We start from the raw sequence: 72,089 nt of genomic DNA, 5'->3' as shown, positions 1-72,089 counted from the left end.
CCCTTCCTGACCCCTTCAGACACTCTTACTTCTTCTGATTCCCCAACTCCTTCCTCCACCCCTCTTCTTTCCTTTATCTGGACTCCTTCCTCTCTCCGCACTCCTTCCTCCCCCTTGACTCCTTCCTCTTTCCGAATTTCCTCCTCCCTGGACTTCTTCCCCCCTCAGCACTCTTTCCCTTACACATTCCACCCACCTTACACCTACCTCCCCAGTTGTTGTCTTCTCCCCCATTAACCCTCCTTCCCTAGTAGTCCCTCCTCTCTCTCTAGTCCAGACCCCTTCATTACCCCCCTCCATACCTCACCCCTCCCAACCTCTCCAGACACCTCTTCATCTCCCAGTCGATCCTGAGCCTTCCTCCCCCACCCCCCGGTACATCTTCCTCTCCAAAACACAGCCAGACCTTCCTCTCCAGCCCCTAGACTATCATCCGTTGTGAGTAGACCCTCAACAGTGACTTACCCCCTTCCATGAGCTGCTTCGTGGCAGAGCCATGTCCATGAGAATCCACCCAGCACACCATGGACATTCCTCCAGGGTCCTGTTGCTGTCAGGCTCCAGCATCTTCTGCTCCTTGGGTGTCCATGATGTGAGCAAGGCCCTGGCAGTAGGTCCCGACATTTGCACAACACACTTGTCAAGGCGTGTTCTGCACCGGCGTGTTCTGCACCAGCGTGTTTTCCCGCTGACATGGGTGGATGATCCAGCTTGGGGGATGATTCCAGCGGGCTGGCTTTATAATGATATGCAGATGTATTACAATGAGGTTCCCAAAGTCCGACGGCATGAAATACGGCCCACCATTGATGGGCAGACGATTGCAAACTGGTTTCACGACGTTGTGAAACTGATTTTTGGCCTTCTCACCGTATTGTCCACTCATGGTGCCGAACACGCCCGACACCAGTGGGCATGGAAAATTCCAGCCCTGAGTGTCATTGAGCAGATTATTGCTGAATAAATGCCATTTGATAGCATTGTCAATGACCCCTTCCATAACTTTGCTGATGATCAAGAGTAGATTGTTGGGGGCGGGTAATAGGCTGGGTTGGATTTGTAGGCGGGACATAGCTGTATGATTTTCCACATTGCCAGGTAGATGTCCGTACTGTAGTTGGAATATAATGCAGCAAATTGTTTTGCAGCATAAAACTCACTTGCTGGTCTGTCCAAAGTGCAGCACCCAAGATAAGTATAGACTTGGTTGTGATGCTGACAGTGTCAGCGTTGGCCATCAATTTTATTTTTTCTTTTTAACGAGATGTGCTCGGCCATCATTTATTTTCCCAACCCTGATTGCCCTTGAGAAGGTGACTTACTTCTTGAACCACTGCAATCCATGTAGCGTAGATACATCCACAGTACTGTTAGGGAGGCAGTTCCAGGATTTTGACCCAGCGGCAGTGAAGGAAAGGCGGGCGATATAGTTCCAAGTCAAGATGGCATGTGGCCTAGAGAGGAGCTTGTAGGCAGTGGTATTCTAATAAACCTGCTGCCTTTGTCCTTCTAGGGTAGACTCCACAGATTTGAAAAGTGCTGTTGAAGGAAGCAATTGCTGCAATTAATTTTTTTTAGATGGTACACACTGCTGCCACTGTGCACCAGTGGTGGAGGGAATGAACGTTTAAGCTGGTTGATGGGGTGCTGATCAAGCAGGCTGCTTTGTCCTGGATGGTGTCAAGCTTCTTGAGTGTTGTTGGAGCTGCATTCATCTAGGCAAGTAGAGAATATTCCATCAAGGTTCCTGACTTGTGCCTTGTAGATGGTGGACAGGCTTTGAGGAGTCCGGAGGTGAATTACTCACTACAAGATTCCCAGCCTCTCACCAGTTGTTTTACCCATAGCACTTGTCTGGCCAGTCCAGTTAAGTTTCTGCTTAAAGGCAACACCCCCAGAATGTTGATGGTGGGGGATTCAGCGATGGTAATACCATTAAACTTCAAGGGAAAATGGTGTGATTCTCTCTTGTAGAAGAGGGTACCTTGGTGTCAAGGGCAGTCACTTTCCCTTCAAATTGAATTCAGTCCTTTTGTCTATGTTTGGACCTAAGCTGTAACAAGGTCTGGATCAAAGTGGCTCTAGTGGAATGCAGCTGAACAGGTTGTTGCCAAGCAGGTGCTGCTTGATAGCACGGTCAAAGACACCTTCCATCACTTTGCTGACGATCGAGAGTAGACTCAGTCATGGTAACTCAAAGATTGGTGCAGAAGAAATGGGTTTCAATTCATGGGATATTGGCATCAGTGGTGCATAAAGGGGGAGCTGTACCTACTGTTGGGACGGTCTTCAAGTGACCTGCACTGAGCCCAGTGTCCTGGCAAGTCATATAACTTGGGCTGCAGAGGGGGCTTTAAATTAAATAGTGTGGGGTGGAGATTCACATGAGGGGAGATTTAGAAAGTTTAAAGAAGAGGACAAGGCATGTTTCGATGTTTCAAAGAGGATGTAAACTGTGAGGAGGTGAGAAGCGTGTGCTGTTGTGAAACACTTGGGCGTGCTTTCCCACCGACATGGACGGCCGATACGACGGGATTCCAAGAGCCTGGCGGGATGGCCTTTTAATACATGCTGATAAATTACAGCAGCTCCCCGCCAAAACCCGGCCCGCCGTCAGCAGGCTGAGCAGTAATCACAACCTGCCTTTATGCTGTCGTGAAGCAGGTCGTTCCATATTTTCTGTGCACGCCACTGATCACGCCTGCTGCCAGTGGGCTCAAAAAATTCCACCCTTAGACAGTCAAGTGAGTGGGCAACAAAGTGGCAGACAGAGTATAACGTGGGGAAGTGTGAGGTTATTCACTTTGGTTGTAAGAATGGAAAAGCAGAACATGTTTGAATAGTATGAAACTTGTAAATGTTGATGTTCAGAGGGACTTGGGTGTCCTTGTACAAGGAACACAGAAATTCAGTACTGGACTTTGGTGAGACTACACCTGGAATACTGTGCGCAATTTTACTCTCCACATTTAAGAAAGGATATACTGGTATTGGAGGCAGTCCAGCCAAAGTTCATGAGATTGGTCCCTGGGATAAGAGGGTTGTTCTATAAAGAGAGGCTGAGTAAATTGGGCCTATATTCTCCGGAATTTAGAAGAATAAAAGCTGATCTCATTGTAACACTCAAGATTTAAGAAGGGGCTTGATAGGTTGGATGCTGAGAGGTTGTTTCCCTTTACTGGGGGATCGTTCTGGGGGCACACATTCAGCATAACGGATGGACTATTTAGGACTGAGGTGAGGAGAAAGTTTTCCACTTTAAGGGTTGTGAATCTTTGAAATTCTCTACCCCAGAGTGTTGTGGATGCATCATTATTGAATATGTTTACAGCACTTCAGGTGCAGATCCAGGTACCTTTTAAATGATTTGACCATTTCAGCCTCAACCACCAATTTAGGCACTGAATTCAAGGCACCCACCCCCCTCTGGATGAAATGGTTTTTCCTTATGTCCCCTCTAATCAATCACCTTAAATCTATGCCTGCAGGTAACTGATACCTCAGCAAGGGGAATCAGGTCTTTCCTGTCTACCCTATCTAGGCCTCTCATAATTTTGTGCAGCTCAATTATGTCACACTCCCATCCTCCCCTGTTCTAAGGAAAGCAATCCTTGCCTATCGAATCTTTCCTCATAGCTGCAATTTTCCAGCCCTGGCTACATTCTTGTTAATCTCCTCTATACTTTCTCCAGTATAGTGTGGTCCTTCCTATAATGTGGTGACCAGGACTGTACACAAAGTTCCAGTTGTGGACCAACCAGTGTTTTACACAGTTCCAACATTACATCCCTGCTTTTGTATTCTATGCCTCGTCCAATAAAGGGAAGCATTCCATATACCTTCTTTACCACTTTATCTACCTGTCCTGCCACCTTCAGGGACCTGTGTGCATGCACTCCAAAGTCTCTCACATCCTCAACCGCTCTCAATATCCTTCTGTTTATTGAATACTTCCTTGCATTGTTTACCCTCCCCAAATGCTTTACCTCACACTTTTCCAGATTGAATTTCATTTGCCACTTCTCTGCCCATTCAACCAAACACAGCTATTCTCTTCACTATCAACTACATGGCCAATTTTTGTGTTAGCTGCAAATTTCCCAATCATGCCTCCCACATTTAAGTCTAAATCATTAATATATACAACATACAGCAAGGGATCCAACACTGAGCCCTGTGAAATGCCACTGGAAACCGCTTTCCATTCTCAAAAACATCCATCAACCATTACCCTTTGTTTCCTGTCGCTGAGTCAATTTTGGATCCAACTCACCACCTTCCCCTGTATCCCATGGGATCTCACTTTTCTGACCAGTCTGCCATGTGGGACCTTGTCAAATGCCTTACTAAGATTCACATAGACAACATCCACTGCACTACCCTCATCAATCCTCCTTGTTACTTCTCCAAAAAATGCTGTTAAGTTAATAAGATACGATCTTCCTCTAACAAAACCATGCTGACTATCCCTGATCAATCCGAGCCTTTCAATTTATCCTGTCTCTCAGAATCGATTCCAATAATTTTCCTACCACTGAAGTCAGACTGACCGGCCTATAATTTTCTGGCCTATCCCTTGCACCGTTTTCAAATATTGGTACAACATTCACAGGTCTCCAATCCTTTGGTACCTCATCTGTATCTGGCGAGGATTGGAAAATCATTCCCAGAACATCCATTATTTCCTCCCTGGCTTCCTTTAACAACCTGGGATACAATCCATCCAGCCCTGGTGATTTATCCACCTTCAAGGATGCCAGTCCCTCCAGTGCTTCCTCTCTCATTATGCTTATTGTATTTAACGGTTCACATACCCCCCTCCTTAACTAGAATGTCTGCATTATCCCCTTCCTTAGTGATGATAGAGACAAAGTACTCATTGGGAACCCTGTCCATATCTTCAGCATCAATGCACAAGTTGCCATGTACATCTCTGATAGGCCCTACCCTTTCCTTAGTTATTTTCTTACTCTTAATGCACTGGTAAAACATCTTTGGGTTTTCTTTGATTTTACCTGCCAATAATTTTTTGTATCCTCTCTTTGCTTTCCTAATTTCATTGTTTTACTTAACCCCTGGACTTTCTATGATCCTATAGGCTTTCTACAATATCAAGCTTTTTGTGACTGTCATAAGCTTTCTTTTCCAGCTTTATCTTACCCTGTATGCTTCTGGATAACCAGGGGGTTCTAGATTTGGCAGTACCACCCTTTTTCTTTGTGGGGACATGTCTACACTGTGCCCATATAATCTCTCTTTCGAACACCTCCCATTGATTTGACACCATTTTCCCTTCTAATAGCTGTATCCAGTTCACTTTTGCTATTTTAACTCTCAGCTTTGTAAAATTTGTCTTCCTCCAATTTAGAACTTTTACTCCTGTTGTATCTTTGTCCTTTCTGTAATGATGCTAAATCTAACTATATTATGGTTGCCATTTCCAAAATGGTCCCCCAACTACTACTTCAGCCACTTGCCCAGTTTCATTTCCTAAGACTAAATCTAGAATTGCACCCCCTCTCATTGGGCTTGTTATGTGCTGGCTGAAAAAATTCTCTTGAATGCAGTTCGAGAATTTTGTACCCTCTGTGCCCTTCACTGTTCCTGTTCCAACTGATATTAGGCTGGAGGAAGTCTCCAACTATTACTGCCCTATTGGTTTTGCCTACTTATTTGCAGTTCTAATTCCTGTCCACTGTTTGAGGTCTATAGTACACTCCCAGATATGTGGCTGCCCCTTTTTTATTTGAGCTCAACGCATTTGATGATTCATTTAGTATATCATTCCTCCTCACAGCTGTAATTATTTCTTTAACCAATAATGCTACACCCTCACCTTTTTTATCCCCCTCTTGCCTACCTGAAAACTCTGTATCCATGGATGTTGAGCTGCCATTCTTGTCCCTCTTTAAGCCAAGTTTCCATTATAGCACTGATATCATGCTGCCATGTATCTATCTGTGCCCTCAGCTCATCAGCTTTATTTGCTATACTCCTTACATTTACATACATACCTTTCAACACTGCCAAATTCCTGTGCTGCACACTTTTTAACTTCTGCTTCTTGTGTTTTTCAGAGTCATTCATTAATTCTCCATCTCCTGTTTCCTGAATTTGCCCTTAGGTTCCCAGCGCCCTGCCAATTTAGTTTAAACCCCACCCACCCCAACCCACAGCACTAGCAAATCTCCCTGCGAGGATATTTGTTCCAGTCCTGTTCAGATGTAGACTGTCCGGTTTGTACAGGTCCCACATTCCCCAGAACCAGTCCCAATGCCTCAGAAATCGGGTGCCCTCCCTCCTACACCAGCTTTCCAGCCACATGTTCAATTGCTCAATTCTTGTAGTTCTTTACTCACTTGCATGTGAGACTGGGAGATTACTGCTTTAGAGGTCCTGCTTTTCAATCTCCTTCACAGCTCCCTAAAATCTGTTTTCAGGACCTCATCCCCTTTCCTACCTAAGTCACTGGTTTCAACATGGGCCACGACATCTAGCTGATCACCCTCCCCCAGAAGAAGGTCCTGTGGCCACTCCATGACATCCTCGACCCTGGCATCAGGGAGGCAACATTCCATTCTGGAGTCATGACTATGACCACAGAAAATCCTGTCTATTCTCCTAACTAATAAATCCCCCATCACAGTCAGGAGTGTGATGGAATGCTCTCCACTTGACTGGGTGAGTGCAGCTCCCACAACACTCAAGAAGCTTGACACCATCCAGGACAAAGTGGCCTGCTTGATTGGCACCACATCCACAAACATTCACTCCCTCCACCACCAATGCACAGTAGCAGCAGTGTGTGCCATCTACAAGATACACTGCAGGAATTCACCAAGGTTCATTAGATAGCACCTTCCGAACCCATGACCATTACCATCTGGACAAGGCAGCAGACAGATGGGAACACCACCACCTGGAAGTTCCCCTCCAAGCCACACACCATCCTGGCTTGGAAATATATCTCTGTTCCTTCACTGTCACTGGGTCAACATCCTGGAACTCCCTTCCTAACGGCACTGTGGGTCTACCTACACCACATGGACTGCATCAGTTCAAGAAGGCAGCTCACCACCACCTTCTCATGGGCAACTAAGGATGGGCAATAAATGATGGCCCAGCCAGAAAAGCCCACATGCCATGAATGAATAAAGAAAAACTACTGCTCCTCCCCTCCTGTATAGCAGAGGCACCTGTGGTGCCACAAACCTGGCTTTGACTGCTCTCCTCCAAGGAACCAACACCCTTACCAGTATCCAAAATGGAAAACTAAATGGTGAGCAATTGGGGACTCCTGCACTACTTGCCTAGTTCTCTTGGACTGCCTGGCAGTCACCCATTCCCTTTCTGCCTCCAGGCTCCTACGTTGCGGTGTGAACACCCCTCAACGTGCTATCCACATAGCTCTCAGCCTCCCACCACTGTGACTCCAGTCGCCACTCGAGCTCCAAAACCCAGGGCTAAGGTTCTGCAGCTGGTGACACTTGCTGCACATATAGTCATCTAGGACAGTGATAGTGCCCAGGACTTCCCACGTATTACAGGGCATGCATTCCACACGACCAAGCTGTCCTAAAATGGCTTCAATTTGCTTCCTTTTTGTTAACTTTATTTTACTTATATTACTTTATTTTACCTGGCCTTGACTTAACTTTACTTCCCTATTGCTTGTGTTTCTTACTAAAATCTGAATAGCTCCTTCTTTTGAAAAGGATGCGTTTTTCTAATTTTCAGCTATTTGAAGATCCCCCCCACAACAGTAGTTTTTCACCAACCAATGAATTTTTGTTTCTCCTGTGATGGCACTCTTGGATGTTTTCAAAACTCAGCACTCTTGTGCAGCTTTTCAACTCCTGTTCTCCTGCTGGCTGAGAAAGATAGAGAAAGTAAAAGAAAACAGCGCCTCTTCACCAAACTTACGGTAATTCCACTCTGTATCAGTGCGCTCCATGACAGGGCACTGAGCCTCTCTTATTTGTATTACTGAGATTCAGATGAATCTGTCAGTTACAGAACCAGGTTAGGCCAGTTACTTCATTTGCTGATCTCACCTGTTCTCCAGCAGAGGGCTTGATTTGCTTGATTATTCCACCCCCACCCCACCCACCCCCACCCCCACCCCCACCCCCCACCACCCCGCCGTCCCCCCGCACCCCACCCCCACCCCCCGCCAAAGGCTCTGAGAAATTCAAAATTTAAAGACAGTAAATTTAAGTCAAACACTAAATTGCAAGCAAGCTGTGCTAGATTTTATAAAAGATTAAAATGTAAAATTTCACTTCCTTCTCACCTAGTTCTAGATTCTCCCATGAAAGGAAATATTCTCCCAGCATCTACCCTGTCAAGCCCCCTCAGAATGTTATGTGTCAATTAAATCACCTCTCATTCTTTTAAACTCCAATGAATATAGGACCAACTTGCTCAATCTTGCCTCATAAGACAACCCATTCACCCAGAAATCAGCCCAGTGAGTCTTCTTTGAGCTGCTTCCAGTGCAAGTATATCCATCCTTAAGGAGGCCAAAACTGTACACAGTACTCCAGGTGCAGTCTCACGAATGCCCTATACAGCTTTTATACTCCATCCCTCTTGCAATGAAGGTCAACGTTTGCCTTCCTATTTACTTGCTGTATCTGCATGCTAACTTTTTTTGTGATTCATGTACAAGGACACACAAATTCCTCTGTAGCTGTCACATTCTGTAGTCTCTCCCCATTTGAGTGATATTCTGTTTTTCTATTCTTCCTGCCAAAGTGGACAACCTCGCATTTTCCCACATTACTCCACTTGTCATTTTTTTCTATCCATGCTAATACATCATCCCTAAAATCATGAGTTCTTATTTTGTACTGTAAGCTTTTATATGACACCTTATCAAATTCCCTTTGGAAATCCAAATACACTACACCTACTGGTTTCCCTCATCTACTCTGCTTCAAAGAACTCAAACAAATTTAAACAAAATTTCCCTGACACAAAACCATGTTCACTCTGCCCAATTGTATTATGATATCCTAAATGTTCTGTTACTACCTTCTTAATAATGGATTTTAGCATTTTCCCAATGACTTAGACTAACTGTCCTATAAGTTCCTGCTTTCTATCTCACTCCTTTCTTGAATTAGTGGTGTTACATTTGTAGTTATTCAATCTGCTGAAACCTTTTCAGAATCTAGGGAATTTTGGAAGATCACAACCAATGTATCCACTACCTCTACAGTCACTTTCTTAGGATGAAGGCCATCTTGTTCAGGGGACTGGTCAGCCATTAGTCTCATTAGTTTTCCTAGTACTTTTTCTCTAGTGATTATTTTCAGTTCTTCCCTCCATTTTGGCTCTTGATTTCCTACGATTCTTGGGATGCCTTTTGTGTCTTCTACTGTGAAGACAGATACAAAATACTTGTTACAAAGTCTCCGCCATTTTCTTGTTTCATATTATTAATTCCCCAGTTTCACCCTTTAAGGATTCAACATTTACTTTAGCTACTCTCTTCCTTTTTCTATTCTTATAGAAACTTTTATTGTCTGTTTTTATATTTTCTCTCATACTCCAATTTTTCATTTTTTTAAAAGTCATCCTTTGCTGGTTTCTAAAAATTTCCCCAACATATGGAATGGGCAAAGTTGCTGTACTTACTCACTAAATACCCAATTTCAAAAAACATGATGACTTTGCCATTTTAGTTTACTCAGATTCTTAATGTTTTGATTTGGCATTGAATTAAATATTCTAACTTGCATTTTCTGGTTTAACCTGCATTGCTCATTAAGAATTTATCTGATTGGTGAAGGAGATACACAGTTGCCTGCCCTGTTCATATTTGTGTCAGCACTAACACTGAAATGGGTTTCTTGTTATTGCACACCCCAGTACACATCCTAAAGAGTCAGTTTGCAGCTGCTTAGAAAAACTTGTAGATTGGCAACGACTTGTAAATCCCCAGCTTCAAGTTAAACGCAAGTAGCAGGAAGTAACTGTTCTTTACTACAGTACACTCCTTGTTCATTGGTAGGAGACCTATCACTCCAGTTGTGATTTGTCACTGTTTAATGTATATGCTAGGCATTCCCTCCTTTTTAAGCATCCCCAATGTATGCTTGGTTTCTGACTTTTATCTGTGGGTCTGCCATAAATACATACTTCACATTAGGGTCATTTTAAAAATATATGTAGCAAGGTTGATGGGATAAACCAAAGCATTGTTTCACTATTCTAGTTTTCCTGAAAGATGAGCTCCTATCAATTTGCAAGGCCCTTCTTGGTGACATGTCTGTTAGTAAATTGAGGAAGCTTTGGAGCCAAGTACAGGTCCTGCTGACATAAACATCCACCATCACTGTCAATGGCAGAGCAGCAGCAATTTTTCTTGTTCTCTCTTTTTTTGTTGTTGCAGGAAACAGAGGCAAGATACTAAACACAAATTCAGCTGATTGACTGGTTCTACTCATTGGCTTGGATTTTGTGGTTGGCCATGAAATGCAGGAAACCAGTTACCAGAGTTCACACTAACCATTCCCTACTTACACATTTTGCATTCTGATGTCAGCCACATTTAGGAACTTGTCCAGCAACTTTTTGAATGCTTACAGCAAATCCACACTCATTGCACAAGCCACAAGTTGGTTCTGTAGGTCAACGCACTCCGTGAAAAGAAAAGACTCCTGACAACTCATCTAGTTATATGCTACTCAAAATATGCACATCCCCTTGTCTTCCCTAACCTAAATAACTCAAAAAGTTTATTCACATGGATCAAATCTAAATCTTTAAAGGCCTCAATCAAACCAAATTTTCCTAGTAATGTGTCCCAATGCTCAATTTGATTTTGCTATACTTTGCAACGCTGATTGTGAAACTGCAGATACATGTTCTGTAACACCTTGGTCTTTCTTCTGCTCCAAAGTCTTAAGGTTGCAACCCCACAAGATGTATACATGTTGGGGTTTGCCCTGCCCGTGCATTTGATAAGATGCCACACCAAAGGTTATTGCAGAAAATGAAACCTCATGATGTAGGGGGTAACATATTAGCATGGATAGAAGATTGGCTGGCTGGGAGAAAGCAGAGAGTATGCATAAATGGGTCTTTTTCTGATTTCAGGATGTGATGAGTAGAGTCCCACTGTTGGGCCCTCAACTTTTTACAATTTATATCAATGACTTAGGTGAGGGGAGTAAAGGCATGATAGCTAAATTTGCAGATGACACGAAGATAGGTAGGAAAGAATGTTGTGAAGAGAACATAAGGAGATTGCAGACAGATATAGATAGGTTGTGAGTGGGCAAAAATCTGGCAGATTTTATAATGTAGGAAAATGTGAAGTTGCTCACTTTGGCAGGAAAAATAAAAAATCAGAGAATTACTTAAACGGAGAACAGCTGCAGAATTCTGAGGTCCAGAGGGATCTAGGTGTTCTAGTGCACAATTCCAAAAAGTCAGTGCACAGGTAGGGCAAGTAACTAAGAAGGCTAATAGAATGCTATCCTTTATTACAAGAGGAATTTAACATAAAAGTAAGGATATGCTTCAGTTATACAGGGCATTGGTTAGACAACATCTCATACTATGTGCAGTTTTAATCTCCTTATTTAACGAAGAATGCAAATGTATTGGAGGCGGTTCAGAGGAGGTTTTCTAGATTGATACCTGGAATGATCAGGTTGTCTTATGAGGAAAGGTTAGACAGACTGGGCTTGTTTCCACTGAGGTTGAGAAGAGTGAGGGGTAACTTGATTGAATTATATAAGAAATTGAACAGTTTTGACAATATGGATGTGGAAAGGTTGTTCCCTCTGGTTGGTGAGTCCAGAAATAGGGGACAAAATGTTTTAAAATTAGGGGTTGCCCTTTTAGGACAGAGATGAGGAGAATATTTTTCTCTGAGGGTTGTGCAGCTTTGGAACACTGCCTCCAAAGGCGGTGGAGGTGGGGTCAATGAAAATTTTAACAGCAGAGGTAGATAGATTCCTGTTAGGCAAGGGAATCCAAGGTTGTCAAGGGTAGATGGGAATGTGGAATTCAAAACAAACAGATCAGCCACGATCTTATCAAGGCTCGAGGGGCTGAATGGCCTACTTCTCCTATATCATATGTTCATATGCCTAACACATTTATCTGTATTGAATGTCATCTCCCATCACCCCTAGATCTGGCTGTAATCTATTTTTCTGACATAGAGTCCTCACAAAAATATTTGTATCATCTGTGAATCTGCAGATGATTCTCCCAATATGCATGCCTGAGGTATTCTAGCAAGGGATTTGTATTGGGTCAGTTCAGAGTTTATGTATTTTAGGGGTGCACATTTGTAACAGGGGGAAGGTTAATAATCAGCATTTTCACCAAATATACTTTATACCTGGCCTCCTCAATGAATGCAAAATGTGTCTCTTTGTTCAAGATTGAGATCAAGAGAGAGAGAGAAAGGAATAAGGCAACTTGTCCTTAACTGAAACAAAATCAGAAAATGCTGGGAAAACTCAGCAGGTCTAACAGCATCTGTGGAGAGAAAAACAAGTTAATGTTTCGAGTCCGTATGACTCTTCAGAGTTCCAGCATCCGCAGTATTTTGCTTTTGTCCTTAACTGATGTGATTGACCTTTGGGAAACTATGGGCCTGAATTTACACAGAGTGGCAGAGTCGGATTGCCACTCCACTCCTAGCTACTTACCTGGAAATCCAGCCTCTCCTTTCTCACCCAACCTTCTGACTCAGGCCAGGCGAGAACTGTGTAGGGCAGTGCGCTCCTGAGGCCTTCAGTCAAAGGCTGGAGAGTCAGAGGTAAGAAAGCCATGTCCCCTTTTTTATGGCATGAGCAGCTGCAAAGCAGATAAATTTAAAGGTCCAGCCACATTCAGCAGCCAGGGAGAAGGTACGTTTGTAAGGTAAGTGGGTAGGATTGGGAGGTAGGGCGTTGGCTGGTTGGTGGGGGGCGGCTCGGTCAGGGGTCAGCAGGTGGTCAGCAGGTGCTGGGGTTAGGTGTTGGGAGGGCCAGTTGGTCGAGGGACGCTGGGGATGGTGGTCAGTGGAGGGATGGGGAGTCAGTCGGTCAGTCAGGGGGTCAGTGTAAGCGGGGGTCAGGCGGTTGGGTGTTCAGGTGGTCAGGAGGTCAGGTCAGGTGGTCAGAGGCCAGGTGACTCCTGTGGGAGGACAGTGCTATAGTTACCCAGGAGTTAGAAGTGGTTTTAATTGTTCTAACTTTTCCTTGGTAACAATTACTGTAAGACAGTCAGAACCATCTGAAGTCGGCGATTCAAATCGTACTTTTGGATTGTTCAGATTGCAGGGCAATTACTCAGCGGAAGTTTGAACATTCCGAGCAATCCTTCCCTGGGGTCTTCCAGGGATGGGGGAGAGTTGGGGGTTCCCCAGCACATCTTTGGGGTACCTCCCCCAGTACAACACCCGGAAGTTACGGGCCTATATATCAGGGTGCACTAGCCTTAGATTAAGATTTCTGGCATGTGGCGCCAGTGGTAAGGAGTGAGAGGGGGGCAGCATTTGCATTAGTCAGTCATAAAAATTTAAATTGGGAGAACTGAAAACAATATTTGGTTTCATAAAATCTGAAAGCTGTATGAATGATGAAGTCAATATTTGATTTGTTAATTGATCAATCTTATCTTTGACAAATGGAGGGTAAGTGGACTGTTCAAAAGACAAACTGTGATTCAAAACCGCCTGTAATCATATCTACCATTATGTGATGAGAAATAATATACATGGACAAAATTTTTGCTGTGTTGTGTAGTGCGCAACATGCAGCTCTTTCTGATGGCATTGTTTCTCTATGGGTTAAATGATAAATATCAAATTATCCTTAACTCAAGAGCCAACAATAGGGGAAACCACGTTAGTCAGGTTTACACAATGTGAGTCAAATGCAGCAACTGGCTTAATTCCCTAATAGCTGCTTAGATAGCTTCAGTGCAGGATACAAATCCCTGTACACCAAGGACAGCCTGATAGTATCTGTAGTTTGAGCTTGTTTGTTTAAATCATATTGTGTATCTGTGAATAAGTGATACATTTTGATGGTCTCTTTGGCAAACAAATGCCAGGCTGCAGTGTGACATAACACCAGGTAACACGCACGCGCGCACACACACATACACACACAAACATTCATCCTCGTTTAATTTTTTCTAAAGGTTGTATTTTGATATAAGCAATTTTTACATTAAAAAAATCAGTACTTTGACCTTGAGAATATGCCTTGGAGGGTTAGCAACAATGCATTCTGTATCAATGAACACATGAAATTGCTTTTATGAGCTAGGGTGCTTTCAGAGCATTTGATAGCAAACGATTGGCCTTGCCTGACAAGACCTGCAGTAAAAAGATTTAATGTATCCAGCTCAGAGTGAATTGGATCGTAGCCCACTGACATTATATCCTCAGCCCCAGGGAAGACAGGGCTTAACTGCTGGGCGGCTGCATTAGTCAGACTTAATGGCTTTACTAAAGGAAACAGACCATGACATAGCTAAACAAAACTGGCAGAAAGATTGCATTAATCGAACCGATTTCAAACTCATCAGCAGCAGGATTTTTCCATTCTGCAAACAATTAGTCTGCCATTTAGCGTTCCATGCCACGTTGCACGAAAACCTTCTCTTTCAGGTCTATAATTATTTACACCAGGTGCATTTATTTCACAGGTTCTTCTGACTTTTAACATTGACAGAAACGTGATGAGTAATTTGCCAGCCATTACTTCAGTTTCTTTGTCTGCAATTCTGAGATTCTGTATGGGTTTTGCCCTCAGGTATAATGTTACTTCAACAGGCATTGGAATACAATGGAAGGAAATATAATTTACCCAGTTAACAAATGGTATTAGCACCCCTCAAGCACAGCCCCAGGTGACTGAACAGCATTGATTTCAAGCTCTCTAATGACTGGGGTTCAAACTCATACTTAAATGTGAATGACCTTTTAGCTGCAGAATATAAATATATTTCAGTGATGGTCAATGAATGATGCTACCTCAATTCTTCAGAAATGATAGAGCAGCAATTATCAACAGTAACAAGGAAGTTGAATTAGCCTTGACAGAATTGCTAAATATCAAAATTGCTAAATATAAAAATTAATAATAGTGCAGCTGCTAAATACTACAGGGAAAGTAGTCAAAGTTTTTGCCTTAGTTTGAATTTTAAAACTCCCATCTAGAATCACAACAGGATTTTTTTTTATTCATTCATGGGATGTAGGCGTCACTGACTAGACAGGCATTTATTGCCCATCCCTAATTGCTGTTGAGAAGGTGGTGGTGAGCTGCCTTCTTGAGCTGCTGCTGTCCATGTTGTGTAGATACACCCACAGTGCTGTTAGGGAGAGAGTTCCAGGATTTTGACCCAGTGACAGTAAAGAAATGGTGATTCCAAGTCAGGATGGTTAGTGTCTTGCAGGGGGAACTTCCAGGTGGTGTTCCCATATGTCCACTGCCTTGTCCTTCTAGATGGTGTCGGTCATGGGTTTGGAAGGTCCTGCCTAAGGAGACTTTGAGAGTTCCTGCAGTGCATCTTGTAGATGGTAGACACTGCTGCTACTGTGCGTATGTGGTGGAGGGTGTGAATGTTTGTGGATGGGTGTCAAGCAACCGGGCTGCTTTGTCCTGGATGGTGTCAAGCTTCTTGTGTTGTTGCAGCTGCACTCATCCAGATAAGTGGAGAGTATTCCATCACACTCCTGACTTGTGTCTTGTGGATTGTGGACAGGCTTTGGAGAGTCAGGAGGTGAGTTACTTACCACAGCCTCTGACTGTTCTTGGAACCACAGTATTTATATGTCTGAACCAGTTCAGTTTCTGGTCAATGGTAACCCAGAGGATGTTGATAGTGGTGGATTCACTGATGGTAGTGCCATTGAATGCCAAGGGGTGATGGTTAGATTCTCTCTTGTTGGACATGGTCATGGCCTAGCACTTGTGACATGAATGTTACTTGCCAATTGTCAGCCCAAGCCTGGATATTGTCTGGGTCTTGCTGCATTTGGACATGGACTGCTTCAGTATCTGAGGAGTCGCGAATGGTGCTGAACATTGTACAATCATCAGTGAACGTCCCCCTACTGACCATTTGGTGGAAGGCCATTGATGAAGCAGCTGAAAATGGTTGGGCCGAGGACATTTATTCCACAAAGTATAATCAAAAGTTATATTCCAAAGCACTTCAGCACCCTCTGATGTCAATAGTGCTTTACCAATTGAAAAAGCTCATTGGACCTATATATTAACTGGTGTATACCTGATCTGTGCTGAGTTAGCTGATTTTGGCTTTAGGTTTTTCCTGAAATATAAATGCAATGGGGAGATGGGGTGATTGGGAATGGTTGAGAGAAGTCAATTTAGTAAGGTTTCACCCTCCTATTACCCAGTAACCCATCTCCATCTTCAAAAGAAGTGGGCTAATCTGCAGCATTATGTCTTCCCCTCCGCCCCCCACCACCTACCAATCTAATAAGTAGCATACTGATATTCATTCAGATTTATCCTTGAAGAACACCCATTTGGATTAGGTAGGGAAGAATTGTCAGCACCGATGACACTGCATAAAAGTCACCACCTACGGGAAGAGCAGACAAGTTTATTTCTAAAAAACTCAGCAGATAGGCAAGAATACATGTGTACGTCACCACCAAAAAGCCACTCACAAACAGTTACAACGAGTTATGTTTGGCTAATTTTAACAAACAAGTGCAACTAGTAACTTCACTTCACAGCAATTAACTCAATAGAGCCCAATATTATGATTAATTTAGTATTAGCTGCCCTGTTATTAACTCTGATATTTCAGCAATTCTGTCAAAGCTAATTCAACTCCCTTTGTTACTCTGAACTCCTCGAAGCAAAACCCTTCCCATGATATAATTAGCATTCACTACTAAGGAACATAGGAAGAGGAGTAACATGTTTAGCTACATGAGCCTGTTCTGCCATTTAATGAGATCATGGCTGATCTGATCCAATCCAATCCATGTCATACAGGCCTTCAACACTTATCCCCTAATACCTTTGCTTAAAAAAAACTAACAAGTTCAGATTTAAAACCAACAATTGAGCTAGCAACAATTGGCATTTGCAGGGTGGTTCCAAACTTCTACCACCCTTGTATGTAAGAATGTTTCCTAATTTTACTCCCTGAAGGTCTGATTCTAATTTTAAGACTATGTCTTGCAATGAATATCTAACTCATGGTTCACGTTAATATTTTAAAGGTAATGTTTAGTTCTGGGAAGATTAAAGTTTAACCAAAGAAAATGGGATAAATACAACTAAAGCAGCTTGGAGTCTATTACCATTAAAGGTTGGGGCCATGTTGACTTAAGCGGTTAACATCTAGAAAAGCAAGAGCCATAAAACAGCAGGTAGGCTTACTTAGCTGGAGAACTGGAGATGTGGTGTCTACACTGCTTGTAAAGAAGTGCAGTCCAGTGAGAGGTTTTGTTTTGGGAGTTAGAGCTAAATTAATTTAAAATCATTCAATGAATCTTGAAAGGGTGTGTCATCACGGAGATGGGTGAAGCTTAAAGAGGTTCTCTGGTTTAAATTTATCTGAGTGCTCTGTAGCAGGGAAAGAGGCCAGATACTGAAAAGGTGCTGCTGTTAGCAGGCTCCAAGCAACTAGAGCTCAGAGAAGTCCTGGTGTGCTGCAAAGGGCACTGGTTCTATGCCAGACAGTTAGGGCTCAGAAGCAGACCTGGGGAGCCATTTACCACTCCGGGCAGCCAGAAGATGGGAGTTCAGAAAAATCCAGGGGCGGTGTCAGCATAGTGAGGCTAGCGGTCTGTGAGAGAGTTGGAAGTATGCTGGTAATTAGAGGCAGGAGTGCAATTTTGTGAATCCTGTGGGGAATGCAGTCTCAAGAAGAGAGATTAAACCATCAAGGAGGTGAGAGGCAGTCCAATTCAGAACAGCATTCAAAGGAATTCAGAAACTAAAATGAATAGTTTTGAGTGAAAATGAATGTCTCCCTCTTGAGGGAGACAGAATTTTAATGAAATATTGTGACTCTCAGAGGTCACTGACATCTACTGAGAAATCCATGGGATCTGTCTTGCATCTGCCATTTATTGTGCTGAGTTATGTGTTTGACCACAGTTTGCCCATTAATTCATATTTACCTCGTTAATTCTGAATGTTAAAAATAACATAGATATTGTACATTGTTTTACTTTTCTGACTTCATATCGTAACGTTTATTTTGTTTGTTTCAAACCATGGAATCCTGCAGTTTTATTCTCCCAAATGGGTAACTGGAATTTCAAACTTTGTCCACTTTAAACAAGTTACTGGTCCCTTACTGGATCATAAAAGTCCCCCAATTGTAGACTCACCTATCAGCGAATATCTATCTATCTGTCCTCCCTATTAACTTGAAAACCATAATCAAACATTCCCTTTGAAATTTCAGGGACTATAACCTAGTTCGTGCGATCTCTCCTCATAGATTAATCCTTGGAATCCAGATATCTTTCAGGTAAATTTACATTGCACTCCCTCCAAGGCCATTATATCCTTCCAAAGGTATGGTGCCCAGAACTGCTCACATTACTCCACGTCTAACCAGGACTTTGTATAGCTGAAACATTACTTCTACCCCGTGATATTCTAGTCCTCTAGATAAAGGCCAGCATCCGATTAGCCTGTTGATGACTTTCTGTGCCTGTTTATGACATTTTAATGAGCTGTGCACCTGGACCTCCAAGTTTCTTTGGACCACAACTGTTTCACTTCACCATTTGGAAAATACTCTCATCTATCTTTTTATTTCTAAGTGGATGGCCAGGTAAGGATGATGGATTTCCTTCCCCGAAGGGCATTTATGAATCGAATGGTTTTTTTTACAACAATTGATGATAGTTTCATGGTTGCCATTACTGACACTAGCTTTCAATTCCAGATTTTATTAATTGAATTTAAATTCCACCAACTGCCATGGTGAGATTTGTCCCTAGAGCAAGTTGTCTAACCTTTTCTCTGGGGGTGGGGGGCACATTTGCATTTTTTTCCTCACCCAAGGGGCCAATGAGCGAATTTCAGAAAGATAAGGTTTGCCACAACATTAAACTGAATTTCAAAATAAAAGTTTAGGTATTAAGAAACAATTTCTCAACAAAAGTAAAGCAATGGCATAACAATAAATTAAGTTAAAAAAGAGTAAATAATAAAAATGACCAAAGTGTGAGAGGGTCAAGTTGTGTGTGTGTCCGGCTCACTCCCAGTCTCAGGGTGCTCACTCACTCACCCTCATCCTGCGTGTATGTGTACCGAGGGGCTGGGAACTCTTGAGAACCCTTGGGCTGTACAGCTCAAAATGAATGTATGCAGGGAATACTAAGTGTATTATAATTGTATTGAAGCACCTCAGAGTGCAACATGATGTATGTTGATAACTCCAATACCTTTGTCTGATTGTCTGCATTGACCATATTGAAATGATTGCAATATTCATTGATTGTATTAATGCACCTTGTGATAAATGTGTAAAAGTTGAATCTGATCGTACTTATGTGATGGTGATTTTGAAACGGTTTGGAATGTTCTTCCAGATTGTTATGAATAAAGCATATTTTTCAAAAAAAAGTGTTGGTATGTGGCGGTGAAAGTGAGTGGGAAACCTGAGACGGGGAGTAAGGCAGATTCACTCACTCCCTCCCCGCTGCACCTTCGCTTCCCTGCCTCCAGCACAATCACTGCTGCCAGTGTTCACTGCTTCTCCAATCAGACTGTTTCTCTTCCTCATTTGCTGCTGATAGGCTCACTACCTATCAGCAGCAAATGCGGGAAAGGAATGGTCTCTGAATGGAGGAGCAGCCCCTTGCAAAATCTTGAATTTCACTTACCTGCATTTTGAACTTGCCAGCTTTTGAATAGCCATTCCAGGGGCCAAATAGAGGTGCTTCTGATCAAGCCTGCCCTAAACCATTGGTCGGACCATCTGGATTACTACTCTAGTGATGTTACCATTACGCTACCATCTCCTCTCGATTGCAGAGGATTTCGGCTCATCGAATCCAAGCCAACTCTCCGTAGATCAATAAAATCAGTTAGTCTCATTTCCCCACCCTATCCTTATAGACCTGCAAATTTATTTTGTTCAAGTACCCATCCAATTTCCTGTTGAAATCATTCATCACCTCTGCTTCCACCATCCTCAAGCAGCATGTTCCAGGTCATTACCACTTGCCGTGTAAAGAAGTTCTTCCTCCGCCCTGCACCTCTTAATTAAAATTGTAAATCTGCGTCCCCCTCGTGCCTGTACCATCAGCTGTTGGAAACAACTTTTAGTTACCTTATCCAAATCTGTCATAATCTTGTACACCTGTATCAAATCTCCTCTCCTTTGCTTCCAAGGAGAACAACCCTAGTTTCCCCAACCAAACCCTGTAGTTAAAACCCCTCATGCATGGAACCAGTTTGGTAAATTGCCTCTGCACTCACTCAGGAACCCTTACATCCTTCCTAAAGTGTGTTGAACAAAGCTAAATGTAATACTCTGCTTTGGTATTCAATTCTTCTATTTAGGAAGCTCCAGGTCCCATATAATTTGCTAACCATGCTCTCAATATATCCTGCCATTTTCAATGCACTGGTCCCTCTGTCACTGCACACTTTTTAGAACTGTGCCATTAAGCAAGCTTGAAATTTGTAATAAAAGTAAAATTTAAGTCATTACTGTTTACCGTCCTCCAGTTTGAAAAACAACCATTCACCATGACTTGTTGTTTTCTGTCATTAAGCCAATTTTTTTAATCCAAACTGACACTGGCCCTCCTATTCTATTAGAACCAATTTTGTTAACAAGCCTTATATGTAGTACTTTGTCAAAAGCTTTTGTAAATCAAGGTAGACTACATCCATTACTTTCCCATCATCAAATTTGTGTACCCTCAAAAATTTCAATTAGTCAAGTACACTCTGCCTTTTACAAATGTGCTGGGTCTCCTTAATTAGCTCAAACCTCTAAGTGTCTGTTGATTCCAACCACCCACTCCCCCCACCCCCACCGCAATTATTGTTTCTAAAATCTTACCCACCACCAGTGTAGTTATTAAGAATGTCCGCATACCCAAGTGTATTGCATTTATCACCTTCCAAACCTCTGGCACCTCCTGTATCCAGGAAACACTGGAGATCATGACAAACCCTTCCACTACCACTTCCTTCAGCAACCTGGGATTCAAGCCATCTGAACAAGGTGGCATATTCACTAAGTATAGCTAGTCTTTCATGTACATCCTTCCAATTAATTTTCACTTCATCCATTATCTCGACCATTCAGCTTCCACTGATATTTTGTCAGCATCCTCTTCCTTTGTAAACAGCAATACCAAGTACTCAGAGTATTCTAGCCTTGCCCTGAGCCTCTAAGCATACATCACCCTCTTTTGTCCATAATACTCACCATCTCACTTCTTACTACTATCTTATTATTTACATACAGGTAGAAGATTTTTGGGTTCCCTTTTAACTGATGTTCTATTCTCATGTTTGTTCTTTGCCAGTCATATCTTCCTCCACTTCCCCTCCCAACTTATTTTATCTGGCTTGAAGAATTCACCTGCCGTGCAACATACTCTTTTTTTGTTTCATCATATTCATCCAAGGATCCTTGGCTTTGGCTCCCTTACCTTCCACTAATTGGAATGTACTGAGTCTGTACTGAAACATCATTTCCTTAAAGATAATCCATTGTTTCATTAGTTTTTTTCATAAATCTTTGTTTCTATTTTACCCTGGCTTGATTCCTTCTCATCTCATTGAAGTTAGCCCTCTTCCAATTTAGAAGTTTATTTTAAATTGTTCCTTGCTCTTCTTCATTGCCAATCTAAACTCTTTGATGCAATGATCACACTTACCCAAGTTTTGCCACAAATGCTTGGTCCACCTCATTCCCCAGCACAAGATGCAGCAACACCTCCTTCCTAGTGGGACCAAGAACATACTGGTCAAGGGAGTTCTCCTAAACACATTTCAGAAATCCTTCCCCCTCCTTACCCTTTACTTTAACATTACCCCATTGAATATTTGGGTAATTGAAGTTTCCCAGTATCTATATTTCTTGCACATCATTGATTTCCCTAAAGATTTGCTCCCCTATCTCTCGCTCACTATTCAGAGGCATATTGTATACCCCAGAAGCATGAACATAATCTTTCTCCTTTTCAATCCTAACCAAATGGATTCTATATTTGCTCTCTCCAGGACATCTCTTTCCAACATGACAATGTCTTTCTTAATCAATATCCCACCTCCCTTTTTTTTTTAAACTTCCCTATTTTTTCAGAACATTCATTTAATCTATCAACATTTCTTCGTAATTTTTTGTTTCCATCTACACTGCTTACGACCTGCCTTTGTGTCATTGGCAAACTTAGAAATGTGGTTTTCAATCCCCATCATAAATAAATATGGTGAATAGTTGAGGCTCCAAGGCCAGTCACATCTTGTCAATTAGAGCCCCATTATCCCTACTTTGTCTCCTGTCCTTCAGCCAGTTTCCTAACTAATTCCAATTCCGAGGTTTAACTTTAATGATAGCCACCTACAAGGGACTTCATCAAATGTCTTCTAGAAGTCCATATAAAGAATATCCAACAACGTTCCCATTTATTAGTTTAGTCACCTCTTCAAAAATTTCAATCAGGCACGACCATTTCTATAAATCCACACTCTCTCTGTGATCAGCTGAAAACTTAAGGTGTTGAGTCACTCCATCCTTACATAGACTCTAGTATAATTTCCCAACAAAAATGTTAGGCAAACCATTCTATAATTTGCTAGTTTCTCTCTCTGACCTTTCTTAAGTAGCAATGGCATGCACAATTTTCCAATCTAAAGGAACAAATTGAGAAAACTTTGCACATGCCCCAACTATAATCTCCCAACGTTCTCATCTACTTCTTTGAAATCCTGGGATTTCTTTAGTACCATTATTATCTTCATTACGGTCATCTTGCATTTGGTGAGTGCCTAATTCAATAATAGTTTTCCTGGAATGCCTGGCATGGTAGCCCCTCCCTCTATTAGACTGATACAAATTAATTATTCAACATCTCCACAATTTCCTTATTTTCATCAGCAATACTGCCATTATCTCTAGGGGGCCCATAACACTCGTGGCCATCATCTTCTTCCTAATTGTTAAAAAAATTCTGATTTTGATACCCTTGCAAGATACTCCATTTTTATAGTGCTGTTTTGTCACCATCGTTGTTCTTTGTATATCTTCCACTCACCAGGTTGTGCTATTTATTTGCATTTTCTATGCTTTTTCTTTCAGGTTTATGTAATCTCTTTAGCCATCTATGCCTTTTTCAGCAAATACAACTCTACCTTTAGGGGTATAAACACCTCCCACTGACCTTCTGTCTCTTTGCCCATTACCAGATTTACCCAGTTTACTGTCGCCAATCTGCCTCATCCAATTGAGATCAATCTTATCTAAATTTAGAATCTTAGTAGCTGTTTTGCGTTTCACCCTTTCAAATGTTGTGTGACCTCAGTCATATTATGATTGCTATTTGATAAATGTTACTAAATTGAATATACACCCCTGATGGTTCAAGGGCATATTGTTGCAGAAAACTATCCCAAGCACACAAAAATTTCACCACTTTTCTGGTATGTGCTAATCTGCTTTTCCCAACCCACATGAAAGTTAAAATCCCCATTAAAACCACATTTATCTAATCTCTACATTTGTACCATTACTTCACAGCAACGAACAAAAGGCCTATACACAATTCCAACCACAGCCTGAAATCCTTTTGCATCAGCCATGGTACAGTTGGTAATACTCTGCCTGAGTTATAAGTTTATGGGTTCAAACCCATAATTTAACTATAAAAATCTAGGCTGACATTCCAGTGCAATACTGAGGTAGTGCTGAACAGTCAGAAGTGCCATTTTTCAGAAGAGACATTAAACTGAGGTCCTGTTTGCTCTCTCAGGTGGATGTAAGGATTCCATGGCACTATTTCAAATAGCAGGACAGTTAAATCTGGTGTCCTGGCCAATACTTATTGCTCAGTAAACATCGCAAAATGATTATCTATTATCACATTGCAGTTTGTAGGGAATTGCTTTGTGCAAATTAGCTGCTGTATTCCCTGCAACAAAGACTACACTTCAAAAGTACTTCGAGGCTTCCTGTGCTCTTAAAAAGTGCTTTATAAATGCAATTCCTTTTCTCCGTTCTATTTCTTAATTCTACCTATAAAGTCTCCAACGCCTGCTCACCTCTAATTATGTCCTCTGACCATTGAATTGATTTCATTCTTAAATCACTCAAGGCCAATCCTCCCTCTCCACCATTTCCATCTTTCACTAGACTTTATAACCTTGTACATTTCATTCCCACTCCTGATAGCCATTACTTGACTGCAAGACTAACATGTCGTATCCTCCAAATTGAATTTGTGCTTGCAATTCATTTGTTCATTATATTCAGCATTATCAATACTGAAAAGTATTGACAATAAGAGAGACTAAAAATTAATACTTTTTACTGCCACCTGAAGCATCGTCCAGCATAAACATTAAACCACTAATTGGAACTAATGCACTCAAACTAGAGTTCATTTGTTATACATCAACTTTTAAAAAAATAGGAATCTTGGTGTATTTTTCTGCCTCCTTTCCCATCCTACAAATTCAATAAAGCAGGTACTAGAGACAGGTGTGGCATTACTAGATTTCCTCTTCCAATCCTCCCATCTTTTTCTGCAGATGAACACCTGGTTGATTGTTACAATATTGCTGAGATTGGGAATTTAACTTGAATTCCTGGGCCAGGATTTCCCGGTTGGCGAGCAGGGGACAGGGCCCATTCGCCAATGTGTAAAATGACACAATGTGTAAAATGGGATGATGTCAGGTGGAACTCCTGACGTAACCCTGCCTCATTTCAATTTTCAGGTCAGCGGGGGCTAAGCAGAATCAGCTGTGTGCTTGTTGACCTGTCAATGGCCAAGTGAGGGCATTGACAAAGTAATTTAAGCAGTTAATGGACCTGCCTGTCCAACCTTGAGGTTGGCAGGCAAGCCAGGAGCCCTGGCGGGCATTGGAAAAAGCATGAAACCCCATCCACAGACAGGATGAGGTTTCATGTAACTTTTTAAATTTTTAATAAAAGTGTTAATGAAAGTGATGGACATGTCCCAACTCATGTAACAGTATCACGAGGGGAATTTTTTGTTTCTATTGTTAACATTTTTAAATTTGGCGCTGATCTTCCTGAGGCACCACTTAGCCTCAGGGAGATAAGTGTGCTCTTTTGTGCACTCTCAGTTTAGGGATTACCACGCCCCCCCCCCCCCACACACAGGGAGCGCATAGTGCTTCCTTGCAGGCATCACACTGGCGGTGCCTTAATTGTCCCACCCAGGTAAAATGACAGCGCGCCTCCGATCGGTGGCACCGATCTGAGGCGTGCCTCTACGCGCCCACTTTTAAACAGCCCCCCGCCCCCCCCCCCCAACGGGGGGAAAATTCTGCCCCTGGACTTGAGCACAAAAATTCCAGGCAGATAGTCAGGTGCAATACTGAAAACATACTGCTTAATACTGCATTATTAGAGGAGCTGCCTTTCAAATGAGATATTAAACCAGAACTTGGTCTCTTCTTTCAGGTGGACATAAAAGATCACGCAGCATTATTTTAGAGAAGCAGGGGAGTTAACCATTGTGTTCTGGCCAATATCTATCATTCAATCATCACAAAAAAAGATTATCTGGTTACCACATTGCTATTTGTTGGAACTTGCTGTGTGTAAATTGGCTGCCTCATTTCCCACATTTCTGAAGTGTAGTCACTATTGTGAAGTACCTTATTGGCTGTAAAGCACTTTGGGACGTCCCCAGATTGTGAAAGACACAATATAAATGCAAGTCTTTCTTTCTGACAGTGTGGACAATCAAGCCTGTATCACAAATTTACCCCAATGATGTTCTCATTGTGACAAGATTGTTTTTGGGTTACTTTAACAAGTATAGCATACAAGAGGAGAATCCAGTCAGCAATGTTCATATAATAACATCTTAAAGCTTCTCTGCGTACAATGTTTGACAGACATTAACTCATTTCACATGTAAAATTTCTGTAGATGTAAAATACTGCACATTGGAATGTAATATTGAAACATAATGCAGCCATACATGGATTTCACCAATCACAAGTCTAACTTTAAAGAGGACAGATGCTCCATTTTTACACCACAAATAACATATACAGAGGCACAAAATAAGATTTTTTTCACGTTTAAGTACAAGCAGGATTTTTTTCATGACTGAACTTTGTAAAAGCATAATTTTCTTTATTCACTTGCTAATTTCATTAATGTGTTGCATTGACATTTCTCAAATTCAATCATTTCTGGAGTGGTACATTATAAAGTATTACTACCATGAATACCCAACCACAAATAACAACTTACCTTTTGTTGATGCTGGGTCATAATAGTGTATACATGCAGCAAATGTGTTCCATCACTACTGACCTTTGTCTAGAATAAGATGTCAAGGTCTTGCAAAAATCATTGTGATTTCCCAATTGCAATTTTTACATAGTATACCAGAAAACTTCACGTGGTATCACTAGAAGTATTATTAAAATGGGGGTAGAACTAGTGTATTGTGGAAATGAGGTTATTAATAAAAATAATTTGGAGAAATCTTAGCTGTGTGAGGGAAATAATTTATCTTTAATTCCCAGAAAATATTAAAGGATTTTCCTTTACCTAACCACTGCAGGTAGATAATTAAATATATTCCTAACATACCACACTTGGATAGACACATAAATATTGGTATTTAGTAGCAACCTTTTACCTTGACTGTCCACACAGTTAAGATGCAACCTTTTAGTGAAGGCCAAATAAAAAAAAAGTTCTACTTTACCATTTTCTGGCATCATCCTTGGCTCAATTGTAGCACACTCACCTCAGAGTTTGAAAGTTGCGAGTTCAAGCGTCATTTCAATACTTGAACAATCTAGGCTGACACTTCAATGCAGTAGTTAAAGTGCTGCACTGTCAGAGATGCTATCTTTCAGGATGCATTAAATCAGTTCTGTCTACCTCCTCTGGTGGATGTAAAAGAACCCTTTTTTTGTTCTCCCACTGTCCTTGCTGACATTTATCTTTTAACCAATAATTTTTATATATTATCTGTTCATTTATCTCAATGCTGTTTATGGAGTCTTGTGCATTGGCTGTCATATTTCATACACCACTGATTAAACTGATTTGAGTTTTTCAATGGTTGTGATGCATCTGGTGATATTGAGGTCATGCATGTTCTTGCTTCCCCACCACCCCCCCCCCATTCACTTTTACCCAATATCTTTCCAATGGTTCTTAAAATATGTTAAACAAAACATTTTGATGAAACATTTTAAATTCAGTACTTTTATTCCAATTGCCGTCCACATTTTTTTATATAAAGTACTTCCAGCACCATTGCTCATATAAACATAAGTAAAAGCAGCTGCTGCAATACAAAATATAAAGACCTACACATAGACATCCCCAATCAGCAATTTTCTTTTCAACGGTACATGTACTTGCTTTCAACTCCCCTATTGTACTTGACAATTGCAGTTGTGGGACATTAGCTAGTAGTATGCATACTTTTCTTTTCCAAGTTACTCTGGAAAAAGTTGAGTTCTTGCTTTAATGTTGTATTTTAATAGAAAAAAGTCGTGTTTTATTGTTACATCAGGTTGATCACTACAAGCAGATCCATGCAATATTGTATTTCAAATGAAACTGAACAGATTTTGCTTACTGAAAGACAATCTAGTGTTACAAATATAAGGTACAACAAATTAGACACAAGGTGAAACTGGTTTAAAACTGCGTGCTACATTTGCCATAGGAATGACTTCAATATCAATAAAAGAGAAAAAGTATTGGCAATTATTTTATAACTATGGCAAATAAATCTAATTTTAATTGGCTGTGCTGAGTATTCCAATTCTTTACCCACAACTGATTTGTGTTACACCAGTGTAAAATTATTTTTCGTGAAACATTCAAAACATAATTTTTAATTTGTTCCAAACAATGAAAAGTTGACTACAATGCTGGCAAAAAATACATGAGAAACTGATTCAGACCCAGGATTTTATCCAAATTTCACTCTGTGCCTAGGGCTTTTTTGTTTCAGTAACTTTCCACTAGAGGGGCAGGGCTCACAAATAAGTTCTGCAGTGCCATGTGAATGTCCGAGCCTGGGGCAAATCATAATTTCTAGGCATTTTAGGAACAGATCCTTGGATGGTGCTTTGCCAATGAACCAAATTATATATCTGGAAACATAGCATCTGACCGAGATCATGGGGTTCATATATATGTGTATACATAATTCTAGTGGCAAGTGGCCAACTTAGCAAACAGAGATGATATTCTGAAGAGTTTCAAAAAAATGCTTTGAGCAATTTATTAGGTCCCTTTTTAAAAATTGTTGCTGATTACCCATCTTTCATACTTTTCTTTGTGCCACACAATTAGGGATTAGCTACTAACTAATTGACACATATGCTATTTGTATTGCGTGAGTTGCTGAGTTAGGAATGAGAGATTTGAGCCAAATAGCTGCAAGGGTGACAAAAATTTGCACACTGTTAGGCATTACGTGAAGTGCCAACAGCAAATTTTAGTAGCACACTAAACTTGTCAACTATGTAAATAAGATAAGCATCTGTGGTCAGACACTACCAATAAAGTGCAGACAGGCCAAATGCAACATTATTGCTCATGATCCAATTATTATTATTGAGGGGGTATGGAACACCAACCCAGGGTGATTGTGAATTTTCTTCCCTTCATGTTGGTGCAGTGTCAGTGCTCCAATTCTTGCACCGAGGATCAGAAGCTCAGGAATTTAGGTCACAAAACAGTATCTTATGCTGTGGCATGTTGAAAAGCCAATAAACTGATCTACATCACACAATGAATATCTTCCCATTTTTTAAAATATAAATAGCAAACAGTTTTGGATGTTACTTTTGTTTTAAATTCCGATGAAGAATAGGTAAATTTTCTAAGGCACAATTTAACTTTTTGCCTTGTTTGAACAGTATATGAAGGTTTCAAGTCACAAACTAAATTGCTCATCACCCCGTCTGTGCAATCTTAATGTTTCAACTCTAATAAAAACACAAAAATATAATGCAATTGCCTGACACTTTAATTAATGGCACCTCCAGCCATAAATATATTTCAAACCACCACAGTCTGCAAACATAACAATGCACAGGCATATGCAATTTGTTCAATTGACTCCAAACAAATAGTACAATCTCACAGTTAGGAACTAAATTCACACAGTATTTCCTTTGGAGTTGGAATCAGTACATAATACAAAATATACAATTAACAAGCTTTTTGTAAACACAATCTCAATTTCCAATAACAGTTTAATTGCTGTGAACAATAATGTACCAAGTATTGTTACACGTTCTACATGTCAAACAATGCATTTTAGTGTGAGATAAACTGAACAGAAATTTTAAATTACTTCTCAATGATAGCGTAATTTTCTATGCTAAAGTTATTAAAATATTTTCCAATGCCATTATCTTTTGATCTGAAAAAATATATATCAATGTGCAAGTGAAGTCTAACAAAATGTAGATGCGAGCTAATGATGAGTGCTATAAACAAACAATATATCTGCAGAGGATGACTATTTATGGTAATTCACAAAGTTTTCTTCTAAGACAGGCACAGCAAGTTTTAGACAGATGCGGCATATAATCCCTTCTTTTGCAGTGTACTGGGACAAATGTTATTCTAGAACTTAGTAAGGCAAACTGGTGTGATTACAATTACATTTTCTGACAACACAACCTAAGCAACATGGGTGGGAAAGTTCATTTGTCTGACATTTATTACATAACAGTGAGTAAAGTCAATTTGCACTTAGTTCATCTGAAAGATCACATACTTCAAATTAAATCTGTAGTCATTCAAAAACTTGAAGCAAAGGATGAGCAAAGTTCAGAGTTGGCTTGCCCTCTTAAAAGCCACAACACTCATTTTTTAAAGTGTTTCAAATACTTATAACAGTATTTCTCCAACACGCTTGTGCACAGATAACAACGCAATTTTGAGTTATGATATTCTGATGAAAATTGTAATCTCAATCAATTATCCAAAATATATTAAAACAAATTTTTGATTAAAACAGCCCAAATATTCTAAGTAGAATAGACCATGAACAGCCTGATAATGTATTGAATATCTACTTTTGAAGCTGACCAGAATTTCCATAACTAGCCACTTGAGTGTTATCTGGTCACCCTCACTTGAAGATATTTATAACCCAGAATACACAAAACATATCCTTCATTTAACTTAAATTTAAGTTCATTAAAAAAATTGCAGTTCATCTTCTCAGACACAAGTATAGTTTCCAAACCACTCAAATTAGAAAATCCACCTGGGAATAATACTATTTTAAAGTGTATTGGTCAGCAGTTCTATATTGCCAGCAATGTATATTTCATTATGGATGCCAAAGATTAGTCTTTACTTAAAATCACAAGTTCTAACTAGTAAGGAAGCAATTAAAATATGTATTGTTTATTAATCTTGCACAGTAATATGTGGTTTTATCATTTTCTACACAAGATCCGTTAGATATTATTTCAGACGCCATCTCTTAATTGTACAACAGCAAATTTCACAAATAGATGGATTAGAATTCACTAATGCATTCTAATAAGACTTCACAATATTGCTACTGTATCTTTTGCTCTTTAAAAGATGACATTATTCAAATGGCACAGCAGTGGACTCCATTCAGTCAGAAGACCTGAGTTCACCACCTTGCTGAAATTCATCTTGGTGAGGGGAAAAAATTGATTAAGTCAGGTCTGCACCACAGTATTACTCTTAAAGGAAAATGGGAGAGAACACAGATAAAGTTGCTTTCAAAGCAATTTCAGATTTTTAATTTGATGAAAAGTACTATGAAGTAGCAATATTTAAGCAAAAATAACATTACTTCATTATTTAGGGGGAAAAAAGACAAGTTCAAACATTTGCCTATTTTCCTTGGTCAGTTGGCTTGGGAATTATAGCCGTTGTAATTAAAAGAAACTTTAAAACTGTCCTCAATGATTGATTGCTGCATCTTTTATAACCAGAAAGCACTACACCAAAACTATAAAAGCGGCATCTATTTTACCAGCACTAGAATTCCATTCTGTTGAAGCTCTGTACAATGCAATTTTAAACCATGATAACTAAAAAAAAAAACTTTTTGCTCTGATGAGATTAAAAGAAAATCCAATGTCACAATCTACATTTTTAGTTCAGAACATGAAAACAGCTGGAAGCTCATTCAACAGTCACTTGTATTAAACTGTCTACTCACAGTGGTATATGGAAACCTGATCCAGTGTCATAACCAATTCCTTTCCATGTATTTAAACCCACTGAACATGCAGATCTACCTCCAGACAATCTGTACCATCAAAACACATGTCCTCAGGACAACATACTTTATATAAAACTTTCCCACCCTGAAATAGACCTCATTTTTTTTTGTTTAATCCTCCACTGCTGGAAAGCAATTAATGAAAGATTTAGTCTAATGTTACCAAATATTGATTATAAAATATTAAATACAAATAAACATTGAAAGCAATTTTGAAAAATGTGCAATTTTGAATTACTTGGGACACAAGACCAGCCTAAATTAATCTTGTGTGTTATTTACCCTTTAAGGATACATTGAGGTTATTATATAATGCCATGGATTGTCAAATAATAATGATTGCTTAATGAAGTGCAATAATGCATCCATTTCTCACTCCTTTGATTTTAGAAAGGCATTCTCACCTTTGTATCATTAACACATAATAGTAAAGAAAACAACTAAAAGGTTTGGTGATTAGAGATCATATATAAAGATTCTAAATGCATCCGATCAATGGTGGAAGTATTTTGACATTCCAAAGCACAACAATAAAGCAGCTCACTGCTGATCTGTGGTCACAAACTGCCATTCCAGTGATGGCTGAACAACTGGACAATCCAACCCACTGGCCAATAATGCTATCAGCATTACCATTCTTGGTGATTTGGCTAAATAAAATTACCTAGTAAAAGGTCGCCATCTCCTGGGTGGGGGAAAAAAACCTAACCAAATGACCTTCACTATTACAGGCAATATATCTATCAGTTGATACGGCAATATTAATGCTCGACATCTGTGGTTTGGTCTCTGCCCATCTAGCTGATTATAGATAAACGAAGGCTTAAATTCATGAAGATAAGTAAGCAACATTTTAATTTTTGGAAGTGGAAAGGCGTCAAAGTGGAAATGCAGCATTAAAGTATACAATATTATAACTAACTGTTAAGTAAAATGCTGTGAAAATCTAGAGTGTGGTAGATATTTTATTTAAGAGCAAGAACATAGGGCATTCTGCCATTTAACAATGTACATACCTCAGCTAGACTTTTCAAAATTAGAGACAGGGCATTATATAATTCTCAATAAATCACTTGCCCCAGCAGTGTAATGTCAGCTTTAAAATACCTACAGTAATGTGGATGTTATGATTCAAGTTTAATCTGTGACATACCCTACAAATGAGCAATTCTACAAGATCTTGGCCTGCCTAACCCCAAATTAAAATTTACAGAGCATTTATAATCTCTGGTATTGGGACATAATTTGAAGAACAGCTTACCCGAGGCTCAATTTAAAGATTGGAACAAAACTTCTTTGGATGAAGAGGATTCTTCTTCTGATAAACTAAATACATGGCTGCTACTTCTGTGCCACAGGGACATCAGTTAGTTTTTCTATATAATACACTTTGTAAGGAGGTCATATTCCATTAAATAGAAGCAAGTTTTTAATAAAAAGACAGAATTGCACTTTGAAGTCAATAAGATTAAATCAAACAATGCCCAATTTATAGCAGAAATAATTCAATCTTCTGTATTTTCAGCCACCGTAATTAAATCAGATCCTGAGTGAATCATGACTGGTCACTGAATTCTGGTATTGTATTCACACCCTTTTTGAACTTCCTTCGCAAAATCAAACAGTGTTTTGCAGACTTGTGATTCGCGGATATGTGATGGTCTTGACTGTGGACGTAAGCAAGCTTCTGGTTGGCAGCTACCACATATCATCAGGGGATGGAGGTTCCTTGGTAAAGAAAAAACAGAAGCATAACCCTTTAAAGTCTGGAGTGCCAAAAGGTGCAGAAATATCTAGACAAGCCAGACTGTAAAGAGTTAAGAATCATAATAACTTGGACTGGATTTATAGTTTTCATTAAAATAACGTGCAAAACTTAAATTTAGGTGGTAGATATTTAATATAAATTCCCACTAGCTGCCAACACTCTCTCCAGTGGCTTTGGATTTTAACAATCTCAGTCAAAGTCAACCTGTCCATTCACACAATTCACCTTATACACTGTGATCAAATACTGATTAACAAAACTGAGCAGCTATTCTAAATTCCAAATTTCACATATGTTACCTTCTGGTAAAACTGAGCTATGACTTTTTAAATTAAAACTTTAAACATAACAGCAGATAAAAGGAATCTATTGTAATAGCACTTAAAATTCATAAGACAGTGTATCAGCTCTAATCAAACAGGATTTCCTAGTTCTGATGGGGCATCGCACACCAGCAGAAAAAATTCTTGAAGGGTAAGGGATGCAAATTAGTAGGAAGGAAGTGAGAAAAGAAAAGTAAAAATATACAACCGGTGAAACCAATATTGTGCTTTGGAAATCGGCTGATCACAGAACAACAGCCTGTTGTTGAGTCAATCCTTCCAGTTACAGCAGTAAGGATACACTTGGGAGACAGCTGCAATCTCACATTGGCAAAAGTCATCAGTGTAATGGAGAGAGGTCTGGGGAGGGGCCCCCAAGCACCAGGTATGTAATACATCTGACTACTTAGTACATCTTGTTGCATCAATTTAATCTGAAGAAGTGAGAGCTCATCCCTTGTAACTATGGTTCTATCATCTTCAATATGTGATGTAACTTAAAACTTTCAAGACAGACGATTATAAACAAATAATTGATACTACTAATTTTTTTCTCCTTCTATTAGTTTAAGGCTATACAATTCCAAAAGATAGCAAGAAGAACATACCTAATATACCTTCAGACTTTGTTATGAATAGCATGAAGTTTAATACTTCCATTACACCACATTTACCAGTCTGACAGCAGCTGTGGAGGGAGTTACAACTATACTACGTACTCAGATCAATGGGGATAGGAGCTCGTAGAAATCAATGCACCCATGAGCAAACATGAGGACAGCAGACTGTTTTCTGGCCTTCAGCCTCTGGGTAGTTCTTGCTGACTGAAAGCACTGTTTAAAAAATGGGTTAAATGCAATGAAAGCACATCTAAGGGGTGCTTCTGTTTGCAAAAATATTATCCCAAATGTAAACATTTTCCCATTATTTAAAAACTCTCAGTGCAAAATGCACAGTATAAAGACAGCATGCTGTTGCACACAGGTATCACGTGAGTACTGGAAACTTTTATTCACAACTTTGAGGCAGATTACTTTCCAGAAGCTAAATATCAGAAGCAATCTGCCCACCTGTAAACAGCAACACTATTTCTCCCCCACCTTTAACTCTTCTTTGCTGTATTCCAAGTTGGCAATCTTTTACTGAGTGTTTAGCTCCTTTTTTATCCTCTAACACTCCATGAACACAAACTATATTTCACATGCTAAAGTGAAGAATGGTAAAGCAAGCCAAGGTTTGGTGTAAGACCCTTTTATCTGACTTATTCAGATTGCCAACTGTGTGCAAAAAGAACTGGAAAGGAAAAAGGGACCAAAGAATAAGAACAGAAAAAAGAAGAAATCTGAGGAACAAAGTCAAATCTTAGATTTGATACTGCCACTTGATAAACGAATATGTGAGGAACTCACGCTTTCTTATTTAGGGTTGTAAGCTTTGATGCTGCTTCAAATTTTCTCTAATCTTACATGGCTTCAGCTCAAATTGTAACTTGCAAATGTTATTCCCAAGTCACAGTCTCAATCCCATTGCAACAAAAAAAAAATCAGGCAGCCAAAACTTTATGCTCAGATCCTAAAAACAACCCTAAATTAAGGTTGATGATCCTCTAATTTTACACTTCTTATATTGTGGGAACATCAACTTAAATTCAAGTTACAGCTTCCATCCCTGGTTTCAAAAGTAAATTGCTTCAAACAAGATATTCCTGATACGGCTCAAATTTTTCCGAATTGCTCAATTTCTGGTTTTGCTGACATTTGGGCAGACATTTTCCCCTTTGGGTTGAGACCTGATGTCAAGATCAAGTAGGGGTCACAATACTGCACTGTAAGAGGGAGTCACAGGGCAGTGAATTTCCCCCAAGTTGGCCAATTAATGACCAGAGGGTAGGCCAATTAAGGATGAAGGTCAGGCTCCCCTTTAGGAAGCCCTCCAGATCGAGAGATGAAGTCTGCAGTTCAGGTAAGTGAGAGCGCACGAGAGAGACAGTGCATGCATCGAGGACACTTCCATTTTGAGAAGCTATCTCCCTAACCTTTTTAGATTTTAAATTTTACAATACAATCAGCAGCAAGGTCACCACTGTGGAGCGCCTCTGTTACAGCTGTGGCCAGAAAGGAAGGGCCACCTCAGGGTTTCCAGTACCTCAGCAGGGCTTGCAAGCCGACTGGAAAATTCTAGTTGGCCCCTGACCATTGGCATTAATAGGCCTTTAACTAGCTCAATTGGCTGCCCCTGGTTTGTGGTCAGGTAACCCTGGTCACCCCCATCCTACCTCCAGTAAAATGGTCCCAGGAAAGGATGGAGCTGGCAAACTGACAGGCAGCTTGAATTTTTGTGCCCGTCCTCCTCCATGCTTGCCCTCATCTGGAGTCAAAAATTCTTAAGGTCAGTTGTGATCTATGAGGTTGGACAAGATTTTCCCCCTCCAAGGAACAATGGCTTGATTCAACCTAATGACTCGCCATGACACTGCAGATTGAAAACTGCTGTGTGAAGAGCTGCAGGAGCTATCAGAGGACCTATTAACTTAAATTCCTAACCAAATGATTGCACTTTGGAGAAAGTAAGTAAAAACATTGTTTTTTTCCAAACCCTGCAAAGAGATCAGAATGGAAGGCAGTATTGAAGTGGCGTGTCACAAAGAGGTCTTTTACTTGGAGGAAATAAATGGAATTAAAAAGGGAGGTTCAGAGTAAAAACAGGTGTTGACAAGCAAAGGAGGATAGTGGGACTGGTTGTGCTATTTGGGGGGGGAAGGAGAAAGAGTAGGTAATTTGAAGACTGTCATTGTGATGGATGACAGTGTCAAGCCTTCATTCACCATGGGTGTACAGTCTCTGTAGTGAGACAAAATTTAAGCAATTCTGCCTGCATTAGATATACTATTTTTTTTAAAAAATTGGTCACAATTACCAGAGTTATTACTGGTTTCTGCAAATTACAGAAATATACATTACAATCTAGGATGTAAGACAAGAGTCATTTCAGTGTTTTATTCCTTTAGAAGCATTTCTTGGTACTTTGCTGTTTAGCCATCATTGTATCTAATTTGGTCAGCTTGACACTTCAGTTGCAATGTTGTATTTGAAATTTACTCTAAAGCAGATGTATTTGTGTGGACAAATAACAAGGACAAGTTCTGACTAAAGGTCATTGACCTGAACCATTAACTCTGTTTCTCTCTCCCCACCTGCTGGGTTTTCTAGCATTTTTTGTTCTTATTTCACATTTGCAGCATCTGCAGTCTTTGGCTTTTCTATATAAATAAAAGCTGCTATTGTAGTGATGGCAAAACTATTAGAGACTATTATCAAGGACAAAATTAACTCTCACTTGGAGAAACAGGGGTTAATTAGAGACAGCCAGCATGAATTTAAAGACTGATCATGTTTGTCAAACGAAACATAAGGACATAAGAAATAGGAGCAGGAGTAGGCCATTTGGCGCCTCAAGCTGCCCATGCCAGCTCTTCATAGCCCTCAACTCCCCGATATTTCAAATATCTATCTACTTCCTCTTTAAATACTTTCAGTGATCTAGCCTCCACAATTCTCTGGGGTAGAGAATTCCAGACTATCGCATCCTCTTAGAGAAGAAATTCCTTCACATCTGTTTTAAATGAGTGCCCCCTTATTGTGTAACTATGTCCCCTAGTTCGAGAGTCCCCCACTATTGGAAACATCTTCTCAACATCTACCCTGTCAAGCCCCCTCAGAATCTTGTACGTTTCAATAAGATCACCCCTCATTCTTCTAAACGCTAATGAATAAAGGCCTAACCTGTTTAGTCATTCACGATAAGTCAACGCCTTCATTCCAGGTATCAGCCTAGTCAATCTCTTTTGAACTGCCTCTAATGCCAGTATATCCTTTTTTAAATATGGGGATCAAAACTGTACACAGTACTCCAGGTGAGGCCTCACCAACTCCCTGTACACTTGTAACAAGACTTCCCTACTTTTAAATTCTAACCCCTTAGCAATACATGCCAAAATTCCATTTGCTTTAATTACTTGCTGCACCTCCATGCTAACATTTTGTGTTTCATGCACAAGAACACCCAGATCCCTCCGTGCTGCACTTTTGACTGATTGAATTCTTTGATAAAGTAACAAGAGATGTTCGATGAAGATAGCGTAGATGTTTACATATGGACTTTAAAAAGATGTTTGATAAAGTATCATTTAACAGACTTATTTAGAAAATATAAACACACGGTATTAAAGGGATTATGATAACTTGGGTATGTCTTTGGCCACTGGTTAGGAGACAGCATGCAGTGGTGAACAGATGTTTTTCTGACTAGAGAGAAATATGCAGTGGGGTGCCAGCAATCGAGATTAGAACTATTGCTTTTCTTGTTATATAGAAATGATCCAGACTTGTGCATAAAGAGTACAATTTTGAAGTTTATAGATGATACAAAATGTGGCAACATAGTAAATAGCGAACAGGATAGTAATAGACTTAAGGAGGACATATACTGGTGAATTGGGTAGACAGAAAGTAGATGCAATTTAATGCAGATTAAGTGTCAGGTGATGCATTTTGAGCGTAACATGAGAGGCAGTATAGCCTAAACAGTGCTATTTTTAGGGGATGCAAGAGCAGAGGGACCTTTGGGTAAACATTCGCAAATCTTTGAAGGCAAGTTGATAAGGCAGTTTAAAAAAGTACACAGGACACACTTAGCTTTGTAAAAAGGGCACGGAATTCAAAAACAAGTAAGTCATGTCAAACTTTTACAAGTTACTGGTTGAGTCTCAGCTGTCGTATTGTTTACGATTCTGGGCATCACACTTTAGGAACGATGTTATCACCTTTGGGGGTTACAGCTATGCCAGGGTGATAAAAGGGATGAGGGACTAGAAATGCAGAGAGATTGGAAAAACTGGAATTGTTCTACTTACAGCAGAGAAGGATATTGGGAGACTGAATAGAGGCATTCAAAATTATGAGAGTTTTTAATAGTTTCACCATATTTGCTCTGGTAAGTGGGCCAGTAATCTGAAGTCATAGATTTAAAACAATTGGGAGGAGGATGAGAGGGGAAATGAGAATTCTTTCCATACAGAAAGTCATTAAGATCTGGAACACGCTAACGGAAAACTGAAGCGAATCAAATCCCACAGTAACTTTCAAAAGGCAATTGGAAATGTACTTGGGAGAAAAGGCTGGGATGTGGGACCAAACTGGATACCTTCTTCAATGAGCCCGCACTGGCACAACACAACAAATGGCCTCCTTCTGCACTGCAATATTCTATCATTTAGCAGTTTATTTTTATTAACACTATCGGTAATGTGAAAATGTTCAACAACACACAAGTACCATTGCTAATAATGGTAAGTTTTGAGTTTGGAAACAACTTAAGCACAAAGGCTCAGAATTTATATCATAATGCTATTAACATCTATTGGTTCTAGCCATAAATAAAGGGGTTCACTAATACAATTATACAAGTTTCCTAGATAGAAATGATAAGCATTAAAGCATTTGCTTTAGAAGTGTGGTTACTCACTGCGTCAGCCCTATAGGGATTCAGTCTGCTGTAAACTGCTTCGACAACACTCCGCCTAAAGTAAATAAAAAACTTAAGTTAAAATTGAAAATTGGTTTTCAGGTGCATATTCAAGAGTATATTAACATAAAATGGATATGTAAAATAAAAATGCTTTTGAAGTTGCAGAATGATTTGTAATTCATTTCTCAAAATTAAAGCTTCAACAAATCATCCAGAACTTTTTAATTTGACTTCTCACAACCTGATGTTACTAAAATAAATGATGACAGTGCTGCACGTATATCAATTCAAAATAAGCATTCTCAACATCCAAAATGTTTTCAACCATTCACTGGCATGTAGTTTCTTGATTTCAGAAGTGTCAAAATAGCAAATCGTGCATCAGCTTTATTAAAACCTACTTAAGATGGTTCTATACTAGTGAGAGCAGGTTAAAGGTTTATAAAATTTACATTGAAAAATCATTCATCAACTACTATAGAGCACCAGTTGATTGAACTATCAAATGTTTGTAAAAAAAAAAGTTAAATTACGATAGCAAATGAAAATGCCACTTACTTTTGATTACCACAGGAGGACCTGTACGTACAGCTCCATTTTTGTTGCCTTTGTGTGGCAAACCATATTGAGTTCACAATTTTATTCAGTTTTATTAACCTTCATAAATTGCAACAGTAAGTTAGTTCTCAATGGGGAATGGCTTACATTTAAGTGCTCCAAACAAATTGATATACAAAGTCAAAATGGTTTTCAGCAAAGTTCGCACAAGTAACCATCATTGTTGGTGTTTACAGCTCAAGTTATTTTGGCCAGAATCATTTTTACTTTATAGCATTCTTTTCCAGTTTAAAAGTACACCTGAATTTAATCTAAAGTTTACTTTACTGAATATTTATCAAAGTTGGATTTGTTCAACTGAGTGGGACTAGCCTTGTCTGGTTCCATTCATATATATCCAGCCGTAGCCAGGGAATTACCTCCAATGGCTTTACTTTCCACTTCATTACCTCTGGAGTCTTTCAAGAACCTTCTCCTGGCTCCTGCCTATTGCTGCCACTCAGCAACATCATCTGAAAATGCAAAGCCAGCTTCCAGGTGTACAAAACCCAACTCTACTTCACCTTCACTTTTTGACTCTACCATCATCTCTAACTTGTCACACTGCTTTCCCAATGTTCAGAAGTTTACTTGAATTAAATATTGGGAAGACCAAAGTCATTGTCTTCAGTTCCCACCATAAACTCCATTCTCTAGCAACTGACTTCATCCCTCTCCCTGGCAAATATCTCAGGCCAAACCAGACCACTCGCAACCTTGCTGTTGTATCTGACTTGGCACTAAGCTTCCAACCACACATCACCAAGACCATCTACTTTCATGTTCATCACCAAGACCATCTACTTCCGCCCCGTAACATTGCCAGTTCTGCCTCTGCCTCAGCTCATCTGCTGCTGAAATTCTCATCCATCACTTTGCTACCTATAGATGTGGCTACTCCAACGCTGTCCTAGCTAACCTCCCATCTTCCACCCTCCAAAAACTCTGTGACCTATATTCTAACTCATAACAAGTTCCATTTAACTCATCATCTTTGTACTTATTGACTTATGTTGCTTACAGTTGAGCAACGCCTCAAATTTTAAAACCCTCATCCTTGTTTTTTTTAAATCCCTCCATGGTCTCATCCCTCTCTAACTCTGTAAACTCTTCCAGCCTACAACCCTCTAATTCTCAGCAATCTTCCAATTCAGGTCTCTTGTGCATCTCCTATTTTAATTGCTCTAATATTGGCAGTTGTGCTTTCAAATACCAAGGCCCTAAACTCTGGAATTCCTTCCTTGAACCTTTGCCCCGATTCACCTTTCTTTCCTCCTTAAAGATGCTCCTTAAAATCTACCTCTGACCAAGCTTTTGATCACCTATCCCAATATTGCCTTATGTGGTTCAGTGTCAAATTTTGTTCAGTAACTTTCAAGTGAAATATCTTGGGCCATTTTATTGCATTAAAGGTGCTGTATGAATGCAATTGCTATTGTTATTGCATCTTAATCTGTCAAACCTTCATGGTTACCATCAAATTTTACATTTTTTTTTTCACCTGCAATAGTACCAGAAAGCACATACAAATTGTTTGCAGCGTGAAGCTTTTCAATTCCTGCAAATTATCACATTCAGAACAACTCTTATATCAGATTGTGAGAGTACTATATGCAACTCAATATAAAATGAAAAACTGATGAGAAAATGATAGGTCGCCACATATTTACAAATTATGGTTATGACTGGGAAGCACATAATGCACAAATGGTCTTAAGGGGCAAAACGAATAGTTTCATATTTAAATAACTGAATTGTATGGATTATTACTTTCAGGGTTCACCCCCCAACCCACCCCCCCCCCCCCCCAACCCACCCCCCCCCCCCAACCATCCAACTCCCGCCACACAGTTACATGAATTAGACTAAGATTTGGATTGCGAATTTGTGGATAATTTTAAGTTTTTTTAAATAAATTTAGTAACAATCGGCAACAAAAATAAAATTTCTCTAAAATAGTTTCAGTGCAATTTATTTATAAAACAAATTTTCCCAAAGAAAATTGACAGACTTGCATTCATACATTATCTCTATCCTATTTTCTAGCAGCTTACATGGTCATCTGGGCACTAATTTAAGTGACTTACATGTGACATACCTAACCGTATTCAACTGACTTGCTAATTGCATGGCATTATTTACTCAGAAGAAAAACAACAAACTCATGAGGGGTAAATATGGTTCATGATCATATAATTGGACTTTTTGCATTATATATAGACTACTTTTCATATTAAAATCAGATTGTTTCCATGCTAGGTACTCAGGGCCATTATCTTAACAAGTGAGGCAATGTCAGGAATTTCCTAACTGTATTAGAAATAAATTGTGCAATACTGTTACATTTGTAAAAACAAAGAAACACCAACTTACTGCTTTAGCTACATTAGTTGTAAGGCATACTTAGATTGTGCTATGAATTGAAGGTTACAAACATATTTTTTCAATGAACAGAAATCAAATAAGCATGCAAATTTCTTCTCCCAATCCACCATAACCATGCAAAACTTCACTTAAATAGCTGCAGTATCCTTTTCATATCTTATTCAGATTGTTTTCTTTCCATTTGAACAGGAATTGAATGAACTCCCTGACAAGGCTGCACATAGAACTCTAAGGCAAAGAGGCCCTGTATTTGTGAAGGCAAACAACAGGTTTAATTTGATAGCTTTTAATAAAACTCAAGAAGCCCAAAAAGGATATTGCAACTTTAAAATTATAATTATTCCCAAATTTTAAGTACATTAGCATATCAAAGCCACCCATAAGGGACATTTATTGGTTATCCATTTTGTGCATTTAAGTAAATACTAGACTTTGTGCCACTACGTATGTTAGAATGCACCAACCATTTAATTTGTAGCACCTATAACTTTCAGCATTAATGCTGTGATGAAAGAACATTCATTTTATTTTGCACCGTAAGGGGTTAAAATGGGACTGTTAATCACTATGTATAAAACATAACTGATTATATACTGCCCCATTAATATACACCAACAAGTTACATTTTCAGATCATCCACAAGATATTCATTAACACTATTTTTCAAAATCAAAAATGCTGTACTGAAATGTTGAGTCGGTCAAAGTTTCTTCTCTTTGCTCTAGGAATAGCAGCCGTTCACACCATTAAAAAAAGTTAAGAAGCCAAGTGATATGCTGGAAAAGGAAGCTATATTTGCAGATGATTAGCAGCCCCCTTTAAGTTCCTTTCAACAGTGCAAATAGATTTTTAGTTAATGGTTATGATTCCACACATTGTACACTCACTTGCTGGCCAGTTCACCTCCTGGTGGGAGGTTTGGAATGCTCTCCGACGACAAAGCACGCATCACGTGGACTAGACCTGGTACCCCCTCAGCACCCTGCTTCTCACAGATTTCTGGGGAATCAGAAGGACTTCCAGGTCAGTGGGATGTGCATATCAAAGCTGTATGCATATATCAGAACTTCAAAATTTGAAATACTAAAACAACTAAGCAGCAACTGTGAAACATCAATGTAATGCACCAGAACAGAATTTGATGTACTTTCTCATGAGGTAACTATAATCTCAACATTCCAATCATATAATTATCAGATAGATTTTTGACAGCTTTGTTGCTAAAGTGCAACAATGGAACATTCTGTTAATAGGAAAAATATTTGAAATCTGATTAGATAATGATCTGAAGATACAGAACAAAAACAATTCATTAATATTTTAAACAGTGCATTACAATTACTAAGTTTTGGATTAGAAAACATCAATAACCCAAATTTAGTGGGCCTCTTTAACATCAACAAGATTTACAACATAAAGAGAGAGAAAACTTACTGGTCGGAGTACAAACAGTTGTTGAACAGAACAATTTGAAGAATTGCCTTCAGCACTAATTAGGGCTAGCTGACAGCATAACAAATTTACCGAAATATTCTATAAATGCTTCCTAAGACTTAGCCAAACAAAAAAATTCAAAGATCTCAGAATTGATTCAGTAAATGTCTTTATTAGAATAGCTTTTTAACATAACTTTATAAATATGGCTAACATATTATCTACATTGGTATGCTGTATTTTAATATTCCTATTTGTATAATTTACTATACAAAAATAAAAGATTCAAAGCCACTTACTACCCATATATTTCAAACCATAACTAAACTACTTGATATTATGCATATCAGATGATAGTGACTCTAGAGTTTGTGTGCAAACATTAAGCAAGTGACATTACATTAATCACTTCTTTCGTCACAATATATTTCCTTAAATACTTTCTTACAGTCTTATTTGACTAAAGATATAGAGACAAAATGGCAAAAAGTTGATAAATTTAGTACCTCATCTTTTCTTCTGCAACAAAGTCAAATAAACTGCTGTTACCAGACACAGACAAGGGAGATCAAAAGATAATTCGACAGAATAAAGTTCCAATATAACAGGCATGAATGGTAGCAAGTGATTATCATGACTTGATTTCTTCCTATGTGCATGTCTGTTGCACCTATCTGTAGGATGCCAACCAATTGAATGTTTCAATGTTAGCTAAAGTGTCACTATGGAAAAGTTACTGTTAAATCACCTGCTTTGAAGCACATTATTTAATGCCTTTTTCTGTTGCTTAAAATCCTATGAGTTTACTAAAATACAAAATGTCCCAGCTGCTCCCACCCTGTGGAGTGAAGGCAAGGTGAAAAGTAAAAAAATTATTTTTTAAATTGTGGACTAAAAGGAAGCACCGACCACATGAATCAAGGCATCAATTTTGCATTCATTTAAATAAGTCTAAACCTTCCCCAAAGTGAAGGGTAGATTAAATGATATGATTGTACTGGACTAATGCAAAATAAAAGGTTCATCTGCAGCTTCTCCACACAAATTTACAAATTCAGCTGGGGAGGTGTAGCCAGGGAAAAGAGAAGGAATGAAATAGTCAAATCAGACTGTTACAGACAGATCTGGGCATCAGGGTACTTTATAATTGTGAAATGAAACACTTAAAAAAAAATGCTGACATGCTAGAGTTACAGACTCATCATAGAATTCAGCAAAATTAGCATTTCTAGATAAAATCAGGCATTATATAATAGCAATAATCAACTGAAAGGTGTGTATTACAGATGCACTCTTGGAATGTAATGCATCTATTAGCACACATTTGATGTCACTTTATATAATACATACCCCGCATTGCACACTACTCTTACATACACACCTTTAGTCATTATTGCTTCACTTAAGGCCTTCACCAGGTATATTATGCATGTATTATTTTTAATGACAGATCCCAGCAATTCCAAGCACACCATCCAAAAATAATTTAAACAGGTTTATATTCTGTTAAGTAAATACAATTAAGAAAGTTATTTTATCAAAAAGGAAAAGGATTAATAATCACTTGGAATGTAGCTTGTAAAGTGTACTAACAGGGGATTGCAAGGTCAAACTATAAGGTAGAGATAACACTGCTAATTAATGTACCAGAAGTTAATGAAAATAACATCCTCAAAAAATGATGCATAAATTTTTAAAACAGAATGCTTTAAAATTAGAATATGGCTTGCACATACATAGGTACATTGCACTCTCACTAAACTACAACAAGCACACATGTTGAATATTAACCAGTCAAATGTTCAAAGCATTTTGTTCATAGGCAGACAAGACTTTCCCAATCAATCCAGAAATCAGATTTGGGTCTGGAATTGGTTGCAAGATGACCTTTGAGGTATTCCCTACTTAGTCTGATTATGCATTCTGAATTGATGTCAATGTAATCCTTATCAGACAGTAGCTTTATACAGATATCAGTTTAAATGCAAGTTCAGATCTAAGGTGCCCTATCATATGTGAAGTGCCCTCAAAATATAGCATGTTGTAGAAATGTTATACTGCAGTCAAGTGTTGCCATACCTCAATTTGTTTTAATATCCAGTTTATGGTTGTCCTGAGAGTATACACTAAGTGGGATAGCCTCACCAACCATATCAGTGCAGATCTCATATTAACCTTTAGGAAATGCACTTTGAATGTCTCACCAATTATTGTTATTTAAATTCTTGCAGAACAGAGATCAGATTTGGGCCTGAAATTGGTTGCAAGATGACCTTTGAGGTATTCCCGACTTCTGACTCATGCATTCTGAATTGATGCCAATGTAATGCTCATCAGGCAGTAGTTTTATACAGACATCAATTTAGACACAAGTTCAGATCTAAATTGACTTATCTTATGTTAATTGCCTTCAAAATATAGCATGCTGTAGAAATGTTATACTGCAGTCAAGTGGTACCATACCTCAATTTGTTTTAATATTCAGTTTATAGCTGTCCTGAGAATATACACTAAGTGAGATAGCCTCACAACCACATCAGTGCAGATCTCATGTTAATCTTCAGGAAATGCATTGAATGTCTCATCAATTATTGTTTTTTAAATTCTTGCATGAGATGTGAGCATCACTGGCAAGGCCAGCATTTAATACCGATCCCTTGAGGACATGGTGGTGAGACGCCTTCCTGAACCATTGCAATCCATGTGGTGTAGGTGTACCCACAACTGCCTTGTCTACCCTTCCATCGCACATGATGTGCACCATCTAGTGGGAACACAGTCCAGGCTGTGATTTCAATCTAGCAACCCGAAATTTTACCGCAGCAGCAATCAGACAGCCTGGAATTTTCAATTTTTGATCATTTTAAAGAGTAATGATGAAGTGGCAAATGTCGTTTCAACAGTTTCATAATGAAGTGGCAACTTATCCCCAACAATTGTTTAATATTAGCTGTGGATAAATAAACATTATTTATGGTCATTCCTTTTTCCCGTCTAACTGAACAAATGTTAGAAACTACACAGAATTAACTCAAGTTTTGAGAACTTGAAACAAAGGCATAGACCTGTTTCAAAATGGCACAGTTCTGCCAAGGATGCCTTTGTGCATAATCTTCCATTACAGACAGATGTTCTGCTTCAATCTCGTGCAACATTCTGATTAGTATCATACAATTACATACACAAACAAGTGACAATTTTAATTTTTTTTGGCTGGCAGAAACAAAGTGGCAACGCTTCCAGGCCACAGCTACATTTTATAAATGACAGCCTTCATAAAACCTGAGCCAACTACCAGTAAATCATCACACTAGCAGCATTATGCATTGTTAAATTGGACACAAAGACTATAATGGCACATAACCTTACGGCTGATTCAGAATTATTGGGGTTTAAGTTATCCTGCATGTGAAATGGTCCCCACAACCAAAGCGTCAAGTGCTAGTATAAAGCAGTAACAGCACTGACTATTCTACAATATATACTACAAGATATGCAATTGAAAGCTCTAACTTACAGTATTTATGTAGAAGTTACCCCTCTAAGCTCAGACTTATATTTATGACAGCACAGAGGAAGTTTTAGAAAAGCACAATTTTAAAATTTATGCCATTGTAACAAAACCTATCAGATATTAGGCATTGTATCCAGTACTGCAATGAAGTACAGAATCACTTAAGTTCATTCAGGAGCAACAGAAGATAAAGATTTATAGAATTTAGTTGTCCAGTTCACATTAATGAACTTAGAGGGTTAACACTTTAATTTAAGTTATTTTACTTAGCAGCAAGTGTTTTTTTAGATGCTCCACCTTCCACTTTGTTCTCCAGATACTTGTCCAGCTCAGCCTCTCTCTTCACTGCTTCAGGTGATACTTTTGGTGCATTTGGAAAGCAAATCAATACGACACTCATGTTGTCTCGACTACCCTGTTTGAGGGGGAAAAAATAGTCTCAGTCACACACATTTTAAACCAAACTTCAAGATAGAAAGTGAGAAGCCAATTCAACAAGAGAACGTGGGTGGTTTTGCCTCCTTTTGCTGTTCAGTAAAACAGTCCAGGTAGAAACTCACCAGCTTGCAAAACTCAGAACATGTCTAACATTAGATATGATTCTGCAATTGGGCAGCACTTGCTGAACAATCCCAAATGTGCTAAGAATTACACTAACAACCAATTTAAGATTCAGTTGGGCTCACAACGTAGCTCGCTAGAAGCTACATATATTCATAGGCAGGGACCTATCCTCTGCAGGCAAATGAAATATCTCTAGACATTGCACCTTTTTTTAAATAAGCAACAACATGGGGCAACAATAGCTCCCTGCTGCATTTGCCATGGCAATGTCTTGGCCAATCAAAGCAGATTTGCCAATGAATCAGCACCCCTTTTCTCATGAAGTATAAATTGTTGCTTCTTTTGAAATCTGTCATTCTTTTATGAGTGCAAGATGAAAAGCTTCAACATCATGTTTCTTTTATCAACAATAATAAAGCAAGTTTCTGTTTTATGCTCATAGTGTATTGTTTTGCTAATATTAACCGAGGGAACATATATTCATAAAAGCAGTAAAAAAAAACTTAGATTTCTGAACGCCAGTTGGGGTTCCACAGATGGGAATGTGGAAATCAAAACACAAGGTCATCAGCCATGGTCTTATTGAAGGGCGGAGAAGGCTCAAAGGGCTGAATGGTCTACTCCTGTTCCTATTTCTTATGTTCTTATATTCAGTTTCAAAAATGCAACAAATAGCCCAGCTCCCTTATTTTGTTTTGTTAAAATGAAACGGATGTGTATTTTACAGACAAATCTTAAAAGAGTATTGAACATCTCCAGAACATTGCTTTAATGCATAAGGTGCAGTAAATTAAAAAGAAATGCTTGTCAATTCACCATTATGTTACACCAACTAAAGACTACAGAGGAATTTGGATTGGAGGGTGTAGAACAATTGACCCAAAAGAACTGGGCATAAAGCAGTTCCCACTTTAAGCTGATACATTCTATCCTTATTTCTATTTTTGCACATAAATTTCTCCATCCACATTTATAATGGGATCTGCCTATATAAAGTTTTCATGCTGTAATTACATCCTCCTGCTTAGGAACTTATAATAGAAAAATTCAGCAGGAAGTGTGCACAGACACAAGAAACATATTAATTGATGGTGGATACTGTTGAAAAACTTCTAAATTTATAAACAGATTATACATAGCATTCTAATACTAGTAACACAAAACTTAAATTGGTAAGATCTTTACATGAGAGTTAATGTTAGTTCCACTGTACAGGAAGCTAAAATGTACTATAATAAAGACAAAAATAACTGTAAGGAGCTGAATATCACGAGCATGTTTTTTCCAATGACTACCATCCCCAAACATTTAACAGCCAGACTACTAAATTTGATCAACATTTTAAGCTGGATTAAAATGAATTACAATGGATATCCTTTATCCAACGTTTATCCTTTGCCTCCATTTTGATTTTAATTTCTATATGCAATTTTTCTCAATCTTTTGTCAATCTACTTTTTCCTACCCACTCTTATTCACTTTATGTTAGTTATCCTAGTACTTTATTATCACAATTGCACAACTTCAACTGTTTTCTATTAATCTTTGTATCTCCCCAAATAGTGGGCATTTTCTGCTAAGTACTTGTTTGTGACAGTAATGAAAAAAGTCATCACAATAAACAAATGAGGAATGGATAAAAGCAAAATACTGCGGATGCTGGTCTGTCCAAAAGCATGACCCAGACCTCCCTGTCGCTTGCTGTTTCAATACATCACCCTGCTCTCATGCCCACATGTCCGTCCTTGGCCTGCTGCAATGTTCCAGTGAAGCTCAACGCAAACTGGAGGAACAGCACTTCATCTTCCGACTAGGCACTTTATAGTCTTCCGGACTGAATATTGAGTTCAACAATTTCAGATCATGAACTCTCTCCTCCATCCCCACCCCCTTTCCGATCCCCCTTTTTCCAATAATTAAAAATTTTTTTCACAAATATATTTTTCTTTTCCTTCTATTTTTAAATTTATTCCAATCTATTGTTTCATCTCCACCTTTAAGTTCATTTTGATCCCTTCCCCCCAACCAGGGCCATCTGCCACTAGCTTGTCCTGCTTGCTACCCTTAATGTCCCCATTAGCACATCTTTTAGATAATATCACCACCACTTTGTCCTTTTGTATATGACATCTTTGGCAGTTTCTTCTTGGCCTCCACCTATCACTGGCCCCCTATCGAGCTCTACCTGTCCCACCCACACCCCTCTACCAGCTTATATTTCATCCCATTTCTATATGTCTTAGTTCTGATGAAGGGTCACATGGACACGAAACGTCAACTATATCCCTCTCTGCAGATGCTGTCAGGCCTGAGTTTTTCCAGGTATTTTTGTTTTTGTTCTAAATGAGCAATGGAGTTTCTCAGACAGCTGTACCTAAAACTAAAGCAATATCTGATTCAAAGAAAATTTAGTGCTATGGAGTTCACAATGTATGTATATAAATTGATGTGTTTATTATGAATCCTAAAACTACGCTAATCATAGTTGAAGTTCGCCAGGTCAAAGACTACAGTAAAGCCACTATTAGCAAACTGACGGGTGGACAGAACAATCCTTACCACTGCTGTTCTGATGACTGGAAATGGCCCTCAGACTATAAGCAATTAGTATTAGCTTGGTTCAATGGTACCACTCTTACCCATGTCAGATATTTGTGGGTTTAGACCCCATTCCAGCACAATCTGGTCTGACATTTCAGTACAATTCAGTTGTGTGCAAATTGGCTGCCACATTTACCTATATATCATTGACAGTACTTCAAAGAAAAATCCTTTGCTAATGGAGCACATTGGGATGTCAGCTATGTAAATGCAGGTTATTTCTTTACTTTCTTAGTGTAACATTGTCTTCATACATTAGACACGCAATTTAAAAAAACAAGGATGACTGAAATTTAGTCTTTTCCAAATTTCATAAGCCAAGGTTAATTTAAGAGCAGAAGTAAGGTTTTGTTTGCTTTGAAGATTCATTAAAACTGAATTGTGGGTAACCTCTCGATCCATCCTAAGGGACTAGCTAGCACAAAAATGGCACACGTTGTCCTTTCACCTCTAGGGCCTGGGTGTGCCTCCAGCTAAGACTAACAGGGTGGTCTCTTTGCCACCTGTAAATGCCCTACATAAAATAAGCTAGTGCTATTTCAATCCATAGAATAATAGAAAAGTTATGCCACAGAAAGAACCCATTCAGCCCATTGTGCTGCGCCGGCTAAAAAGAAAAATCTAGCTACTGTCGAGTAGGGAGCCACACACAAAAGTGGCCATCGCTTTGACAAATGCTGGGAAAGCAGAAACATATGAACTGAAAGACGGGCTGTACTTCTGCTCTGAGGTTTAGATAGATCAAGTGAAATCTCTGCCTTTGTTACTTTTAAGAAAAGAAAGTAAACATGAGCAAAGTGGGAATTTGTAACTTTTTATCCACATTTACATAATATTTAGGAATTTCATCCCCATTACTGGGCCAAGGAGGAAATATTACAAGGTGACATATTTGGAAATCATGTTTCATTCCTTAGCACCAATATCTGGAATATGAAACAACTTAAAGCATGACTTTGAAATGCTGGCATCAGCAATTATTTCTATCTGCCTTCTTTTTGCCAAGCCCAAAATTGCTCATCCCATCATCACTCACCATCTATGTTACTGTGCAGATACATAAATTCTGAATAGCTCAGTACATCTATGAGTTCAATGTATTAGCTTGGTCAAATCATCTAGATAACAAAGGGACCTCATGCCTTATTCGATTTTGAGTAGCAAATAATTGAAGCAAGTGGGGTTGTTCTCTTTTGAGCAAAGGAGATTGAAGGGAGCTTTGTTAGAGGTGTACAAGATTATAACAGGTTTAGGTAAGGGAAACAAAAAAAAAAGCTGTTCCCATTAGGTATAAGGACCAGGGGACACAGGCTTAAGGTTTTGGGCAAGAGATGAGGGGGAGGATTGCAATGTGAGGAGAAACTTTAAATTCTGAGTGGTAATGACCATTGGTGAACGTGCTGCCTACACGTGTGGTGGAAGCGGAGACGTTAATGATTTGAAAAGGAAACTGGATAGGCACTTGAGGGAAGTAAACAAGCAGGATTACAGGGATATAGCGGGGTAATGGGACTGATTGGACTGCTCTACAGAGAGCTGATATGGCTCGATTAGCTGAGTGGCTGCCTTCTGTGCCATTACGACTTTGCTAATTCTGACAATTACCACAGGTTCTTCCCCCCACCATCACCCCCGCCCCATGTCAAGAGTCTGCTCACAATTTCGAAAGTTATGCATCCATTTAGATTTGTTGAAATCCTACATCAACAATAATTCCAGTGTGAAGAATGTGGCAACTTCTTAATAATGCAATTGATCAGATATTCCCTTTACAGTGTGATCAGCGCACAAGGTAATAAACAACATTAGCAAAGTTCAAGTTCTTGGCCTGTGGAAAATTTTGGCAACTATCCCAATGTTAATGCAACCATTTATGTTATCTTTACTTCACAAAAACATGCTGCTGTCAACAGATAATCTTTGCTAATTCAAAGCATGGTTTCTGATCAGTGATTGCACAGTGGCTGCATTTCTTTTTATCTCATTTTATACATGAAATCAATTCTCATGAATTTGCTGCTCTGTAAACAAATACTACATTGTGTAGATTGCCTTGAATGACACTTAGTTTTGCTTTCCTCTCGAGTGGCGAACTTCCACACAATACCTCTTATTAATGACCTGTCCAAGCTCCTAACTTGCCAGCTGAGAAAGCATGCCTACATTTTGACACCCCATCACTTAATGACATTATACATTGCGCCACTAGATTCAAAATTTATATTTGCTGATGTTAGGAATAATTTTGACTTCTTTATTCCAACAGAAATGATGGACTCTTTCATTAAAAAATCAGCTATGGGCCAATAAATAACTTGAACTATCTGGTCCTGATATTAGCCAGCCAATGCTCCCATTTAGCCAGACTAAGGAGAATGCAGCTGCAGATACAATTTCCTCCAGAACTTACTGCCAGCTCATACAATATGTCAAAAACTGGTTTTCCTCATAGAAAGGGGTAATTTAGGACTGCAGACTAACAAGACCTAATGTATGTTTTGTTTGGAGACCATTTATAACAAATGTAAAAAGATGAAGAGTAAAAGATAAAAAAATGGAAAGGGCCTCATATATACCTTGTACAAGCACGTGTCAACAATCTGGTTACAAACTTTCTCAAGGTCATCGCTAACTTCTAGTCTGGATTTAACAAATTCACAGATCTCTTCATTCCCCATGACATCCCAAATACCATCACATGCTAAGATAATAAACTGGTCTTCCTCCATTCTTTCAATTTCATAAACTTCAGGTTCTGGTGAGACAAGCTGCTCCGTTGGACCCTTCCCATGGACACACTTGTAATCAAAGTCTCCAAGAGCCCTCGAAACGGCAAGGGAACCATTCACACGCTGAATCATGACTGAGCCACCAGCATTCTGGATGCGCTCTTTCTCTAGTGGATTGCTTGGTTTGTGATCTTGTGTGAAGAAATGAACCTGTCCATTTCTACAGAGCAAACCTCGTGAGTCTCCACAATTGATGAAGTAAATGTGCTTGGGTGAAACCATGACACCCACTGCCGTTGACCCACTTCTATCCGATCCATGCCGCTTTTCAGAGATTGTTCGCATATGCTCATCTATCTGCAGGAAACCTGTTCGGATTCCACTTTTTACTTTCTCTACAGTAGGCTCGGTCATGCCATCAGTAACTTTGAAATCCTGGGTGTTGGTGATGTGATCTAACAAATGCTCACAGCAATATCTGGCAACTTGGGATCCAGCATGCCCATCGTAGACTGCGAAGAATGACCATGCTTCAAGTCCATGTGGTAGTCCAATGACAGCTGTGTGTGCATCTTCCATCTCAATTCGCCAACCTTGCATGCTGCTCAGTCCATAATGCAGATCGTTCCCCTCACCACGGGCATTATGTTTTTCCATCTTTGGCTTGTCCAGAAACGCTCCCATTTTTCTGCCAAAACGTTCAACACTGAAGAGAAAGGAAACAAACATTTTTCAATTTTCCAAACACTCAACGAATGTACTTACAACAGCAGAAACATAGGTATAATCTCTATTACAGTTGACCTGCAGCTAGTGAAAACTGGGTTTCTCCCAATAAACTTTTTCAGCAAAAAGAAAATTCCTAAACAATGTTAAACTTTGACAACAGCAGGACCATTGAAAGGCAAGCTATCTTAAACAATTTATTATGATTTTTCTAAAAATTTTGTACAGACCAGTGAATAATTCAGATAACTGATCAGCTATTAATTCCAATGTCAATCTGCATAACATGACTCACCATAAAAACAAGATATAAAAATTGGACAAAATTAGTTGCTAGGGTTTCAGTGAAATGCAATGATTGGCATATGTAGTTCAAGTAAACACAGAATGAAAACTATGAAAGGTAGTCTGAAATACAAGTACAGATTTTGCCCTTCCAAATTTGAGAAATTACATTTGAAAGACAATACACTAAGGTGAAGTACACGTGATTATAAGCCCTGGGTCACTAGATTCACAAGGCTTATATAGGATAATGGTGCCAAGCTATAAATTAACTCACAAGAAGCTTTAATATTTTGCGATACATTCTTTCTTATATTCACAACCAACATCAGTGTCAGAATGTAAATATCAGTGCTTAACCCTGAACTGTTCTAAAGGATCATCCCCTTAAATGTTAAGTTTTCTTTCTTGCATATTCTGATAAATCCGATGTACATTTGTAGCAAATGCTGGTTTTTAAAAACCTCAAAAGGTCATTCATGAACTTGCATCACTTGAGTTAAAAGCACTCGACCCAGGATGTGGTAGAAAATAACCTGACTGTTAAAGGTCAATAGCCTTTCTCAAGCATGCTTAACAGAAAGCTGTTAACTGCTATCTTTCACCCCCTACCCTACCACAGTAACTGCTGCAAAATGGCTTCACTGTGCAACCAGGGCAGATAATCGGCACCAATTTTGGATTTGCATTTCCATGGGAATTTCTTAAATGTGCGCACTCTCCTTTCCATACACTTAACAGATGGGAATCTGCCTAAGATCCCCAAAATATGTACACCCTTAACTGGTGTAGATTGTCGTAGAATTTCTAATATCATCATAAACAATTTGCCAAATAAAAGGGTAATATGGCAATGTTTCAAAAATTAATTTCAGCTCCCTGGTCCTGATACTACTCCCTAGCCAGTACTCCAACTTTGTACATAGGCAGGCAAAGGAGAACGCAGCTGCACGTAGCCACACACTTGCTGCCTTACTCAGTTTCCCAGACAGCGCGCGGTACAGTAAGAGACACAGTAAGGTCACTATCGCATCTCTTCAAGCTGGAGTAGATGAAATCTATTTGTATTTTTAAAACATTACCCCGATTTTTAAAAAAATGTTAGAGAACTTATATTATTAACAATACTGCAAAACATTTAAGATTAATCACAAACATATCCTGATGAGTTGACACTGGCTGACTTGCAGTCTAGTCTGCAACACAAAAAATTGGTGAGTGGTATCAGTTCTTAGCCAGGCCACAAAGTAGGAAAATTCAGAGGAAGGCCACTATAATCTGTGGAACTGGCAAATTGTTTTCTGCATTTACTGCAGGAGTAGAACTGGCTTGTAAAGTCACCAACTGCTAATACTGGCTCGTGAAAATTTCCACTTAGCGAATAATCTAGCAAAAGAGTACTGGATCCTAGCATTTAACAGTATTTAATCAGTTATATAATTATTTTAGTTTAATTTATTTTTAACTGCTTAGTTTTATGACTAATAATACAAACTATATTAATAAATTGGTACTCTCCACAATAGTGCAAAAGGGATGACTCAGTCAGAAGAGGACGACTCCAGGGAGATAATTAGTATGCAAGCATAGGAAGGAGAATCTCTGAGGAGCAAGTGCGCAAACGTTTTATTAGCGTTTTTAACATCAGCTTGCATATACAGTTTCTTCCACAACTTCAGGACATCCAAAAGCACTTTATAGCCTATGAATTACTTTTGATGTGTCGTCACTATTTTTAATGTCAGCAACAGTAGCCAATTTACACACAGAAAGGCCCTATAAATAGCACAGAAAATAATTAACCAGCTAATCTGTTTTTAGTGATGTTGACTGAGGAATAAATATTGGCCAGGACACCAGGAGAGCTTCCCTAGGCTACAAGTAGTGCCATGGGATTTTTAATGCCATGTCAGATACCTCTGGCAGTACAGCATTTGCTCAGTATAACACTGAGGTACCAGCACAGATTATGCATTTGCATTTCTGAAGTGGGACTTGAACCCATTACCTTCTGAATCAATGGCAAGAACACCAACATTGAGCCAAGGCCTTCTATTCAGTGGAGTTTGATTAGCTAATTCAAACCCAACCCTCAAAGTATCTCAGAAGACTGAATGTAAGCAAATTGCAAACTAACTCACCTAGGGCCAAAAGTAGCATTCTTTCCTTCAGGCAAGATACTTGGACAAAGACATCTTTTTTATTATACAAAAATGGAATTTGGTGGTTTGCATTATTCTAACATGAAGAAATTGTTTTCATTGTTTCTGAATAATTTGATTAGGAATCATAGATGGATTTGCCAATATATTAGTTTCATCAGTAAGGTCAATCATAGAATTAGTTTTATATAAACACAGATGAGTTTCCAATACAGCAGAGCTGAATCATGCTTTCTGCTGCACTTCAAATGTGTTCACTTCCACCATTACCCCAGCCTTAATCATTTCATTTTGTTACTGGGAAGGGTTTCAATTATAATGCATTAGGTGGTCCCCAATCAATGCAGTTAAGTTATCTACTTAATTCCTTAAGTTCATTCAACTGGTGATACATGTAATATATATTGTTCTAAAATAAATGCAAAATTAATGCATCTTATATGCAGTAATAGCATAATATGCATATGTTCTTTACTTAAAATGGCATAAATCTAAAATACATTACACTATACAGTAAGAGCATATTAGTCAAGAAAGCTACTTTTGAAAAGTAGAAATACTAGTAAAGTGCTTGAAGGTTAAGATTTCACAACAGAAATGAAATTTGCATTTCCTTAGAGGACAAAGGCTCAAGGGTCCACTATGTTTCATTTCAATCGAGCACCATTGCAAAGCTGGGAAGCATATTAAACAACTGAAAATTGAAAAACATGAAAAAGTAAGAGAAGATAGATTAATTGTACAGCATTTGTAAAATATGTGGGGAGAATTAAAAAACAAACCCCCATCTGCAAAGCAAAATTCTATCTTATAATTATCCTTGGGGTAAGTACTTATTGTGTTTGTTACATATCATAAGGAATACCTTCAAACCCAGCAGAGGAGATGAACTGAGCATATTTCAAGTCTATAATAAGGTTCTGCTGTCATTTTGTTAGCAATTAAGAAATTCAAAATTGAAGAGATGCAGGTGCTTTTTTCTCGTACCATGAGGATTATTTCTGTCTATTCTGACCTCTTTCAAATGTTGGTCAGCATTAGATCTCCATGAACTACCACTGTGGGAGTGTTTTAGCTACTTTAGCAGCTAAAAATCTATCAAATTAATAATGTTGTTAGCATCTGAGGTGACTTTTTGTACTAACCTTTATCACTGCTTTTTTTAAACGTACTTAAAACCCTGCTGAATGGTTTTAACAATCTCATAATGACATTTATAATCATTTCGGACGGTTTCAAATAGTTGGAATTTTGTTTACACAGTGAACATTAAAATATTTGTTCGTGAAGTAACCCCACAAAATGGTAATATGCATTCTCCAATAGGGTTCAAATGGAAAACCATTTTCTCAGTAAAAGCGCAGTTACATAACACTAAGTATACAGCCATGAAACACCCTCGTAATCCGATAATATCCAAAGATTATGCACAACCCATAGAAAAAAAAAACGCTTACAACACAGGCAATAAGAGTGGCTTTCGGGAGCTACGAAAGTCTCGGATTAGAGTGGGAGGGAGAAACCCGGAAAAATTAAAGCCTCGACCCTGAATTTTAGCGTTGAGGCCTAGGGTTAGACATGGCGCCCTCTCCTGCTTCCCGCGGCTCTGCGCTAACCGGAGGCCGCAGCGTGTGTGTGTCGCACCCACGGACACTCACCAACCCCCAGGCAGACAGCGGAACGTCCTTCACCGCGAACACATTCACCAGGAAGCAGGGTGTCTATCTATGGCGACAAAAAGAGGCCAAGACATCGTCGAAGTGACTGAATCACAGCAACATAGTCCCGTCTACCTGGTAGCCAGTGCGGCTGCGCTAGACCACCGACTACCAGGCCACCACTGCGGCTGCGCCGGGCCACCGACCGACTGGCCACTACTGCGGCTGCGCCGGGCCGCCGACCGACTGGCCGCCATTGCGGCTGCGCTGGGCCGCCGACGGCCTGGGCAGACTTTATTCTTTTTGTACCATTCCATCATTTCAGTTAAAAGACGACTGTCCTCAAAATTTATATTTATTTAGTAGTTCTGATTACAGCCTACATGGGGTAAAAGATGAAACAAATGCATCACTGTCGGTAGAATGCTGCGGTGAAAGGGGAGGGGATATGAGGAAAAGGAGGAAGGTCATCAAAGTGAAACGTAAACTCTCCCTTCCCAGCCACAGAGGCTGAGCATTTCCAGCATTTTCTGTTTTTATTTGGGAAGAATTGAAAATTTGGGAGGGTGTTGTGGGCCTGGTGGCGGTTACAGAGATATAAAGCTGGGCAAGGTCATAAGGAAATACAAAATACGAGTGATTTAAGTTGGAGATGTCAGGGAACTATGTCCCAATTACGAAGGCAAGCACAGGAGAAACTTTGGGATATGATACGGGCAACAAAAGTTTGAGGAACTAGTACATGGAGTTGAGTGTTGCTGAGAACAGACAATTTTTGTCAAAGCTTTTCATCTTGCACTCATCAGGACAATTTGCAAGAAAATACCAATGTCAGGGGAAAGAACAAATTTATACTGTATGAGAAGGGACTGCTGATTGGTTGGCAAGTGGACTCTAATTGGTAGAGGTGTTGCCATGGTGAATGCACCAATTGATGGTGACTGACAGTTAACTGCCGAACATTGTTTGAAATGTAAACCAAGTAGCTTGGCTCCGATTGGTCAAGACATTGATCTGGGGAATGAACAAGTGAATGGCTGTCACTTATTTTGTATAGCTGATACATGTTATTTCCGTCTACAAATAACAGGGTCCTGTGTATTAATATATGTAGTCTCCAGTACATGCAAATGCACCATACTGTGAGCCCAACTGACAATCTTAAATTGGTTGTCAGTGTGCAAGATGAAAAGCGATGAGTGCAAAATGAAAAGCTTGACAAAAATATTTTTTGTCAGCATACTGAAGTTCTGTACTATCAAACAACTGTTAGGATGTGGAGGGTGAGGATGGGAAGTAGAGATGGAGTATTTGATTCTGAAGATGACAAAGGCATAATGTGTGGTATCAGGGGATAAGTAGCAAAATGGATACAAGCTGCAAAATTGAAAACTCAGCACAGGGTTTAAAGGTAACAAAAAGTGGAAAGTGATGTCATGTGAGGATCGGTGCCGGGACCACTATTGTTCACCATTTATATAAAAAGGTTTGGACTCTAGATTTAGAAGTACAATTTCAAAATATGCAGTTAAACCAAATTGAGAGGTGTTGTTACTACAGAGGAGGACTCTGACAAATGCAAGAAACAGTCTTAAACTTGGAGAATGGTGTAATTGGCAAATTAACTTCAATATATATCAGTGTATGATTGTATATTTTGGTAGGAAGAAGGTTTAGGCTGGTAGGTTAGAAGGTAGGAAATAGGTTTAGGCTGGATGGCTCATTTTTTGTTTGGCACATACACGATGGGCCAAGAGGCCTTAAACTTTCTATGATTCAATGAATAAGATGGCTACATACTTCTTTGGAAATAATTATCCCAACAGGGTAGAGAGGCAGAGGAATTTGGGCAGACAGAGATACATGTCATGAAGAGTAGTGATGCAGGTTAATATGGCCATAAAAAGGAAAAAAAAAATCCTGGGGTTCATTTATGGAGGGATAGAATTGAAAAAAAGAGAAGTTGTGTTAAAAAAAACTGGTCCTAAAATCTGAGGCATGCAGCCACATTAAAATAATTAAATGACCAGTTCACCTTAGGATACAAGGTCCTACACTACCCGTTTGTGCTACCCCACCCCAAACCTGCTTCTGTTAAAACTGGAGGTGTGCGTATTGGAGGTGTGTTGGTGTCAAGGTCCCTATTTTTCAATTTTTAACCACTGCCCCTCTCCCACCCACTGTGCTATTGTGGAGGGGTTGAAAATTGCCCTTTGCCCTCATACAGCCTGACATAAAATCACCGTTTTGAGCCAGGCTGAAGAAAAAGATAAGGATGAGCAGAGAAGTAATAGGAATTACTAGATAAAGAAAGAAATGATTTGAGTCAACAACCTTGAGAAAGCTCTGATAAGAATGAAGCCTTTGCAATAATTAAAGGTCTGTTTCTGTGTTGTGAAAGGAAGTCACTGTGCCATTGCTGGCTTACAAAATTAACAAGCCGAATGATTGCAAAAAGGAGGGAGCTGTTCCAGAGAACAGGATTTGTATTTGGATTCTGACCTAGACAAAATGTCCCAAGTGGTGAGTGTGCAATGGCTAGAAAGCTTATAACTTGTTAGAGAATGGGTGTCATAGAATTAGAATCTGCCTCTAGATGTAATGCTTGGTTAAGTATGGGTAGACTTTGGACCTATTAATGTTGTACACTGAACTAAATGTCTTGTGATTTTTTTTTTTGAATCAATTGATGTGCCATTTGATGCTGTCAGCATTAGTACTGGTTCTGATTTTCAGCTTGGCAAGCCAATCCTCAACACAGAAATGGGGAAAGAGCAGTGGGGAAGCTTTTGGCTTCTGCTTCTTTGGTTGTATCAACATCACAGACTGACATGTGTATTCCACCAACTTTTAAATGTGGTTAACAAGGCTTTTTCTCTGTGTAGAAAAAGATAGTCTGTAGCAGGTTGTGGATTGCGAAAGTAAGTGAGAAAAAGAAGCTGTGAAGAGGACGCTTTCTGAAAAGGAATAGAGACCGGTTAAGTGATTGGACAAAAGTGTGGCAAATGAAGCATAATGTGGAGAAACATGTAATTATCCACTTTGATAGTAAGAATAAAAATACAGAATATTTTAAATGGTGAGACATTAGTAAATGTTGGTATTGTGAGAAAGGATTTTTTTAAAAATATTTTGGGGGAATATTGTGTTATTCTGTGAAGAAGGCTATAAGTCTGTGGGGTGTAAGTGATTTAAGTAAACTGGGGAAAAGTTACTAGAAGCAGGTTGTCTAGGAGGTTAAGACATGAAAATATATCAGTGTTAAGTGTGCATTTGTAATGAGATATTATGATGGGTTTGAGATACAGGTAAATAGGTTGGATCTAACATTTATATTTTTAGATAAATTGAGAGTTCAACAGAATATCAAAAGGAAGTCAGAGGTAGAAAGAAACATTTTTGCATCTTACAGGAATTCCATGGGTAAGCAGAAAAGGGTATAGAGGCAGTGCAGGAGGGAGGGCTTTAGATTCTTGGGGTATTGGGACCTTTTTTGGGGGCAGATGGAACCTGTACAAGTTGGATGGGTTGCATCTGAACAAGAACAGGACCAACATCCCTGCGGGGAGGTTTGCCAATGCTGTTGGGGCAGATTTAAACTAAATTGGCAGGGGGATGGGATCCTGAAAAGTAGTTCACGGGGAGAGAAGCTGAGGTGGAATTAGCAGTTAAAATGCTAGTGAGTCTGGAAGGCAGAGGAAACATAGGCTAAATAAGAAAGAAGTGAGCTTAGCAAGGCTAAATGGAATATATTTTAATACAAGGAGCCTGAAGAATAAGGCAGACAAGCTGAGGGCACAGATAGTCACGTGGGAGTATGATATCATAGCTATGATCGAGACTTGGCTAAATGAAGGGCAGGATTGGCAGCTCAACATTCCTGGTTATAGTGTATTCAGACAAGATAGAGAGGGGATAAAAGAGGAGGGGGGATTGTAATATTAATCAAGAAATCAATTATAGCAGTGAGGAGGGATGATATCTTGGAAGGGTCATCAAACGAAGTCATATGGGTAGAAGTAAAAAACACAGAAAGGGCGAACACACTGTTGGGTGTGTACTATAGACCCCCAAACAGTCAGGGAGACATAGAGGATCAAATATGTAATCAAATTTCAGAGAAGTGTAAGAATAGTACGGCAGTAATAGTAAAGGATTTTAACTATCCAAATATTAACTGGGAAAGCTTTAGTGTGCAAGGCAGGGGGGGAGCAAAATTCTTAAGTTGCATGCAGGAGAACTATTTTAGCCAGTATGTAGAAAGCCCAACAAGGGAGGAGGCAGTTCTGGACCTAATATTCAGAAATGAGCCCTGGCACATGGAAGGCATATCAGTAGGGGAGCATTTTGGAGATAGTGACCATAACTCAGTTAGATTTAGGATAGTTATGGAAAAGGATAAGGTTGGACTGGGAATAAAAGTTCTAAACTGGGGAAAAGCTAATTTTACTAAGATGAGATACGATTTGGCCCAAGTGGACTGGGAGCAGCTACTTGCGGATAAAACCGTGTCAGAGCAGTGGGAGGCATTCTAGGAGGAAATAACGAGAGTACAGGGCAAATATGTCCCCGTAAAGACAAAGGAGAGACCAAGTTTGTAAAAACCATGGATGTCAAGGGACATAAAAGCTAGGATTAAGAAAAAAAGAGAAGCTTATGGCAGATACCGAGTGCTCAATACGGTGGAGTCCTTAGAGGAGTATAAAAAGTGCAAAGGGGAACTTAAAAAAGAAATTAGGAAAGCTAAGGGAGTACATGAGAAAGACTTGGTGGGTAGAATAAAGGAAAACCCAAAGGGGTTTTTTAAATATATAAAGAGCAAGAGAAAAACTAGGGAAAGAGTAGGACCAATTAGGGACCATAGAGGTAATCTGTGTGTGGAATTGGAAGACATGGGTGCAGTCCTCAATGAGTACTTTTCATTGGTCTTCACAATGCAAAAGGACAATGCAGATATAGACAACAGGGTGGACGACTGTGAAATATTAGAGGAAATTAACATAGAGAGAGGAGGTACTTGCAGGTTTAGCGGCCTTAAAAGTGGATAAATCCATAGGCCCAGATGAGATGTACCCCAGGCTATTGAGGGAGGCAAGGGAAGAGATAACAGGGGCCCTGGAAGTAATGTTCTAATCCTCTATGGCCACAGGTAAGGTGCCAGAGGACTGGAGGACTGCTAACATTGTCCCATTATTAAAAAAGGGAGGAAGGGATAGACAAGGAAATTACAGTCTAACCTCAGTTGTGGGGAAGTTACTAGAAAGAATTCTGAGGGACAGAATATATCTTCACTTGGAGAGCCACAGATTAATCAGGCATAGTCAGCATGGATTTGTTAAGAGAAGGTCATGTTTGACAAATTCAAATTTTTTGAGGAGGTAACCAGGAGTGTTGATGAGGGTAATGCATTTGATGTGGTCCACATGGATTTTAGCAAGGCTTTTGATAAGGTATCTCATGGCAGACTGGCCATGAAAGTAAGAGTCCATGGGATCCAAGGCAAAGTGGCATGTTGGATCCAAAATTGGCCGGGAGGCAGGAAGTAGACGGTGATGGTAGATGGATGTTTTTGTGACTGGAAGTCTGTTTCCAGTGGGATTTTGCAGGGCTCAGTGCTGGGGCCCTTGCTGTTTGTGATGTACATAAATAATTTGGACTTAAATGTAGGAGGTATCAAGTTAGCGGATGATATGAAAATTGGTAGGGTGGTAAATAGTGAGGAAGATAGCTGTAAACTGCAGGAGGATATCAATGGACTGGTCAGGTGGGCAGAGCAGTGGCAAATGGAATTCAACCAGGAAAAGTGTGAGGTAATGCACTTGAGGAGGGCTAACAAGGCAAGGGATTACACTATGAATGGTCAGAATCTGGAAAGTACTAAAGATTAGAGGGACTTTGGTGTGCATATCCATAGGTCCCTGAAGGTAGCAGGGCAGGTAGATAAGGTGGTTAAGAAGGCATATGGGATACTTGCCTTTATTAGCCAAGGCATAAAATATAAGAGCAGGGAAGTTATGCTGGAAATGTATAGAACGCTGGTTAGGCCACAAGTGGAGTACTGCGTGCAGTTCTGGTCACCACATTATAAGGAAGGATGTGATTGCACTGGAGAGGGTGCAGAGGAGATTTACCAGGATGCTGCCTGGACTGGAGGGTCTGAGCTATGAGGAAAGATCGGATAGACTGGGGTTGTTTTCCTCGGAGCAATAATGTTTGAGAGACGACCTGATAGAGGTGTATAAGATTATGAGGGGCATATACAGGGTGAATAGGAAGGCACTTTTTTCATTAGTAGAGGGATCAATGACCAGGGGCATAGATTTAAGGTAAGAAAAAGAACTCTAAGAGAGGAGTTGAGGAGAAATTTTTTCACCCAGAGAGTGGTGGGAGTCTGGAACTCACTGCCTGAAAGGGTGATTGAGTCAGAAACTCTCGTAACATTTAAGAAGTATTTAGATATTCACTTGCATTTCCATAGCCTCCAGAGCTATGAGCCAAGCGTTGGAAAATGGGATTAGTGTAGTCAGACATTTGTTGACCGGCATGGACACAATGGCCCGAATGGCCTCCTTCTGTGCTTTTGAAACCTATAAATCTATATTACATTTTATTGACCCGAAAATAGAGACAAAATTGCAACATTAAAGATTTTATATTTGGAAAGATTTGTGTTTCAAAATAGGTGTGAGAACAATGGAACCCGAGATAGAAGGGGTAAAATTATATTTTGGAGTTACTATGGAGAGCTTGGGGGTTGGCTGTTGGCTGCTGGCTGTGTGAGGAAGATCTCCTGGAAACAGCTCTAGGCAGGGAGAAGATGCAGTTTGAATCAGCCATCCAGTCAAGCCAGAAAAGTCTTGGGCTGAGAAAAGCAGTCTTGTTCTGAAGTCTTGGATTTCCACAGCAGAGTGGGAGATAGTTTAAGAGGTCATGTGGTATGCTTTTAGTAAAGCTATAGCAGTTTGCCTTGGATAATATTACTGGATTTTTATAGTTCAATATCTATAAGGAAGTGTTGCCTGGAAGGTGTTTACTTATAGATCTGACCAAGTAGGGAGTCTTTTGTAAGACTAATTTTAACTGTAAACTTGTGTGCTTAAGTTTTCTCTTCTCATTGTTAATAAAACCTTTGCTTTTACTTTTTAAAATCCCAAAAATGTCTCTGGACGACTTGCTGCTGAGATCAGTACTTTTTCTCCTTGTTTTCAGAATACAGACAAAAAAAGGTATGGCCCAGAAGCCAAGTTACCTTCTGGGGTTTAGTTTACTGAGCAATTAACATCTGCTGTGGTCATACTAAGGGAGTGTGTAAAAGCAAAAAACTGCGGATGCTGGAAATCCAAAACAAAAATAAAAATACCTGGAAAAACTCAGCAGGTCTGGCAGCATCTGTGGAGAGGAACACAGTTAACGTTTCGAGCCTGCATGACTCTTCAACAGAACTAAGTAAAAATAGAAGAGAGGTGAAATATAAGCTGGTTTAAGGGGGTGGGACAAGTAGAGCTCGCTCCATCCAGGTATTTTTACTTTTGTTAAGGGAGTATGTATTTGCTTTACAGGTGTACAACAAAGGTTCACTAGAGTGATTCCTGGGATGATATGGTTGTCCTATGAGGAGAGTTTGTGTAGAATAGCCACATATTCTTTTGAGATTAGAAGAATAAGAGGTAATCTCTGAAACATGTATACGTTTTTTGGAGGCCATGAAAGGATAGGTGCTGAGGGGTTGTTTCTCTGGTTGGAAAGTCTAGAACTGGGGATCATAGTCTCAGTATAAGGGATCAATAATTTAGGAGTAAAATGAGGAGAAATCTCTCCAATCAGAGGGGTTTTCTTTTATTTTTACATGGGATATGAGCATCGCTGACAAAGCCAGCATTGTTGCTCATTGCTAACTGCCTTTGCAAGGGTTTCTTTGAGAATCCTTGAAATTTTCCACTCTAGAAACCTGTGGATGCTCAATCAATGAGTATATTCAAGACCGAGATTGATAGATATTTGGGCATTAAAGGAATCAATGGGGAAAAGGTGTGAAAATGGAGTGGAGGTAGAAGATCAACCATGGTCTTTTTGAATGGAAGAGCAGGCTCAAGGGGCCACATGGCCTCCTCCTGCTCCAGTTTCTTATGTGAAAGAGTGAGGGATAACAATGTTGCTTTCTCTTCAGTTGTAGAAAAGCTTTGAGAGGTTTTGGGTTGAAGTAATTGGAAAAGTTTACATCAGTTAGATTTACTAAAATATTCAGTGAAGTAGATCCATTTAATAGTGACAGAAAAGTATCATAAAAATAACAAAAGGTGAAACTTTTTTCTCAAAGATATTAATCTCTTTAATTCTGTCACAAAAATTATTGAGAAAGAAAACAAATTTCACTCACTAAAATCATATCCCAGCTAAACTAAATTCAATGTTACATCTATTGCTCAGTTGGTTACCATATACTTGGAGAGGAGATGGTGTTCTCAATTCAAATACAAACATGCTGTGTAATTTGTTCCAATATGTCTGACTGTGCTGTAACCAGTTTCTTTAATTTAACAGAGAATTAATTATACAGCTCCTTATCTCTGGTTACTGTTGTTGGGAATATTTGTTATCCTGAGTTTCCAAATCACTAATTTTTCTCCAGAGTCTTTTGAAAAAAGGCTATGTAATTAATACTTTTGAAGAAAAAATGATAACACAAGCAATTTTCATAATTGATGAAGAAAGGGTTTTAAAAGCAACTGCATAAAAACAGAACCTAATTATAGCCATAGGTTTGGCTCAATTTATGAACCATTTATTTTCTACTTTACATGGAACTGGTCTAATGCTGGTCTAAAATTACTGCAAATGTTATTTTCTGTTATTCATTTGTTTATTTACTTTTTAATAAACTTGCTTTGCATATTATTTTGAATGTAAAATAAATTTCAGTGTGATAGTTCCTATACTGTCTTTCAAAGATAGGCAGAATTTTCTGAATGCACCCAGTAGAATCAGTAGTTGAAGTAATCTACAAAAATGGCCTTCTGTTCAACATCTTTGCTTCACTATGTTCTTCTAGGTATCAGGACAAGTGAAACCATTTAACTATTCAAAGAAGAAGAGAGCTTTGCTGGTGTCCTGGTAAACATTTCTCCCATAACCAACACTACCAAATCATCATAGTCGCCTCTGTGGCACAATCGGTTGGCAGGTTCGGCTGTTAACTGAAAGTTTGGTGGTTCGATCCCACCCAGGGACGTAGCTGATCAACATTTCACACCTTTGAATTCATCATGCTTCATAGTTTTGGGGAGGCAATGGCGTAGTGGTATTGTCGCTGGACTAGTAAACCAGAGACCCAGGGTAATGCTCTGGGGATCCGGGTTCGAATCCTGCTATGATAAAAATCTGGATTTAAAAGTCTAATGATGACCATGAAGCCATTGCTGATTGTTGTAAAAACCCATCTGGTTCACTAATGTCCCTTAGGGAAGGAAATCTGCTGTCCTTACCTGGTCTGACCTACATGTGACTCCTGACCCACAACAATGTGGTTGACTCTTAAATGCCCTCTGAACATGGACAATTCGGAATGGGCAATAAATGCTTGCCTAGCCAGCGACGCCCATGTCCCGTGAATGAATTTTTAAAAAATTTAACGGGTCATTTATCTCATTACTGTTTGACACCGAAACTTATGTTATTTTTTGAATGTCAAGCAAATTTATTAAAAGATAAATGAATATAAATGTAAAAAGTAAATGAATAATAGCAGAAAATAATATATTCACAGTAGCTTCACACCAAACTAGCTCCATGTTTAGTAGAAAATAAATTGTTCATAACTCTAGAGTTCAAACAATTTACTTGGCCTTTATCCCTTTGCTGTTTGTGTGACCTTGCTGCGCTCAAATTGGCTGTTGCATTTAACTGTATTCCAACAGGGACAACACTTCAGAAATACTATAATGGTTGTGAAAGGCATTATATAAGTGCAAGATTTTTTCTTTCTTAATTTTCTTACATCATATCATGACCTCTTTCCACCTTTGCAACATTCCTCATCTTTACTCCGAGATCAGCCTTCCCACCACCGAAACCCTCAATCAAGCCTGTCATTTTTAAATTATTCCAATGATTTTCTTTCTGTTCCACCCTTCCATAAATTCTAACATGTCCACAGCTCCACTACCCGTATCTTGTGCTACATTTGGTATCGTTTATCATTTACGTTTGTTCCCGCTGACTTACATTAGCTCCCTCTCACCCAATGCAGCAAGTTCTCATCTTACAATTTTTCCGCAACATTCAAAGCTATTTGTGTTTAAGTCACATTAAACTACAATAATTTATTTCTGTTGCAGATTTATTAGGCTGCAATACAAAGTTTCTTTCAAATTGCATATAAAAATTTACAAAGAGATTTTAATCCCGTCTCTGAGATTGCTGCCTTTGATTGCTCTAATGATTGTGATGTGACCTTTGAGAGTTATTTTCTTTTCATGGTCTTAAAGGCATCTTGACTGAACAAAATAAAAATGACCGTTTCTTGTTCTGGGTAAAGAAAAAGGCCTGAAGAATTGTCTGTCACTTTAATAGTACCAATGTCAAACAACCATACCTTTCAATATGAAATTTTTAAGGGTAGATACAGAGAAACTATCCCCTCCCATGGAGGAATCCAGGACAAGGCATAATGTTAAGTTGAGAATAAAAGCAGAAAAGGCAATTTAAAGGCTGTGGATGCTGAGTTAATTGAAATTTTCGTAACTGAAATCAATATGTTGGAGGTATCAATATCTGAGGGATTTCACTCAAAGGTGGGGAAATGCAGTTGAGGTACACATCAGCCATGATCTAATTAAATGGTGACCAGAGGCTCAAGAGGCTGCAAGTCTTCTCCTGTACCAATGAGGCAAAGAGACCTGTGTGTTATAGAGTCTTTGGGCAGAATTGTCCATGCGCGCTGATGTTGGGCATGTTTGGTGGCGTGAGCGGACAATATGGTGAGGAGGCCAAAAATCAGTTTCATAATGTCGTGAAACCAGTTTGCAATCGTCCGCTCAGCTTGTCGATGGCGGGCCATCTTTCCGCCATTGGACATCGGAAACCTTATTGTAATACAACAGCATTATGTTGTAAGGCTAGCCCATCAGACTCATTCTCCCCCCGCCCCCCCCCAACCTGCTGGATCGTCCCCCCACGCCGACGTGTTTCACAAAGGCCTGCACTTGGTAGACTGCACTTTGAGGGGAACTTGGTGGTGAGTGCTCAGTAACATTGGGGAGCGCTCACAGGAGACGCCTGTTGGACTTCAAAGTTAAGGTGCATTGTCGGGGGGTTGCATAGTCTGCCCTGCGGTTGAGGCAACTTTGGGTGGAGTGGCAAAGGCTGCCCTGGGGTTGAAGGTAGCACACAAGCACGTGCAGGGTGGAGGTGTGGTGGGCGAGGGAAGCGGTTACGCATTAGGGACACCTTGTAAAAGTTGACCATTCCTCTGCAGCTGGAACAGTTCAGGCACAGCCACATTGACTGGAGTTGGCTTCTAGCTTATTTGTCCAATCAAGCAATGCAGAGGCATTGAGGTGCCACCAAGTGCTCCAGGGCTTTTCACCCCTTGGGCACAGACTGCAAACTAATGAGCATTTTAGTGGACTGCAGAACAGTTGGATGATTGGACACGTTGTACAATCAAATTGCTAAAGCTGGCCATGGAGCAGTCACTGGTGGAGGCGCTCACTGCCCTTTGCAATGTCATCATCCCATTTTGGACCAGTCTCCCCCATGGTTCAAGCTAACAGTGCAGCTTTGCAGCATGGGTTAGAAGAATGCCTGAGCTGAGAGCACAGCATGCAGCCCAATGGGCAAAGCTGCCGTCAATCGGTCAGGTGGAGTGGGGCGGTAGAAGGTGGGGTTTCTGGCAGCCATGTAGCGCACTAATCTTTGGCCATCCAAGTGGTGGCCAGCACTTTCTGGAAGGTGTTAAGGGGAGCCTTCAGACTTAACCAAGACAGGTTCTTAGTACACGCATGCTAACCCACACGCCTCTCTCTCTTTCATCCTGCAGGAGGAGTACATCAGGATCATGGAGTCTGGTGAACTAGCTGTATGTCTCGTGGGGTACAGAGAGTGAAAACGATGGAGAAGAGAGCGACTGAGGCGCTTGGCTGCACAGAGGGAGGAGCAGCACGCTCAGGAAGATGTGGCAGCTGGAGCTCCCGCACATGTTGCTGAAGAGCCATAGTGAGCCGTTGCTGGTCAGCGCCTAGCTAGACCCAGGGTCTATAGATGCCTTTCATTCCTGCAGAAGACCGAGAACCAGTGTCGCCGAAGCAACACTGGTCGATCACATTTGCCAGCTACTGCAGGATTTGGCGCACCAAGAATAAGGAGGGTATCTAGTGCCAGTGGCTGTGAAAGTGACAGCGGCACTCAATTTCTACACCAGTGGCTCCTTTCAGGGCTCCACACGTGACCTCTGTGGGATATCACAAGCCTCCACACACAAATGCATCCATGAGGTCACAGATGCCATCTTTACAAGAGCACACAACTTTGTGCATTTCACCCAGGACCAGGAGAGCCAAGATGCAATTGCGATTGGATTCGCCCAGATCTCAGGCTTCCCACAGGTACAGGATACACTCACATGGTGCTCAGATCTCCGTCGCAACACGTGGTCAACTATGTCATCCGCAAGGGCTTCCACTGACTGTGCAACTGGTGTGCAACACCACAAAAGCATCCATCTGGTCTGCACAGTTTCCAGGGAGTGTGCACAACTCCTACATTCTCAGTTGGTTACAGATCCCCAATGTCTTCCAGGGTTCACAGAGGCTGCAGGGATGGCTTCTCGGGGACAAGGGCTACCCGCAGATGGCTGATCACATCCATGCGGCGGCCTCGGGCTGCAGCAGAGCAAAGTTAAAATAAGGCTCATGTTGCAACTTGCAACTTGACGGAGCAAACCATCAGGATGCTGAAAATGAGGTTCCGGTTCCTGGACTGGTCTAGTGGAGCCCTGCAATACAGTGCACAGAGGGTGTCATGCATCGTCGTTGTCAGCTGCACCCTTTACAACCTGGTGCTGCAATGGGGAGAGAAGTTGGCTGAGGAAGAGATGCAGGAGCTGGAGGTCTCCTCCGATGAGGAGGACGTTGACAGTGATGAAGGTGAGGAGGTCCTCGAAGGCAACGATGATGGTGATGAGGCCCTCGCACTGGCCAGATGAGGCAGACATACTTGGGAGGCCCTCATAGCAGCTAGATTTGTGGAGGATGATGACCACATGCAATGAAGACACTCCATTGATCTTCACATAGCCTCTGAGAATATCTGACTGCTGTCTGGCTGAGGGCAGCTCGCTTGTGCTCTGTAATCAGGGTCATATCATACAGAAGCAGCTGTGAAACTTTAAAAGCATCTGATCCTTTGTCCACCTTCAGCACCTGAGCCCTTCAGGAGCACAGCATCACTGGTCACAGATGCTTAAAATATGGGGTCCAGCCCCACCTTAAAGGTGCTGAGAGCACACAGGGAGAATGACGAAACTCTGTGATGCATGCCCACAACATTCTGGCAGCAATGACGAGCACCGTCGAGGTGCAGGCATCAGTAATGTGTCCAGGGGGTTTGAGGCCGGACCGTCACTTTGGTCTGATGACTGCACAAAGCACAGGGAAGAGGCCCTGGACTGAGACACCTGCCTTTATTTTGTGCAGAAAGGTTTTACATCTGAGTGACATGAACACTGCTCATCAGAACAAGGAGTCATAGGCAGGAAGACATTCTTGGAAGTTTGTCAACAATAATGAACATTATGTACAAGTGATTAACACCCATGCCCAGGCTGTGAACTACATCTTCTTAACAACTGCCTTTTCCTTTGTCCCTAATTTTGTTAATTTAGTTTATTTGGTTGACTCAAAAGAGTTACCCTTTCTTAACTTTCCTAACCCTATCGCCACGTCTTGGCGCTCCCCAGACATGCACAGCGGAGGTGGAGGCAGCCTGCTGACTGCTACACCCTGACTGTGATGACCTTGACAGGCGTCCTCTGGAGAGCCGAGACTTGGAGGGCCCCGGCCTGCTTTCAGGGACCTGCTGTGTGGCATTGGCATCCTCCTCGAGCTGTAGATTGGAACTGCTATGGAAATAGGAAGAAGGGATTCAGATAGGCTGGACACTCCCGGAGTCACGTGGGTGCATGACCCCAGGGCGTGTACCTGCTGATCGTCCTCCTTATGGGTGCCCAAGGGCCTCTGGCTGACTCCTTGAGGAGAAGGGGCAGCCAGAGTGAGATAGAGCTGTCCTGCAACCCTCTCGCGTACACATTGTTGGAGGCCAACAATGGCGTCTGCAATGTCCTGGACCAAGGTCTACCAATGT

General features: G+C 39.9%; 1 protein-coding gene across 2 annotated transcripts; it reads right to left on the bottom strand.

The window, feature by feature from the left end:
- Positions 1 to 29,182: 29,182 nt before the first annotated feature.
- Positions 29,183 to 57,916, bottom strand: ppm1aa (protein phosphatase, Mg2+/Mn2+ dependent, 1Aa). Of its 2 annotated transcripts, none has more exons than XM_041215314.1 (6): positions 57,732 to 57,916; positions 52,748 to 53,606; positions 47,304 to 47,421; positions 42,946 to 43,057; positions 39,074 to 39,128; positions 29,183 to 33,187 (listed from the first exon to the last, which is right to left on the bottom strand). In XM_041215314.1, exons 2-6 carry the CDS (start codon positions 53,582 to 53,584, stop codon positions 33,158 to 33,160), a joined length of 1,152 nt encoding a protein of 383 aa, XP_041071248.1. In that variant the 5' UTR covers positions 53,585 to 53,606; positions 57,732 to 57,916; the 3' UTR covers positions 29,183 to 33,157. The 2 variants fall into 2 exon arrangements, with proteins under 2 accessions (XP_041071248.1, XP_041071249.1); XM_041215315.1 differs by lacking the exon at positions 57,732 to 57,916 and adding an exon at positions 57,531 to 57,684.
- Positions 57,917 to 72,089: the final 14,173 nt, after the last annotated feature.

This window comes from Carcharodon carcharias, chromosome 20 (assembly GCF_017639515.1).
Source record: "Carcharodon carcharias isolate sCarCar2 chromosome 20, sCarCar2.pri, whole genome shotgun sequence".
Taxonomy (NCBI): Eukaryota; Metazoa; Chordata; class Chondrichthyes; order Lamniformes; family Lamnidae; genus Carcharodon; species Carcharodon carcharias.
Note: the sequence above shows the minus strand (reverse complement) of the source record. Positions and strands in the feature narration are given on the sequence as shown.

What these genes read in the sequence shown, in the direction of transcription:
- ppm1aa (XM_041215314.1), bottom strand. Translation starts at nt 53,584, where the DNA reads ATGGGAGCGTTTCTGGACAAGCCAAAGATGGAAAAACATAATGCCCGT. An exon ending in GGAGGTGAACTGGCCAGCAA is followed by an intron (nt 39,129 to 42,945) that starts GTGAGTGTACAA and finishes TATTTACTTTAG; the next exon opens with GCGGAGTGTTGTCGAAGCAG. An exon ending in ATCCCTATAGGGCTGACGCA is followed by an intron (nt 33,188 to 39,073) that starts GTGAGTAACCAC and finishes TTCTTTACCAAG; the next exon opens with GAACCTCCATCCCCTGATGA.